The 72,089-nt window shown below is 37.3% G+C and overlaps 2 protein-coding genes across 5 annotated transcripts; both read left to right on the top strand.

Annotated features, from left to right (window-relative positions):
- The first annotated feature begins 590 nt into the window (after positions 1–590).
- On the top strand, positions 591–12,772 carry LOC113078228 (methionine-R-sulfoxide reductase B3, mitochondrial-like). 4 transcript variants are annotated; one of them, XM_026250547.1, is made up of 7 exons: positions 627–734; positions 3,615–3,771; positions 6,770–6,878; positions 7,867–7,944; positions 8,082–8,110; positions 11,703–11,800; positions 11,875–12,772. In XM_026250547.1, exons 2-7 carry the CDS (start codon positions 3,696–3,698, stop codon positions 12,046–12,048), a joined length of 564 nt encoding a protein of 187 aa, XP_026106332.1. In that variant the 5' UTR covers positions 627–734; positions 3,615–3,695; the 3' UTR covers positions 12,049–12,772. The 4 variants fall into 4 exon arrangements, with proteins under 4 accessions (XP_026106331.1, XP_026106332.1, XP_026106330.1 ...); XM_026250545.1 differs by lacking the exon at positions 3,615–3,771 and adding an exon at positions 2,646–2,841; XM_026250548.1 differs by lacking the exon at positions 627–734 and adding an exon at positions 2,719–2,841.
- Positions 12,773–32,614: 19,842 nt separating this feature from the next.
- Positions 32,615–63,362, top strand: LOC113078232 (high mobility group protein HMGI-C-like). The gene is made up of 5 exons (XM_026250554.1): positions 32,615–32,770; positions 34,818–34,904; positions 39,417–39,467; positions 59,357–59,389; positions 62,760–63,362. Exons 1-5 carry the CDS (start codon positions 32,654–32,656, stop codon positions 62,796–62,798), a joined length of 327 nt encoding a protein of 108 aa, XP_026106339.1. The 5' UTR covers positions 32,615–32,653; the 3' UTR covers positions 62,799–63,362.
- The last annotated feature ends 8,727 nt before the right edge of the window (positions 63,363–72,089 follow it).

Below are 72,089 nucleotides of genomic sequence, written 5' to 3'. Positions count from 1 at the left end.
TATTTATTTATTTTTGTTAGTTTTTTTTAATTGCATGTAGAAGTACTTAATATAACAATAAGAATCATATTAATAATAAAGTTTAAGTAAAAAATAAGCACCACTAAAATAACCATAGCCTACAAACGTAGAGTTGAACATTTAACATATTGCTAACCACACAATGGTAAATTACAGTAGATTAATTTTAAATCATTAATAGAAAGCATTTAAAATATATAATACAACCTATATTTTAGTTCAATTCATAAAAATGAACATTAGTATGGTTAATACACCTCCCAATCTATGATTAAATTGTTTTAATGGTTTAGTTTTATTTTTTGTTTTTTTTGGTAGTAAAATTGTAATAGTATTATCTCTTAATAAAGCTCCAGCTTTTCGCATTTCACTAGTTGTTTGATCACAGACCAGACCTTCCTAGGGTTCTCACACGTCTGTTCAGACCCGATAACAAAATGATAACCTATATTTTGGTACTGTCTAATGGCGTAATTAGCTTACCAAGGCGCACATATTGCCTCGCGCTGAGTTAACTATGTGCGCAAACAACGCATTGTGCATATTTAGAGAGCTCGTCTGCCAGGCGAGAGGAATTTCCCAGAATGCATTTGTCATTACCTAAGAAGTACACGACTGTGTCGCTGTTTGACAAATGCACTGCTCTCCCCGCGGTCTCCCTTCACTCTCTAGTCTGCTGTTCTACTGGGTTTTAACGCTATTTCTGCTCTCTGGTACGTGTAACTACTTGTTATATGTTTATTTTTATTTTTTTGTCACGCACTTTTTAAGTAATGTAGCTAACAGGGTCCCTATGACAACGCGTTGTATGTGTAACTCAACCCCGTTATACTTCACTGTCAGTTTAAAAATTGACGCAGTTGAAATGTATGACATATTTATGCGTTTGTTTCATCTGTTTATTTGTTTTTTTTATGCTTCTATTTTATTATGACAATATATTACGTAAATTGCCACAGGAAATAGTCTTCCATAAGAAGCATAGGCCTATCAGTTACACTTGTATACTATACTTGTATACTATGTATATACTATGTATCCTCCCACATGTGATGTCATAGCAGCGAAGCATTATTACGTAAGGTTTTGTTTATGCAAACCACGCCGTTACAGAAAAGAAAAGTAGCCTACTATTGGACTGCTATGATACAATGATGTAAACACCACAGTATCATGCCATTCCATTTTTCCAATTTTTTTTGTAAGCGCAGACCATTAAGAGACATTAATATTTTATGTCATGTTTATTTCTAAAGTACTGACACCTATCTAATAAACTTCTAAACGCCTGTCAGGATGTTCAGTCATCCGATGAACATTTAATGTAATGATATAGATGAAATTGTATTAGATTTACATGCTTTAGATATCCATGCTTTCATTTGCCTGCATTCACTTAATAGTTGTTCACATTGGCCCTGCAATCATTTACACAGATCTGATCTGCTTTTAAAACATTTTAGCCCTCGTCTGTCACTTTATGGCCTTATATAGTTATGACTCTACTCAAAGTATCAAGCATGCTTTATTTATAAACTGCATTGATATTCAGAGCACTTGATATATTTGGTGAGAGGCTTCAAATGCACTTATTTTGCCTGCTGTGGAGATCTACTCATTTTGTAGTTCAATAGATAAGGGTGGATTGTTGATATTGATAAGAAGGAGATTCTCTCTAAATAAGCTCCAGTTTTGCTTTACAGAAATCTGCAGAACTGTAATCTGAGCTCTATTTATAGTTCTCTCTGGAAGTGATTGCTGGGTATTTTTTAAATGTGACCTTCCTTGTGACTGTATTTGATCATGTGTTAAAACCGTACAGACCAGTCGATTGAAGAAGAGTCATTTGAGTGCCGGTGCTGTTGGATTCATTTACTGTACTAATTCTGAATTTAAATACAAAAATAATCATGGTTGCCTTATTTATTTTATTTTGGTCAGTGGTGTGAAATATACAAAAATGTAATATTTTAATATAATATATTTTTTATATCTAAATGTTTTCATTATGATACATGATACATCCATCTACAGAGCAGAAATTTAGTGAAAACGAGGCCAAAATATCAATCCAACTTGCATTTATTTTAATGTCACATATTTTTAAAATAATTTTAACTATGAATATGTTCATAGTTACACCTGTGGTTGCACTGTGAATTTGAGGAGAACTGACTTCATACATCTACTAAAAGTCCTTATGGGCAAGCTGATTAAAATTGAAAAAAAAAAAAAAAGTTGGCTCATAATGTGACATGGGAGCAGAGCTTGTTTGGTGGCAGATGCCAAATATAATGCAAACATTCAAATATTTTTTTTTTCTTCACCGTAAAAATAAGTGCTTAATGGCAAAATTTTCAAATTTGAAGCTCTTTCTGATGTACATTTCTAATTTGTACTGTTCTCCTCTCTCCTTGTTGAGGTAAATGAAAAGATTTCTCTCTTGTTCCTCACACACCTGCACGACCACTAGATGGACCTCATTCCTTACAAACCGCAGCTTCGCCCTCTCATTCAGCAGCGCTCTGTAGCTTTGCCTGTTATTGCTTCTGTAGTTCAGCTGTGATTTCCCACAATTCTGGGGCTCTAATATTTTTAAAGCTACATTTTTCATATCTTTATAGTTACAACAAGGCTTGGAGAAGGTCTTAAAAACCTTCCCTCATTCTTCAGTGTGCGCTCGAGTTTGCCCGTAGGCCAGGATGGCTGCCCGTCTTCTCCGATCCATGGCCCCGCATGCAACCATGGCCCTGCTCCAATGCAGTCGTTTCCATAAGTCCACAAGACCGTTCCTAGCACTGATTCCACCCACTACACTAGGTACTGTAACCAATGCGATATTTAAATGAGAAGCAGACTTGATTGTCGTGTCGTGCATTGGTTTAGGGGATTATGTACAAATGCAAGTGTTCTGTGATATTAGAAAAGTTGCTAATGTGTATTAGGATAAATTGAATTACAGGTTTAGGTTTCTGTTTATGGCCCACAGACACACAACTGACGTGCTACAGCCATAGAAACCGCAGAGAAGCTCTGTGTTGGCAGCTTTTTATCTGTTTTCTATGCAAAGTGCTTCTGCGCTTTTTTTTCCCTGTGTCTTCTCAAGGCTCTGAATTCTTAAACGAATAACCCAGCTCATTAAACTTGACATAAAATGGGCTTCCATATGTATTAGACTGTCAGCAATCAAAAATAAATAAACAAATAATGGCTGCATCTTTGGCTTAACATTTATTTTATTTATGAGCTCCTGTCAGGTATAATATTAAAAAGCCTTTATTAAAATTAAAAATCAATGTGGCACTTTTCTTTTATTAAGCTTTTTAATATTATACATTGAGATGTACATGAAATGGTTATTTATGTAAGTAAATGTCTTAAGTCTACAAGGTTTTCAGTTGAATTGTGGGTAATTTGTTTTTACATCTTTATCATTTACATGTCTTTTCCTTGCATGAGAAGTGTCAGCCGTCCCGTGATAGGCTGCTGTAAGTGTCCATCTCTGTGACTGACATCTGTGTTGACCTATGTTGTGTTTTTTTTTTTCTCCTTCCTCTCCCTCCTCGCCTATGTTTGTCTTTATTATTTTTTAGCCTGAGTGATAGGAGGGTGTTTTAGCAGGCGGCTCCTGTCTCGCCGCTGTTTCTGTTCTCTCAGCAGCATCGGCCGCAGCCATGTCCGGGTTCAATCTACTGCATCTGGTCAGCAAAGGCCAACCTGTAAAACTCAAGGCCTGCGGGCTCCCTTCAGGTCACCTGGATGCTGTGTGTGTGTGTGCAGTGTGCTTTGCTTCCTCAATGCCTTCATATGTGTGCACACGCATGTGTGAGCATTGTGCAAGGGGTGTGTGTTTGTTTGATTGACACTTGTGGAGAAACCAACTTTGGATTTAGGCAGCCTGAGCTTTATCAGTGGACAATGTATTCTTTACTTTGATTGATTGTCTTCACCTAAATGCATAAACTGCTCAATAGGTGAATAAGTTATACTTTTGGTAACATTTTGGTTGCACTTTATTTTACAGTACGTGTACTAACATGTACTTATAGTGTACTTACAGTGTATTTATCTAATAAAGTTCAGGTAATACAAGGTAACTACATGGGATAGGGTTAGGTTTAGGGGTAGGTTCAGGGTTAGTACCTAGTTATTACATAGTTATTGTAATTACTACAATAAGTACATAGTATGTAGATGAGGAACAGGACTGTAAAATAAAGTGCTACCAACATTTTAGATAATTTCCTAAATAGTGGGTTCCAGATATCAGGTTCCCCCTGATGCTTAAGTTGGTTTTTCTGCATCTGATGACCCCTTGCCCTGAAATGTCACTTTTCGCTTTGTTCTTTTTTCCCTCTGTTTAGCCCTTCAGTTGCTCGAGGAATAACGCCTAACTCACTGTTTTACCTTTTTTTCAGCCTGCATGATCAGTCAAGCTTTAACATTATCTTAAGTTCTACTAATGATTGCATTTGTATTTGCATTTTTAATTTTAGGACTTTAGATGGCAATCACATTTGAAACAGTGTATTCTGAGGGATTTTTATGACCAGTTGTATCTAATTTCATTTTTGTAAAGTAATCATTGGTGCATGTTAAAACTTTTAATACTTTTATTAATATGCATCAGTAGATTGTTATCAATAATTGGGTCTTTCTGTGTCAAAATGATAAAACACAACAGGATTTGCATTTCCTGAATGAAATAATAGTGCTTGAAAGTAACAAAAGAGTAATGTTAAAGTTTTATTTGCGTTTAAATAAAAATCTGCCTTCACTTAATGATAATTAACACCGTTATATGATTGAATAGTTGTGAGTAAGAAGAAATGTTGCAAGTCATACTGCAAATATGATGATATTATGATGACATCATTACAGTTAGGTGAATTTTAAGTGCTAAACATTCTACCAATGTCAGCTAAAAATTATTCTAAAGTAAAAAAAAAAAAAAAGTAGAATGCTTAATAAGGCTGACATTACTGAGATTAATATTTTTCAAGGTTGATATTATAATTACCAATTTCTTACGTAACCATTTTAGAATTTTCCATTATTGAAAAAAATAGTGTAGGAACCCCAAAATCTTTTTATTACCTGTATAGAGAGACATATGAGTGCTACTACGTGACAGGAACATTGGTAGTGTGAAAGTACAAGGGTTAACCAGAATGTTTGAATATTTTTACTACAGCACAGCGTTGCAAGCACTAGCACAAAGTTTGAAAGCGATGAGTTGAGAATTGGTGAGAAGAAGTGTGAAAAATGTCTGGGGGAAGATAGGATATTTTTGGTGTGAAGCAAAAGGCCCGTGTTAAAAACAAACCATGCTTCCAATTAGGAAATAACTTTCACTTTAGGTTATAGAGGAGGGATGTTGGAACAAGGTGCTGATTGGTTGCGTGACCTCTGGGTGCACCAAAACTAAATCATTTGCAGGGGGTGACAAAGACCAAATTCCTGAATTTCTTTAAATGCCTCCTTAGAGGCTTTTCTAGACGAACCAAGAAATAAAACACGTTTTCCCCTTTCCCCCTCCCTCTGTTTCACAGTATAAATAGTGTTCAGAGCCCTCCATACACAAAAAATAGGAATTCTCTCTCTGTCCCACAAATAGGATCCAGAAGACGAAAGGAATACGGGAGAGTCCTGCAGGGAGCCGACCCCCTCCTCCTTACACTCTCCTCCCCTCTTCCCCACGTTTGTCAGAAGTAACTTTGTACTCACTGGACAGAGCAGGGCCCATCAATGGAGCCCATTCACCAGAGGGACCTTTAAAGACCCCATTATTTCCTCCATTCACATGGTTTCAATCTTGTCGAGAGGAATTCTCCACATAGTCTTAAGTGAAGGGAGACCCGCTCTCACCAGAACACAAGCTGTAAAACTAGCCAAACAATACAGGAGCAGGACAGACCCCACAGGAACACAGGAGTGAAAAAAATCGTTATTAGCTGGAGAAAAAGGTGGAAAGGAGGGAGAAAACACTCTGTAATGGGAAATTGCAGTAGAATTGTATGCTATTTAAAACTCTTGCGTGTCCCGGGGACTAAATGGCGTACAGATGGACATCTGGCCCCTTTTAAGAACATGGCTGCAGTGCTTCTTCGGAGGACCTTACGGTTGCCAGAATTTCAGGCTCATTTTTGATATTGAATTTTTTCCCCAGGCTGATGTTTTGAAGTTTAATATCAGTGGAAGTTGTGTCATTATTTAATGAATTAAGTTTGAAAGTCTATCTGGTGACAGTTACTCACTCCTCAGGTTGACTTCTAGAGGTCAGCACTGTTTGTAAAGCTATGGGCCAAGTGTAGCAGTCAAGATCGCTGCCTTCTGTATGAACAGCCAACATGAGCGTTTATCTAGAATGTCATAACTCACCACGTATGTTATGAAGGGAAAATCGAATTTGCCTCAGTGTAATACTTTGGCTGTAGCACATTACTGATGGAGCATTTGGATTGTGTGTGTGTGTGTGTGTGTCACTGACACTGATTTTTTTTCCCAGGCAAGAGTCAAGTCAGGAATTCAAGTAGACATCCTTTATCATCAGCCAAACCAAATCATTTGCAACCAAAATAACCAGACAAAAGTGCTGCTGACTCCTGCTTGGAAGTAGTCACATAGAAACCTTGATTAGGGTGCCTGTTGTTTGGTTTCTAATAATTCTGGAAGTTTAGCACTACTTTTATTTTGTGATTTATAAACACTTAAATGCTTGCCTTACGTCACTTGTTTTTCCCTTTAGGAACGTGCCGAAGTAAGAAGACATGGCCCAAGACGTTCCCCGAGGAGGAGCTGAGGAAGCGACTGACCCCAATGCAGTACCATGTAACTCAGGAAAAGGGCACAGAGAGGTGGGTGACCCACCCTAACTAAAATACACTTTCAGTCAAAAGTTTGGACCTATTTGAATGAATTAGTTAATCATTAACTTAAAAAACATAAACTCCAGATTTATATATAATTATAAATTATTCATAAAATATATTATTCAGTTTTTACAAATTATACATAATGTGTATATATTATACAAAACAATTATAAAAACAATTAAATATGTTTATAAAATAAATAATCTACCATGCATTATAAATGTACTACTAAAATTAATAATTTAATTAAATTAATTTATAATTATTTATAATATAGTTTCTTGTATTAAGTAATTGTTTTTGTTTCAATAACTGGATTGTGAAGCAAAAGCAGGCAACAAGGTAACATATTATTCTAAATAATTCAATTATATTCCAACAACTTTATATTTTAAAAGGTCGAGAAGGGGTGTCCAAACAGTGGCAATGAGAAATATTGGATTTGGAAATAGTTCTAGTCAAATAATGCTGCGAAATGTCAATAGACTGAACATTCTCGGTACAGATTTCTTTATGCTTGGCTGATAGAAACACGTTCTCTTCTGAATGAACCATGGCAATGAGATAGATGTTGAGGATGTAACATAGAAGTGAAAACACTGACACTTTCACCCTCTTTCCCTCTCAGTAGTAAAACACAGTTGGTGAAAGTATTTATCGTCCCATTGGCAGTAGCAATGTGAAAAGTGCCTTAGCCTGTGAGAAGAGCGCAAGGAACCTGAAAAGTACATTCTGATGCCTGTTACTCTGTTCACCCACAAATCCTTCTCAACTTATCTAGATAATTTTTTTGTATAAACAAACACGGAGCATGGGAAACTGAAATGCACTTTGAAATAAGCAGTAATATAGATTAGCATTTATTGATGAACTTTTATTGTGCTGACCATTATCTTTTATTAAGCTAACAGTATCCATAGTTGATAATTTTAGTGTATAAAGTCACGGTTTGTGGTGTTTTCATCCTTAGTGCTTTCACAGGAAAATATACAGATAATAAAGAGGAAGGAATCTACCAGTGTGTCGTTTGCGGTGCCCCTCTTTTCACGTGAGTGTCCATAATGACCCATTTTTAACATGCCCACGGTATAATCTTTATTTTGATTTAGAAATCAAAAGGTTTTTTGTGATACTTTTTCATTTGATAGTCAATATTTTGTTATTGATGCCTTAATCTCCTTGCAGGTCTGACAAGAAGTTCGACTCTGGATCAGGTATGGTTCTGCACTCACATATAATAAAAATCCAAATAGATAATGAGACATGAGTTGTTGTTGTTTTTAAATGCTTTATTTCTATTTCAGAACAGCTACAGTACATCTTTTGATAATGGTGTACATAATGTTACAAGACTAAGCTTCATTTTTTTCCTCAAAGCGAGTAATATATATATATATATATATAGAGATAATGCTTTTCACTCCTCATTCTTCTCTTGTCCAGCTCAGTAAGGGAGAATTTGACCTTCTCAACCTCCTTTATGATTGATCGCAAGGACGAATGTAAATCCAGTCAGCTGCATAATAGGATGCAAGTGTGGGGCATGAAAGCTCACATGCTCCTTTATATTTGAGTGACAGCACCTACAGCAAACCATACCATGACTTAAAGATCTTACAAAATATATTATATTGGCATCCATAATCTTTCGGAACCCTCCAGTTCTTAATTTGTGCACATAAAACATTCTTCCTTCACAAATAGAGAACAGCTTTGTTGAATTAAGGTATGTCTCACAGAGAAACAGTATGCCGAGTTTTTATTATTATTATTATTATTATTATTTTTTTTTTTTATTAATGACTTACAAAAATGGCAATCACAAATAATCTCTTAAAACAATATTTGCTGAGAAAAGTCAAATGAAGACAGTTCATAGATGTTTTGTTATATTGGCCAACAATAACTGACTAGACAAGACAAAGTAGTTTTTGATTGCTCCTCACTGTTTTTTTGTGTCTTTTACAATGAATGTTGCATTTATACATAGTTCAACTTAGGAAAAAAAAAAAAAAAGGAAAAAGCTTCTTGCAATTCATCCACTATATCTGTTTTTGAATGCAAGAATGTGTTATTAATAAAGTATAGTCACTTTCATTTTAATGCAGGTGTGCAAATAAGCATTAAATGCTGATTATAGTTTTTATGAATTGGATGTTTCCTGGAAGTGCTTCCCATCTTGCTTCTAATATGGCTTTTGTAGTTGCAGTGGTATACTTTTCTGTTATGAGTTTAAGATGTACATTAAATGTTTTGTTTTTAAGCATAAAAAGACTCAGCTCCGACTAAGTGAATGTTGAGTTGCCGCTGAGTGCATACAATGTAATAATTATAATATATTGCAGCAAAACGGATTGTTGATCTCTTACAGATCTGAGTTCCAAATCACAAGCTTCTGCTGTGTTACTCGTGCTATTTTTATTTGCTCTCCAAACAAAGTAGAATGTGTATGCAAGAATTCTTTACAGAAATCAAGCTGAAATGAGAAACGCGTGTTTTCGTGTTGAAAAATCTGATTTTCGCTGGAGTTTCATCTTTTTTTGTCTTCAACATAGAGATGGGGGCCAAATGGGCTGCACTACATGCAGGCAATACTGAAGCCTGGACTCATATAGACTCAATTTCCTGTTTTGTTAGAAGGACACTACACTGTTCCATTCACTGGACCGCTCGCTTTGGCAATAAAGCTCCATTAGATCAGCTCCGTGGCGATCCGCCGGGATTCTCCCGGTCTGAGTCATAGGATTCCTATATTCCCCCTAGAGCTCCTTGTGTCTGAGTGGAATTTTGTGGCTTTGTAGTTGCGGCCAAGCATCTCCTCCCTAAGAGGGATGAGAGAGAAGGGGTCAGTATAGAGGGGTGTTCACAATGCTGATCCTAGACTTCTGGGGGCCCTAAGCAAAACTCTGTCAGGGGGCGCCTGTCTGTGCGTCCATAAAAATCCCTAAATGCTTCCCAACCCCTTAACCTGTTCTTTCAGAGCAGTTTCAATGTCAGCAAACAAGAGTGTGTTGAAAACAGTCTGTAATGCAAAAATAGGAAGAAAATGACAAACAATAGGACAAATACAATAGAAAAAAAAAAAATAAAAGAAAAAAAATATATATATATAATTTATTTATTTATTTTTTCTATTGTATTTGTCCTATTGTTTGTCATATATAAATATATAAATATATAAATGAAATAAATAATTCAGCCTATAATAGCCTAATATAATCAAATGTAAAAATAAAGCACTGCATAGACTTCACCATATAAATTAAATATAAACTAATTCTCATGCACATGGAAAAGCGCTTAGGGAATAGTGTCTCTTTCACCGCTAAGTGCATATTTTAACTCCTTTTTTTGGTGTTGTATAACACATAGCATGATTTGACTGATTTGGATGTTATGAAGAAAAGACAACGGTGCACTGCATTAGAGGAAAGGAACATTCATGTTTTCATAATTGCTAGTAGTCAAAATCAAAAACTAAATACAAATTTAATCATCTTTACGAGAAATGAAGCCCCATCAACATGCATACTTTGTGTATAGGGAGGATTGGCTCTGGGTGTTCGAGGGGTTGTGGAGAGAAAGTATCCACACTGACTTCTGTTTCTCACCACATCTAGTATCACACCAACTGACTCCTGCATACGCCGATGCCATTATGAAATGTAAAATCATATACATTATAAAGCCCATGAAGGAACCTTGGTTGCCAAATCTCCAACACTGGTCCTCAAACAACTCCTTCCGTTAATTTGCTATTATTATTTAGAACAGGATAATTGCGGGTCCTTAAAAAAATCTTACATTTACGGACAGTAAGTAAAATTACATAATTAGGTTTTTTATTATATTTGAACACTCTTAATCTACCACTCAGATAATTTATGTACAAGTAAAAAGTTATTATTATTTTTTTTTTACTTTTTTTTTTTTTTAAAGTCTCTTATACTCTCAGGAAATAATCAGGAAAAAAGCGGTGCTCTGAACTGCCAATAGTCTTGCCAATGCTCATTGAGTTTGCTTTGCAGTGTCTTCCCTCTACCAGCAACCAGGAGTTAGTACTTTAAAGTTGGTAGGGGTTTTTGTCAAAAACCTAAAACAAATATGTCAGCAGAGGCTGTGTAATAGTAAGCTCCCAAGGTTCCTGTCCTCCAGACGTTCCACCTACCCAGAGAGCTGTGTGCAGGACCACCCATGAGCCAGAGCAGCCATTCTTTCCACTTGCACCCGTGTTACTGGGTAGAAATTTTCCAGATAAAGGAAGCGGGATTGTGAGACAGCCTGTAACTCTGTCGATAACACTGACCATTTCAGTGAGGTTTGTTTTTTTACTTCATGATCTCACCTGCCTTTCCAGCCATGCAGTAGGCTATGGAGGATCCAATATATATGGTTTTGCCAGAAACCAAACACCCAAGAATCATGGTGGCGAATTTTTTTAGCATCAGTAAACACTAAACTTATTTTCTCACCATTTAGCAATACTTTCTTTCCAAACCAAAGGTCCAAGTTTTTCATACATTCTCTGTTGTTCTTTTCCAAATAATCCTTAATGTACTTTGCATTGTAAGCATACGCAATGTGTTGTATTAAGGTTAGATTGATTAGCCTGCATTGTGCTGGAGTGAAAGACAAGGATGGAGAAGCAAGAAAATGTGAGGATTTGATTTAGAATGGGCTTCAACATCAGGACAGGCCAGGAAGAGAACAAAACTCTTAAACTTGCACAGCACGAGATGGAGGGTTTGTAGGCTTGGGGATCATATGAAGATTTACTTAACCCTCAATGTTGGACTGCTTTTGCAGGATGGCCGTCCTTTTTTGATTTGATCAATAAGGACTCTGTTACACTAACTGATGACTTTTCGTATGGAATGCACAGAGTGGAGACAACCTGCAGTCAGGTACAAAGCCAGATTTACACCCATTTATACCCTTCTATGAAAACAACTTCTTGAATTTTTTTTTCTGTTTATAGTGTGGTGCTCACCTGGGCCACTTTTTTGATGATGGACCTCGACCAACAAAGAAACGCTACTGCATAAACTCTGCTTCTCTCAATTTCCGGGCAAAAGACAGTCCTTCTGAGGAGGTGGAAGCATCCAGAGGAGCAGGTCAATCACCACCTTCTAGTAAGAATGAAGAACTTTAATAGGACTTGAAAAAGACCAATCGGATGTCACGCTACTCCTAAGTTACTCCTGAACTATCAGTTCCAAATCAAGTGAGCCGTGCAATCAGACAAATATATGTTTAGCAATATCATCTATATCAGAGTTGCAATATCCAAAATCAATGTCCAGATAACAGATTAGAATGGCCTTATGTTTGCTCCTCAACTTCTTCACTTGAATTTTATGTCAGTTGAAGAGCTCACATTGCTTCAAAGAAGTTTACTCGGCTAAACTGTTTTTTGAACACTTGGTGGTAATTTTCAATCAGGTACAAAAGTTTGAGACCGCATTGGAAATCTGGGATTTTTCTTTCATTTATTTTTCTTTCATTTTCACAAACTTCCTGGTGTCATTAAAACAAAACAAGGACAAACCAAACATTAAACATTATTTCTCATATTCTTTTTTGTCAATTCAGATTTTAATTCAGATTTTTTTTTTTTGATGATATCATTTGTAATGGAAAAAAGAACTAGTGGTCTCTGACTTGTTGGACCCCATTGTCAATTGAAAGTCCAGTGATTGGAAATGAAATATATATGTATACTTTCTCAGAGTGCAGTGTTGTTTTTGAAGTGACATGTGATACAGGGAGGTCAAGAAGTTTGAGGAAAATGCTATGCAAGTGCTCCTGTGAGCAGTAAAATAAGCACAGAGTGGAGAACAAAGCATTCTTTGAAATAAAATGGAACAGATGACAAATGTTTAGTCTGAACACAAATGTAGCCTGACTTTTAAGGGTGCTTTTTTGGTTTCTCTGCTTGCAGTGCCTATTTTGGTCCCAAGATTATATATAGATATATATAGATATGGATTGACTTTGACAGAATTTTAATTCATATTGACCAGTGTGATTAAAGAGATATTAGGAATAATGTGTTGTTGTGAATTTTATTCACATATTTTACTTTTTTTTTCTTATATGAAGTAGTTTCTTTGTTTAATTTAAAGCATTAATTAAATGTTTATAAATGATCCATAGATTTATTTATGTGCTTCAAACTTGGAACGTTGTAGTCGGTCACAGGATGCACAAGAATGAAATGACAGCTATTTTTCTCAGTCAAAGCTATACCTTCAGAAGACATTAATATAGTGTGCTATTTGTGTGTATGGTGCCTTGCTTTGTCCTTCAAGCTTGACAGCCCCTGGTCAATGTTTTGATTAGGTATTACTTTATTTTGATAGTCACTATAGACATTGTGCTGATTATAAGTAACATTGCAACTACATATCAGCTACCACTCATTAGAGTATTAGTATACTGTCTGCTTAAGATATGCTAGCACTTTATTTTGATGGTCTACTAACAGTAGAACTATAATTAGTAGAATGTTCAAAGCAGAATGTCTAAATAAAGTGCTTTGTATGCAAAAGAGCTGCTTGGACATCTGGAAAATCTACAAAATTTCTCCTTTTGCCTCCCATGGGAGAAAGTTCTATGAGTTTAAAACAAAATGAGAGGAAGTAAATTTTAATGCAAATTTAATAGAGATTGTCAAGTTATTTTACAATTTGCATGTCTAGCTAATTTACTATTTCTTGAACTTTTTGCTTATCATGTAGACACCCTGTGTGTCCTCTTTGGGTTAACTGCAGAGGTGTGCTTGGTGAGCTGCTGAAAGTCCTTCAGGTCAGGAGAGGTTAAGTCAGCCTCGCCATCCTCTTTGGAGTGCTGTTGTTTAGAGAACAGAGGGCTTGGCCTTACTCTGAGAGTGTGGGAAAAATTTGTCCAACGGGCCTGTCGCTGAGAGCGTTTATGTTACCAATGCAATAAAGAATATTTACAAGTCAGGTGTGTTTAGACTGAGGGACGCGTGTGGGGGTTGGGGACTTTCGACAAAAGATGGAGGATTTGGGGGGGGACTGGCAGCTGGAGTATCTCAAACCAGCTTTCAACCCCATATATTATCTCCCACCCGGAAGTCAAACAATTTAGTCATTTATGGAGCTAAAATGAACATGCAGGACACTCTTAGTAGGTAGCGTGACTAGCCTTTCTTTTGTAGCTGGAATACAAAACATCCTGTTGAAATGAGTCACGTCTTGTCTCTGGCCCAGCTATTAATGCTTTAATGCACAGAATAGGTAAAGCTTGTCCGTTAGTCTGTTTTCATGTTCAGACGGTCTGCCTCACTTACTGCCACTGAAGTGTCACCCCAAGCAAGCCATACTATATCTTGTCCCACTGGCCCCATTAGTTTGCTTTATGAAAGCACTAAAGCAAACAAAAGATCCCTGTGCAACCCAAACACACTATCCATGATCCACATCCAACACATAAACACCTCCCTCGAACCCTGGGACAAACACTAGACTCTCCATGTAGACTGAACACACTCATTCACGGTTTCTTTGGGTACATGTGTTCAAGCCCCCTTCTTTCCTGCTTCATAGCCTGCCATTAACTGTAGCTCTGTGCTGACTTTGAGGGATTACAGGGGCTTTGCACAGACCTGCCTCTGTGTTCCCCCGAAAATGCTTGCTTGTTTAAGACCGCAGCTTTGTTGCAGGCGCAGGAAACCTTGAATTTCCCAGGGTTTATGAATTATTAGTGTTAGTTTTCTCCTTATTTCCTTCCTTCAATCTGTGGAGGTCTTAAAGGGTTAGTTCGCCCAAAAATGAAAATTATGTCATTAATAACTCACCATTATGCTGTTCCAAACATGTAAGACCTCCTTTTATCTTCGGAACACAGTTTAAGATATTTTAGATTTAGTCCGAGAGCTCTCAGTCCCTCCATTGAAGCTGTGTGTACGGTATACTGTCCATGTCCAGAAAGGTAAGAAAAACATCATCAAAGTAGTCCATGTGACATCAGAGGGTCCGTTGGAATTTTTTAAAGCATTGAAAATACATTTTGGTCCAAAAATAGCAAAAACGACGACTTTATTCAGCATTGTCTTCTCTTCTGTGTCTGTGTGAGAAAGAGTTCAAATCAAAGCAGTCTGGATATCCGGTTCGCGAACGAATCATTCAGTTCACCAAATCGAACTGAATCGTTTTAAACGGTTCGCATCTCTAATACGCATTAATCCACAAATGACTTAAGCTGTTAACTTTTTTAATGTGGCTGACACTCCCTCTGAGTTCAAACAAACCAATATCCCGGAGTAATTCATGTACTCAAACAGTACATTGACTGAACTGCTGTGAAGAGAGAACTGAAGATGAACACCGAGCCGAGCCAGATAACGAACAAAACATTGACTCGTTCACGAGTCAAGAACCGTTTCTGTCGGACGCATCTGATTCGTGAACCGAGGAGCCGATGATACTGCGCATGTGTGATTCAGCGTGAAGCAGACCGACACACAGAGCGTCTGAACTGATTCTTTTGGTGATTGATTCTGAACTGATTCTGTGCTAGTGTTATGGGCGCAGGTAAACCGAAGGCTTGAATCAAGGGCAATCATCGCCAATGACGCCATTACGTCGAGCGCAAAAGAACTGGTGAACCGTTTTCTTCAACCGGTTTATTGAATCGAACTGTCCGAAAGAACTACTGGTGATCCGAACACCGATGCAACCGGTTCTTCACTCGTGAACGAGTCAGTCTATTGTTCATTATCTGGCTCGGCTCTGTGTTCATCTTCACAGCAGTTCAGTCAATGTACTGTTTGAGTGCATGCATTACTCCGGGATATTGGTTTGTTTGAACTCAGAGGGAGTGTCAGCCACATTAAAAAAGTTAACAGCTTAAGTCATTTGAGGATTAATGCGTATTAGAGATGCGAACCGTTTAAAACTATTCAGTTCAATTTGGTGAACTGAATGATTCGTTCACGAACGGGATATCCAGACTGCTTTGATTTGAACTCTTTCTCACAACAGACACGGAAGAGAAGACAATGCTGAATAAAGTTGTCGTTTTTGCTATTTTTGGACCAAAATGTATTTTCGATGCTTCAAAAAATTCCAACGGACCCTCTGATGTCACATGGACTACTTTGATGATGTTTTTCTTACCTTTCTGGACATGGACAGTGTACCGTACACACAGCTTCAATGGAGGGACTGAGAGCTCTCGGACTAAATCTAAAATATCTTAAACTCTGTTCCGAAGATAAAAGGAGGTCTTACATGTTTGGAACAGCATAAGAGTTATTAATGACATAATTTTCATTTTTGGGCAAACTAACCCTTTAAAAAGTAATTTGATACTAAATTAAGCCCCTTTACCAATCATACATTCATTACAGAATTTTCATTTTTGGTTGAACTATCTCCAAAGTCCAGAATCAATTTGATACAAATGTTTGCCCTTTGAAATTCACCATTCCTTTACCTAAGTTGGACACACCTCAAGGACCAAGAGTGAATTAGGAGATGCCTTTGGAGGCTTTAACTTTATCATAGATTCTTGAAGGCACTTCCTGATTGTCCTGAAAGAATTGCTTCATCCCAAGCTCTCACAGACTTGTTCAAGTCAGAATCACCTTTCCCCTGCATTTGGGATGATTCGGATGTCAGAATCAGGTCAGTTGTAGAAGCCAAGAAGAAAGGGAAGACAAAGGACTAAAGTGAGAGTCAAAAAATAACTTGTGGAGTAGTGTAGCTCTGCCAGCTCTATCAGGGATTTGTCTGATGGATGTGTTGTGACTCCTTTCCTGGAGAAAAGTCAATGATCTCATTTCAGCTCTGTTAACTTCTGCCAAGTATTTCCTTTTTTCAATGAGCAGTGTGGGGGCAGAGGGACAGAGTCTGCCTGTGGCCTCATTCCAAATGATGCAATTTGACAGAAACCACATGAAGGGCCGAGGGTATGGGGTCTCGAGCTTGAAGGCAACACTCAGCATCTACCAGGCCCTGCTTGTTCGAAGTGCGCCTTTCGTCTGATTGGTTCCAAATGCACTCAGATATATTTTGCCCTAGGTTGTACCAATCACAAAAAAAATCATTTGAAAAAAAAAGACATTTGCACCAAGCCAAAAACAAATTGGCACTCATTTTGAAACTAAACTTAATGGTTTATCTTTTACGTTGTTTGGGAACATTGTGCAGGTTGTCTTTCCCTCTACTGTCGTCTTGCACTGCTTTTGCTGAACTGGAGTTGTGAGACATCAGAGCTTTGGAATGCCACCAGGCAATCACCACACCACCTCGCCAGCATGCTGAACATAAATAAACCCCAGGATCCAGCCGCCTTGATATTCCTAGCATTACTATCAGGAAGTGTCCGACGGTGATCTATGCTATTCAAATAGTTCATTTCCAGCCTCGGTAGGACATTCTTTTCACAGGACAGGGAATTAAAAAGCAGCTCTGTGTCAAAGGGATGAGGCTCACCCCGACCGCTGTGTCTGGTTTAGGAGTACGTGCTGTTATTGGGGATGTGTGTGTCCATCTGCAGCTGGTGCATTGGAATGAAGAGTCAAGTCCGGCATCTCTCGAGCCGGGAAAACCTCATTTCTATCCCTGTTTGTTTTGAATCTGCCAGGTTGTTTTGACTGCCTGAGTTTGCATCTCGAGCACACATCCTGATGAACCCTGTGTCCTGTGCATGACCCTGCAGCTGTCCGAGGGTTGAGCAGATGCTTTGGGAGAGCTTTAATAGGTGATGAATGCAGAAGCATAACTTTTACGGACAAGCTTGGGACTGGGCTCGCTGTTGTAAAGCAAATCTTAAGGATTTTAGACCTAGCCGATTATGTAGTGTAGGAGAGTGAGGTTTAATAATGAATCTGAATTCGGAACTGAGCCCTATCATATCGACACAGGGAAATGTGGTTAAAGGTCATTTATTCTTTAAGTAGAGGATGTATGCAACATGTTAGCCGTATGATTAATTAATAGGCAGAGGTGTGTGTTTATGAGAAAGGAAGTTCAGTATGGCATCCAAAGGTTCTGGGATCAATTATGTCGAGGAGAAAGTGGAGTGAAATTGTGGCCACTGGGCCTCTTGTTTCTTTGCCAAGTTCTGTGGTTCATGCCGTCAAGCGAAAATGAGCTTTTATAAGAGCATATTCAAGAGCTGACACCATAAAACTGACAGAGGGCATTTGTGCCTTTGTAGTTTTAGCCTGTGCAGGACTTGCATCTGGAGGAAAAGACAAGATTAAGGTTCTTAGCTGGCCCCCTTTCTCCCGTAGCCCATGGGAGGAAAGGCAGTATCTTTGATCCCGGAGTTAAATATAGAATGGTTACAAAGCACTCACGATTTGCATACCTGAGAATAAAATGGTTCTGTACTGGAACAACTTAGCCAAACTGCAGAGGAAGCCATGGGAATTTCCCTCCGTGCTGCTGCCCAGAAACGTGGAAAATCTTCTGGAGAATTAAGCTGCTCGGAACAACTGCTCTTTGATTTAAACTCTGAATTGAAAATGTAAATCCATGCCTTCAACCAAGCAATTTCTTCTTAAGATGCAAGGTGGGGTGACCATGATGGGTTTAAAATCGTATTCCAGTGCTTTGGATTACGTCCATGAAATTTCAAACAACTAAATTTTTACTTGTTTAAGCCATATAACATGCAATATGACGTGATTTGGGTGCAGGCTCTTCTGGTTTCCAACCAAATTTGACTGGTTATTTCATTTATTCTTTCTACAGCAACAAAAATAGATTTAAAAGAAGCCAAAGGATCAAGCTTTGTTTTGTTCTCTATGCTTGTTGCTTGGTATGTAACTTGCTGTGCATGTTTATGCATCTTTAAATTAACCAAATATTCATATAGGCTATTTTTAAACGTATATAAACATCATGACTAAAATGAATGCATATAACATGACATAATATAATCTAAATTTAAAATACATTGTTGTAAAAAGACAAAGCCTATGACTAAAACAGAAAACTGTTAAATCAAACACAGGTCCTGGCACACATACCACATTCAGTTGCTAAGGAGCACCATGTAAACACTTATCAGTTCACAAAATCCTAAAAAAAAAGCTCACAAAACATTTTTTTTTCTCATTCACGCTTTTTACTCACTCTTTTTTTTCCTCTTCCTCTCCAAAGTAAACTTGCCTCTGGCTCTCTAGGCAGCGGGGAGCACTGAGTGAACGCCAAATCTTTAGGATGTCACCGCTGCTCAGTTGCTTCTACTTAGCCTTCCATACTTTCCCCTGGCTTCTTTTCAAAACAAATCTTGGAGCAGCCCAGAGAAAGTGAATTCTTTCAGGGTCCTTGTGAGCAGTGCTCACGCGCTCAGACGCTGCCAGAGTTTGCCAAGACAGAAAACACTGAGACGGCATTTATTTACATAATTCACGTCAAGAAAAATATACGTACAAGATATACATATTGTGTGTACATTTTCTTAATTGTATCAATTGCCTAATAACATTTGTTTATGCACACAGTGAATCTCTGGAATCGTATTTTATGAAGTACTTCAGTTTTCTCCTGATCAGAATGAAAATCTTGCTAAATACCATTGTTAATTAATGCTGTTATAATATTTCTTCTTATAGAGGTACGACCTATGGGGAGTTTGAATTAGAAATGCAACTGCACAAGAATAAACCTTAGCTTGACTTGGCACCTTCTGAGTTAAACTAACTTTGCTTTAATCAGATGTTCTTCTGTTGGCTTTGGCAGGTGTTTCATGGCGATCCAGTGTTTTTTTACTACCTCTGTTTGCTTGACTAATGGTAAATGGGCATTTGGCAAATACTTCAGGTTGCCTATTTGAGTAGTGAGATTTGGCAGCTGTTAGCATTTGCTCCAATCAACAAAGCCCCAAAACTTTTCTCTCTACAGGTTCAATATGTAAACATAAACCAGAAGACTCCCCAGCCGTGTTAAAATTGTACTGCTAGTTCCATATAAATGCTTCTTTTTTTCTGCTGTATTGGTTTGGAATCAGTTTCTTCAATATAATGACATTTTATTGGCAGTGGTGCTATTGATATTAATGTTCAAGAACGACAGAACTGATAAGTGATGATGATAAGAATGATAAGTATTTTAGGGCTGTACAATTATGACAAAATTCATAACTGTCGGTTATTTCCTTGAAATTTTCAATTGTTAATTACAAGAATCACAATTTGATCACAGCATTGAATGAGGTCTTGAATAGATTTCTACCATTGTTTGCAACTCCATGCATTTTTATATGAAAATAGACTACATAACCTGTAGAAGAATAAAACACATCTTAAGCATGCAGGATAATGTAAGACTTGTGGAGTTTTTTTTTTTTTTTTTTAATGGTTATGAAACGTGTAACATAGAAATTGTATTAATTGTGCAGCGCTAGTAAGTATAGATGTCGGGATCATTGCGTCACGTCGCAATGCATTGTGGGAATCGTGGTACAGAAGTAGATGTACTGTATAGTAGGCATTAGGTAACGTTGGTCATTTGGTCATTGATTTTGATTATTTTTTGGAAAATGGTTCAGTATTGCTGTATTGTGAACTGCTGTAATCGGTTTCATGATCGACAGGGCAAACGCCTCGTGAATCATATTAGTTTTCAACATTTTCCTACTTGGAAAAAAAACACAAGGTGTCTGAAATCACCAAGAGGCGTCAGATGGCTTGGGTCGCCGCTGTACGGAGGGAAACCATCACCTTCGATAATATTATAATACATAGTTATGGTGAGACATGTTGTGTATGGTCTCTCTCTCTCTCTCTCACATACACACACACAAACTCAGACACAGACACATTACGCTTTCTCTAGTTTTTGGCCAGTAAGGGAGTCAGTTTAATGTCTGTATTTTTTGTTTAAACATTTTCTTTTGACCCAATCCTGAACTTAATTTGCTTTTTGATATTTTTGTGCTGACTGTATTTAAAAAATTTGAACAACTTGTTTAAAAAATAAAAATATAAAAACTGGAACGAACTCCAAAATAGGAAGTTAAGCGTCTTGTTTTGGTGAATGGTGGGTTGTGTCTGAGGTGAATGTTCGTCAATATTATACCGGATTACAGAACTACCGGATGAAAACAGTGGATTTTTGCAAGTATGATAGGTGAGTAATTACTACTGAAGTGTGACAAGCTTCACAGCTCGGAGAATCTGAGAAATGTGTGTGTGTGTGTGTGTGTCACCACTGATGCTTGGTTAATGTTAACATTTCCTTAGTGAGAACGATTGTTTTCTCCATGTTTAATTTGCAGATCCATTTGTGATCTGCAGGTGAGCCTCCAGTGACTTTAAATTTTTTAATTGATCGGAGGTGTAAGCGCTCTCTCCACAGACCCGGTAGGAGAAATTATTAGGGAAACTGAGGCTTGGTAAACTTTCATGTGTTCTTAGGGATCGATTCCGCCTACAACCTCTTTTTTTTTTTTAAGTAGCGTTGTTTGGCTTCATTATTAAGTTTGTCCGTATAGGTATAGGCAACTTTTTTTGTCACGTTCTATAACTTTTTCTGGAGACCGGCTATTATCTTATTACAAACCTGCTTTGCGATGCCTCTAAAATGGCCGCCGTTACCCACAATGCACCATTCCATAACGTCTACGCCCGAGCTCTTATAGAGCAGCAAAATCATTGATGGAAATTAAGCACAGTTTGAGAGATTGTTTTAGCTTTTGAGCAGAATATTAAGCAAAATTCTCCATTTGCTCTCATTTAATTCTTATTTATTTCTAGGAGAACCATCTGAGATATTGAAGAGATCTCTTATATGATTTTTCTTTTATTATTCCTCACAGGTATTTGCAGATTGCTAATGTTTAAGAATATATGTCATTTTAGAATTGTAATTTATTGATGTATATTATATGTATATATTTTAGTTAATGTCATTTTTCCATGTAATTTATGATTTTTTTATATTTTTATTTCATTTCCATTTATAAGCAATATAGCAAGGACTTTCTTGCTAATTTTGTATGTTTTGGAGATAGTGAGAACATTGACGTTTAGTGTCTCCTCCCTGACTTCTCATCTTACATTCCAAACATTCCTGATGCAACAGGACCCACCAATCAGCCCCTCCCCCAGCCCTAAAACTAAACAAAGGTCACCGGGACTGACCTTTGCTCCAGGCACCCAACCAAAGTACAGGTGATGGGGAAATGCTTGAGAAATGTTTGTAGCATTAGCTTAAGTGTGTGTCCTTATCTCGCATGACTGAATACTGATTTACTTCAAAAGAAACTGATCAATAACTCAAGTCAATGAGCCATGAAACCCTCATCGTCATGGAAAATGCAAATCAAGAGACGTAAAGGAAATAGACACTTAGGTCTGAATGGACTAATGAAGAATTTATGGTACATACAAATGTAGGTAAAGAGTTTAGCTAAAGTAAGAATGCATTACAGAATACATATATTTCATATGACTCAATACTATTTTCTGGGTTTATGATAATTATTAAATGCTTTAAAACACTTATTATAGTTCATTTATTTGAATATGCAGTTTCATTACAAGTTCAGCTCAATTGACATTATTTGTGGCAAAAAAAAAAAAAAGTTATATATGTCATGAAAGTTATTTATCTATCCCACAATGCAATAATCTTCAATATATTTATTTATTTAAAAAATATATTAAAGAGACAAAATGTGGGTTTCACTGAAGCATTTACGTTGGACGTGAATAGTGCCAATCCATCACTGTTTCAATAATATAGACACACAAATGACATGCTTTTACATGTAAACATGATTTTAGTATGATTAAATCATTTAGTAACCTTTTTAGTTATATCCAATATTACAACTTTGTTTCCATGACAGTATAAAGCAGCAGAGCCTAAAATTCCTAAAACGTATTAATTATACAGCTTTAAAGCTCACGTTATACACACATTTGACCAGATTAATTAACTTGGTTACTTTTATAAAATAACAAGCTTTTAAATTCTCAAAAAAACTATTGAGAAAAATCCTTCACTTCCACTGTAATTGCCTCAGAGTGGCACTGAAAATGAAGGACAAGTCTTTTTTTTTCCTTTCTTTTTTTAGTGGTAATCAACATTTAATGGCAGAAGTTCGGCTTAAGTAGTACTGAATCTGAATATTCAGTTAACTAATTGGTTTGTGCTGTGATAAATTAGTTCTGGGTCTCAGTTAACGCAGGTCACAAAACTGCATGTATAATGATTATACAAAAGCTTGGCCAGGCGTGTTCTGCTCAGTGGTATTGAGGTTCATAGTGTCAGCCGCACTTGAGCAGTTTTTTGGGGGAAATCAGGAATTTGCAGTGAGCCATTAGCTCTCTTTTGAAGACTTCCTGTTTCAGAGGCCAGCATTCCATTAATTTGTTAATGAAAACGAGTTAATATTGAAAAGCAGAGCTGAATTTACCAGGGCTACACTGAGACTGTGTCTAAATGTATGTTGTGTGTGTATGTTTTTTTGCATTTGTATACCAATAGGTGTGTGTGTGTGTGTGTGACGGGGACGTCGTGTCTCCGAAAATATTTCCTCTGCTGGAAAAACATTTAACTCTGAGGAAAAACTCACAAAGTTGTGGTTTGCTGCACCCTGTTCGACTGTGTTCAGCCAACAGAAGAACAGAGATTCTGTACTGACCAAAAGTTGGTCTATTCATAAACTTGACATGTGTCTCCGCTTGGCAAAACCCCCTGTAGAACATGGTTGGGATTGCTGTCGCCATATGACGGAAGAGCGTGTGGAGAAAAGGAATTTCTTCTACAACAACTGTGTGGAAGTAAAATAAACAGTTGAACAGAGAAATGCACTCACTGATTTACAACCATCGGTAACGGTCACTCTCAACCACTTCAGTTTCCAATAGTTCGCATTCAAGCCTCTAAACTTTTTATATGTAAAGTCCAACAGCAGCATCAATTTAGACTTCACAGTTAAAAAAAACTGTTATTTATTTATTATTTAATGGGGAAAAATGCTATAAATAAGTAATAAAGTAAAACTTTGGTCTCAGACATTTGAACCCCTAGGTCGTACATTTCCCATTTTCTTGAGAAAAGCTTCTAGATGTAATAAAGTGTGGTGTAAATCTGCACATGTCTCAGAGACGAAGCAGTTACTGCCGTGTGTCTCTCTTGACAGTGAGGTGCACTGATTGATTAAGCATCAGGATAGATTTTAGCAGAGCCGGAGGCTTTTAGTGGAATGTGTTCAACTGGCGTCCTCTTTAGTGAATGAATGAATGGAGAGTGTTAGTTGTCAACTTCTCTCGTCTGTGCCGGCAGATGGAGCCTTTGGCCTGCCAGCTGTCGTCTGCAGCACACACATTTAGAGATGGCACTGAGGGGAACAGACAGCTCAGGTTGTACCTTCTGATGGAAACCAGGTCTATGAAAACTGGAGAAGGCTCAAGTTAGCATGTCTGTTTCTTGACTGGAGCAGGACCCCTTTATTTCATTATATTTCATTATTTTATAGTAGGTGATGAACTATTGTTTTTATATTGATGAGCATAATAGCATGAAATGGATTGTTCCCTGTCTGCTGCTTTTGAGTTCATCTCATTAGTTGCTGGTGAAAATCTTGGGATTGTGCACATTCTAACTAGTCAGCTAATTAGTTAATCTAGTTGTGAGAGAGCAAGGAAGGTGGAGAAAAAACAGTGAGCAAAGATTTCACACTTCATCTCAGCCTGGGAGGTACATCCTTTGTGTTGGTTACACTTTGACCTTAACAAAATGTGGAGGTAAAAGTCTGGCCGGCAGCATGGAGGTCAAAGGTCAGTGGGTTTTCCTCCATCACAGGAAGTCAACATGCTGGGCTTTTCTGGCAATGGAAGTTCTTAATCACAAAGAAAGAGTTTACTTAGCCTCTTGAGACCCTGAGGCCTCATATGAGGACATTATATTTTTGTGAATTTCTCTGAGACTGTTCATGCCACAGTTTTAGGTATGGATGTCCTGTACAGAGCACATTCAGGGCTTTTCAGAGATACCAAATGATTGGATGTTTCACATGACCACTCCCTCTCCTTGTTCATCAAAATGTCTGAAATTAATTTAGTGTACTAAGTTTAAATACTCTTATGGAAATATGATAATATTTTGTAGTTATCATTTAAATCTGTCAATTTTTTTAATTATGTGTCAAAAATCAACATCTCAGGAAAATGTTATGGGGTTTTAAATCAAAACATGACTTTCTGTTACTAAACAGGACATTGATTTCATACATGTCCTCACATGAGGACACCGGGACTAAAAGCATGTTTATTACGCATTTTTGGAGACATAACAAATTAATAGAGAAATAAATTATATTTCAGTATTCTATGAAATATTATATATTATTATGAAAATCTTGTCAATTATTACTCCCATTATTACACTTCTTTTTTCATTACATGTTGCCCCAAAAACACATTAATATGCAAATTAGATTTAATTTATAGATACATTGTAAAAAATGAGAAACCCATTAATGGTAATTTTACACACATTTTGCAGAAAGAAAAATGTTATACTGAATTATTCTGTTATACCATAGTTGAGAATCATCTTTATACAAAGTTTGGTAAAAAAAAAAAAAAAATCTTGAACATTAAAAATTTATTGGTGATTTAAAAAAATATATTGTTTTTGCCTATGCATTTTCATTCATGTCTTTTCATTTTTTTTTTTTAGAAATTGAGTCCCGATGTCCTCTGCCGAGGACATAACATAACTTTATAAATGAAATGCATGAATGCAGAGCACAAGGCTGCACTGGGAAATCCTGTGTGCGATGCATGACATGCAATGTGCATCTGTGCTTGCAAAGTGAATGAAACTGCTTTGCAGCATTTCACATCATGATAGACCCACTGTCCTCACATGAGGACATCTTTTTCTGGGAAAACTACTTCCTGTACAAAAACAAATTTTAGGTATTATACTTATTAGGTCCTACATATCCCAAATAGCAAGAAAAATTATAAAATGCACAACAGGCAATCTCTCGGGTTTCAGGAGGTTAGTGTATACATAAACGACTTTGTCACAGTACTAAATTGAAAATTAAAATTAAAATAAGAAGGATTTATGAAAGGAAAAATACTGTTTAAAAAAAATAATTTTTTTTGTAATGTTAAAATAATGAAAGTAATGCTTTACTGCTATTTTAGAAAAAAAATATTGAGTGCAATGAAAAATGTTTTTTTTTTTAATATTAGGAAAACATTTTTAAATAAAAGAAAATATATTTAGTTTTTATTAATTATATTTTCATCCAACCATTCTCCACACTGTTTGATCTTTAATATACCATTTCATTTCCTTTTATAACTGATAGTTTAGACTTGCCATATCTTAATACCATATATATAGATATATATATATTCTTTTCTAGATTGTTCACTCATCATCATCCAAAACAACTTAGGATGTTTCTAGTGATACATCCCTATAGAACGTCCTCAAACACCCCACTTTTATTGTCTTATTGACAAAGCATGTCATGCACTTCACTTCCCTTACGGCTGCTTTACTGCAGAGTGTCTCACATACAGCATTCACATCTGACCTTTCCACCGGGTCAAGAGCCACAGTGTAACTTCTCTTGGCCATCAGACATCAGGCCGATTTTTATGGCACTCCATTAAATCATGCTACTACATTTGCAGAGATATGGCAAGACTAAAGCTTTTAGGGCAACACATGTTGGTCAGTTGATATAAAGATTTTTCCTTGACTTTCCTTAATAACAGGACAATCATCATTAGTTGAACCAGTAACCACATTAAGGTAAGATTTGTACTTGTTTAATTTAAGAGTTTCCAATATGTACCATCTTATTTGTTTTGAATGGGCTCACAAGGTCTATTTCTGGATTGCTAACGTGATTCAAATGTTTGCTAGGTTTATTTGTGCATGACTTTGGTTATGTTAACAGGCGTAGCAGATACTAGTTATCAGTAGATAAGATTAACTAATGGCCTGATGTCTAACTGATGACAGATCAGCTTTACCTGAGGTTCTTTCACCTGCTGGAGTGGCCCTTTGTGTGCAGGTCAGTCTATTGTATGCTATGTTTGTGCACAAACACAACTTCTCATGTAAATAGAGGTGGTCTGGGTCAGGCCCTCGGGTCCCGGCAACAGTGGGAGTGTGGTATGGCTGATTCCACCTGTTGCCTGAACTGGTAATATGTCAAGTCATTTGTTAAAGGAATAGTTCACCTTGAACTCCAGCTCAAACTGGCAAGAATTACGGGCTATATTTGACATGTTCTGGAGCCATACACTCCCCAAAAAATAAAAGTTATTCATTCACATTTATGGTTCCATCATCCATAACATGGTGTGCAACATTGCACAGTAGATATTTCATTATAGAAAAAGGTTTAATATTTTTCACACTAAGAAAAAAAAAAGAGATTTTTTTGAGAACGGTTAACTGAAAAGTTCATTTGGGAACCCAAAATGTTTTTTTTTGTTTTTTTTTCTGTAGCGTCAAACCGTTTGGAACCTTTCGTTTTAAGAGTGTACGGTGGTTCATATCACATTCATATAAATTCAATATCTGATTGAGGAACACATCATGTTGAAATATTTCAATGAAGAAACTTGATTCAGTTCACAAAACCAATCCAAATGACTCCTTTATGAAACCGACTCCTCTGATCCTCAAGTTCAGAGTACTATGATATACAGAGTACTAATAAACTGAATGTGTTTAAAATACACAATAACCAGTTTTATTTATCATCAATGAATCCAATTTCTTTTAATCTCATACACTGTATCGATAAATGTTATTGTTTTCACACTGTAAAAAATGATATGATCAGCAAGCCATGGTAACTTATGTTTTTTACATTCATCAAATAGGTTGAGCAAATTCAGCTTGATTTTTAGGACAGTTTGTACAACCAAGTTGGCTATACTTAAAACTTTAAGGAAGCAACTGAACTAAATAGGTGGATAAAAAAACTAAAATTACTTACAGTGACAACAGAATTTGTGCTGATTACAAGGAATTAGAATAAATTAATTTTGAAAACGTTAATATTTTTGTGAGTGAACAATCCCATTTAGGTAAACTTTGGTTTTACATGTTTCTTGTGAAAAGCATGCAGTTTAAGACAACTATTCAAACTGTTCTAACCAGGGCATCTATACTGAGCCGCCATCTCAAGTGCTACATGTGATTCCCACAGTAAACTAGATGTAGCCTGTTGACACAGTGGTGACTCACAAGTGTTCTCCTGGATCAGCACCTTCTGTTGACCTGTGACGCCACATTGTACCTGCTTCCCAAACTAGAGCGTGAGTTCACAGAGGTCCATTTCCATATAGACAGGCCACCCTTTCCTTTCCATCTGACTACATTAGGAATCTGAGAGCCTGGAGACTATGAATAGACCAGTGGACCCTGCTATTCACAGGGGACTCAGGTTCAGGGAGGTGGGAGTTTGTGTGAACCTGCACACACACATTGCCTCTCTGTCTCTCCCAGGTGGCCTGGGAGCTGGACAGATGTCTATGTCACTTCAGAAGGGAGGAGATGAGAGAGGCAGCTCAGGTTGATCATTTGTCTTTATGGCCCAACATCACCTTTAACCCCTCGACAGGGAGACTGACCCAAGATAGTCCAATCCTAATTGACCAGTTAGGCTGCCATGTTGGCCTTTTATACGATGTGTGTGTTTACTTCTGAATGTATTAAACAGAGAGAGAAAGAGAGAGAAATGTTATATATATATATATATATATATATATATATATGTGTGTGTGTGTGTGTGTGTGTGTGTGTGATGTTATACATTTACAGTAAACAGTTTATTCATAGTTCTTATATATATATATATATATATATATATATATATAGAGAGAGAGAGAGAGAGAGAGAGAGAGAGACACAATGTATAATATGTTTCTTATATTGTTATATTATGTTATTAATATATACTTTATCTCATACACAGTAAATATTAATAGTATATAATGTTATTAAATATTATCAAATATTTTGGCTAATTTGATTCTGCTTTCAGCCATTAGTAAAACTGTATTTAATGAATTTTGACATATTAAAGTACTTTTTTCAAAAGGAAAATGTGACTAGCCATGTACCATGTGAAGAAAACGTCTGAGGTCCGTTTATAACAAACAGTAAATCTCGCTCATCTCATTGCCAGAGACTTCTTCACAAGATCTGATAAGCTGCCCCATGAGCATTTGATCATTTTGGGTTTCATTTTCTTCTCTTACCGCTACTTATGCAGCTTTGAGACTGAAGTGAAGAGGAAAATGCTTTAACAGTTTGTGTCTGATGTGTGGCTGTAGGCCCCTGGCAGCCAGTTTTCATAAATGTATCACATATGTTGGGGCCACTTTGAGGCTGTCTTGGGGGTGAAACAGTTAAAATTGACATCGGGTGGCAAAGGGGCTGTGGTTGGTCTCAAATCTTTTTAGTGTGCCGCGGTGGACGAGTTCTCCCACAATTTGCCCAGAGCGCTCCCCTCCTCTGTCCAAGAGAGAGAGAAAAAAAAGGAAATCTGTGTCCAGCCCAAAGAATGTCTTTTGAAATGCACATGCTCCTGCTTTTTACACCCTGTGAGCACTTTGTTTCCTTCACGTTTCTGCAGATTTGGCCTGCATTCTTGTGATTTACCACCACAATTATTAGTTTTAATGGTGGAAATGTATTGCATCTTTAAAATAAATTACTAATTATAAACAATATAAAACCTTTTTTTTTTTTTAATATGTGTGTGTGTGTGTCTGTGTGTGTGTGTATTTGTATATAAACCATGTATTACAGTTTATATATATATATATATATATATATATATATATATATATATATATATATATATATATATATATATATATATAAAACACACACACATAATATATAATGTTCATGAATTCTTTAGCATTGGAATGCTTTTAACCATTCTTGAATTTTGTAAAAGGGGAGATTGCAAGTGCATTTTGCACAATATGTATACATTCAAGTCAGACGTCTCCATGTTCTGACAAAAGTTTCAAGTTGGACGTAATCGATCTTGGTAGTACTTTGGGCAATAATTTGTGGCTGGGGCTATTGATCGTATTCGTTTCATTCGCTGGCGGTCCTGACGCCGCTCTGTCTGTGGGGGAGTGGTCTGAAATTCCTCTTCTCCACCTTCTTTGGGGGTCTGAGAGCTGTTTTTTATGAATGAACTGAATACCAACTACAAATTAACCAGTCTCTTTCACAAGAAAAGCACTCCTTCTGAAGCTGGTTCTACAAACATGCATGGTGTCCGAATAAAGATGAAGAGCATGCATAAGGAATAAAATAAAAGTGCAGTAAAAATAACCTGATGTTGGCATATTACGCAGATTCAGATATATATATATATATATATATATATATATATATATATATATATATATAAAACCTATAAAAGTGCATTAATGTAAAACATGGCATCATTCATTAATTGTTCATAATTTTCTGTAATCTGTAGAGTTACACCTCCTCAACTTAAAAAAATTATCATGGAGTAACCTTAATAATAATCGTAAAAAATTGCATGAGTCAGTGACCCATAAAACATGCATTTTAAGTATTTGGTGATGCACTTTTTAATTTTCTTTCTGTCCTTCTTCCATCTTTGTTGTCCTTTGTGCAGTTCTTAGAGTTCAAGATCCTCCAGCTCTCTGTTATAAAGCCCATCTCTGACTCAATTGTGTTCATTTGGAGAGGGTTGGGAGGACTTTGCCATTCCTCCCCCGTTTGTCCAGTAGGCTTGGTCAGATCGTGGGAAAGGCCCTCCACGTAAAGCAGTGTATTCTTTGTCACTGTTGTTCTTGTGTAATTGATCTCACTCCACGTCGATGGGCGGAAGACTTCAAAGACACGCGGCTGTTGGAGGTCGATCTGCTTGTGCTCGCGGCCTTGAGGGACAAAAAACAACTGCTTCCCTTTCGCTTACAACACACACTTTTGATGAGTGCGTAAAATCGCATAGTACAAACTCATAGACATCCAAGCTAAGTTACTAAGTTATGCATGTGAGGCGTGACGTGAACTGTGTATTTTTAGTGTAAACGTCCAGTTATGTAGGCAAGTGGTTCTCTTTTGTGGATCAAAATCATGCAGCGGCAGCAGTGTAGTCCAGTTCCCAAAGAATGATTCACAAGAACAGTAGTCTATTTATCTATTTTTTTGAAAATTAACAAAACCATGCAGCACGAACAGTGTTGTCCGATGCCAAACCAATGACTTATTTTTGTTTAATGAATCCAAACGCATTTAGATAAGTAAATTAACCATGGTTTTAAAAACTTTATTATCATCAAATAGCATTTTCCTCCACATGCATCATTAGGATACAAACCGCAAAATTGTGTTTGGCATGCATGCCAGACTTTAAATTAATCAACAACTATGTTGTGTTCCGAGGCACGCAAAACTTCAAACCAGTGACGACTGGTTTTATATATATATATATATATATATATATATATATATATATATATACTCAGTGGTAGAGCATTAAGTTATCAGCGCAAACGGTTGTGGGTTCTATTCCCAGGAAACACGTCAGGTAAAATAAGGTTAGCCTGAATGCATTGTAAGTTGCTTTGGATAAAAGCATCTGCTAAATGCATAAATTATATATATATATATATATATATATATATATATATATATATAGATAGATAGATAGATAGATAGATAGATAGATATAGATATTGTGGGCTATTGCAATTATGCAACCTCTGAAAGTTGAAAACTGGAATGATCTCATCATGTGGCAATGCTGAGGCCAGTAAATGCAATACGAAACTTCTCTCTCAAATATTTATTCTTGAAAACGTATAGCCTACTGAAAGAATCCTTAGCGGAGAAACAAAGTCGTTAAGAAAAACAATCGCAGCACATCCAAGCGAAGTTTAGCCTATAGGCCTATATATCGACTACAAATCTTGAAATAAACAAACAGATAAACAGTCTATGAACTCTGCTGTGTCTTTAAACCTTTCTGGAGCGTAGCCAGTAATATGTGATATGAATGGTGCTGGACACGTGAGTTTGTCTCAATGTGGTCTCTCCTCTCAGTATTTCTCATGTTTTCTCTGGCTGTTGTCCAACTTCCATCTCTCTCTCTCTCTATCTCTCTCTCTCTCTCTCTCCTTTTGCGCCTCTCGTGCCCCCTCCCTCCCCGTGTTATCCACCCACGGGAAAAGTGACCCCCCCCCCACCTCTCTCTCTCTCTCTCTCTCTCTCTTTCTTTTTTAAATGTATATACCTCATCCTCATCCACAGTCTGTGGACTTAATTCCGTGTGGGCAACAGGGGTGCATTTAAAATGCCCCCAATTTTTAAATTGATCCAATCCGCGTAGAACCAAATCGTTCCCCGCAAATTCTTGAATCCGCAGTAGCGTGGATTTGACAGTAAAGTCTGCCACACTTCCCTCTGCGAATGTCTCGTTCAAATTGCAATCGATCACTGGGCTTATTTTATTGCTAAAGCCACCCCCACTTAATTCTACAGAGGAGATTTTTTTCCATCTGTGTGTGTGTGTGTGTGTGTCTGTGCCAAATTCTCAAACAAGTAGCCGCACGTGCTTCTCACAATACCGCGCTTTTAATTTAAATTTTGCATCCCCTTCATGTGCGCATTGTTTTTGATAAGCGTGAGACACTGACTGACCGGCGAAGAGCTCGTGCTGCAGGAGCGGAAGGTGCGCGAGACTCGGTTTGGATCACACACACACACACACACACGATGAGTGCGCGCGGTGAGGAAGCCGCCGGCGAAGCTTCAGGATCGCAGCCCGAGCCCGAGCCCGCCCCGCCTGAGCCAAAGAAGAGGGGACCGGGTAGACCCAGGAAGCCGCAACAGGTCAGTGTGTGACTCTTATTTCTTCCACCACCGCCTTTAATATTCTAAATCGGGAATGGACGTGTTTAGACCTACCAGGTTGCTCAATAAACATTCTTACTGTAACCATATTACTCTTAGCGCGCACTTTATGGCTCATGTTTACATGCACCCCTGCTGCAAAAACAGCTTAAACCAGACTGCTCTAGTTTGCTGGCCTCTCAGACAGGTCTGGTTGCAGTTTTTAGAGAGGAATTAGGTCATTTTTCAGTTTGACCAACTTGGCGTCCAGCTAAACCTGCTGAAAACCAGCTTAGCCAGGCTGGGAAATCAACTAGACCAGCAAACCAATTTCTGGTATTTCTATATTTGTGAACTAAGTAAGTGTGCACAGTAAAGGAGGGAAAGTATATGTTTATCCTGGTAGAACTATAACTTGGCCATAACTATTACACTGTGTGTGTGTGTGTGTGTATGAATGTATGTATATATATATATATATATATATATATATATATATATATATATATATATATATATATATATATATACATATATTCAACATTTTAATTTTAATGTTTTTGAATTAGAATTTTTTTTATTACTGTTAATAATAACACTTTTTTTTTACTGTTAATAATGTTTTATTATTTGTTCTTGATTTGAACATTCAGTATGATAAATTATTTTTTAAGTCTAAATATTCTTATTACTTTAAGATGTGTGTATAATAAATATAGATAATGAAAATATTACTTTAATTACTTTATTATTACGTTACGTTTTGATGAATTCAATTATGGCACACTGAAGGACACTGCTGTCACTGCAAAGTCTGTTCTGTTCAGTCAGTAAGGTGTGTTCTGTTCTACTATATTCAAGAATTTTCACTAGGCCTGTTTAGACAGAAGTTTTAAGATTGTGATTGCATTTGACGCTTGCATTTCTCTTGTGGGGAATTCCTGCAGACTGAATGTATAGCTTGTGTGTATGTTGGGTTTATTGTACGAGTAGCACTTGTTTGTATTTGTACAGGAAGCACTTCTTTCCTAGTAGATAGCATTCCAAATGATATGCTTGCCATCTGTTGATCACAACGGTCTCTAATATGTGATGCGAAAGCACTTTTGTGAATTGCTGGATAAGATTAGCTTAATGCCTTAAATGTTAATGTCTGTGCTACAGTGTGTGTGTGTGTGTGTGTGTAACATAATATAGTAGTTGTGTTGTGTATATAAGGGTAATGAGAAGAATATTGTATATTGTCTGTTTTAAATGTCCCCGTTGATGTGAGTAGTGGTTATAATAACAACAGGCGTGTAATTAAAATGTAATGTCAGTGAACATCCATCTGTTTAGTCATGACCACATCCTTCAAAATTCTTGTTTGAACTTTTGAGTGTTTGTGGTCAGAGGATGTGATTCACATATCGTAAGTAATTCAGTAGTGACTCACTGCAATACGTCGTCTAATTGCAAATAGCCATCAGGATGAGCTGGCAACCCAGTATACTGAATCGTTTGGCTGGTAAAGATGATGCATGGATGTGAAAAATGTTACATTTCAAAATTTTAAATACGTAATAAGTAAATGCGTGTACGGTTGAAGAGGACCCTGTCTTTAATTAGAAGGGGGAGAGTGCAGCAGTGGTCTCAAAAATGTATTTGGACACTTCTGGACACTCAAGCTACACCTCAAAAGGCAGATAATGGCACCTGCACTTGGCTAAGCTACTTTTACAATTACTTTAAAGCAGTTTGTCCATTTTTTTAGTGGATGTATGAGGTTAGTTCACCTCACGTTCACATAGCAGAGTAACCACAGGTGTAGTTCATCACATTTACTAGGATCGTGATCCACAAACGTTTGACAACCCGAAAGTGTCCAAATACGTTTGCTGTTATTTTGAGCAATGTATTTATTGTTTTATAATTTGAAGCCTTGAAACTAGTATGGAAAGAGTGCTTGTGCATTCTTCCAAATAAATGTCATTTGATTTGCTGATTGAAAGTGTCCCATGGCTTTGTTTCCTGTCCTCATGGCCCAAGTACCTCCTCTCCTCCTCAGGAACCCACAGGAGAGCCTGTCCCCAAACGACCGAGGGGACGCCCCAAAGGAAGCAAGAACAAGGGCCCCTCCAAAGCAGTGCAGAAGGTACAACTTTCTGTTCTATCGTTCTATCTATCGTTCTATTGTTCTACCACCCTATATATCATTCTATTATATCTATATGTCTACCCTTCTGTCAGTTGTTTTATCCTTCCACCTATTGTTCTATCATTCTATCTATCATGAGATCTATCATCTAACTTCATAAGAAAAGGAATATTAACCTTGGCAGTGCTAACTGGGGAAATGGGTTCTTTCCAGTTTTATGAATCATTCATCAAGAACGTGTCAGGAACATTTAGAAGCATGTGAAGTGTGTCAACATCTGGGGCGTACGTATGCGTGTGTGAATGTTGGGGGCTGCCGCCTTTATCTCTCAATCATACAGTCTGTGTGAACGGACAGCAATGACCTGAAGTCCTTTGCTCTGTGTTTCAGCACAGTAATTAACACTAAGCTTCAGTAACGTGGTGAGGGGAATCCTGCTGACCTACACACCTAAAAGTGGCAGTGAATTCTACACACATAAATACTCTCTCTCTGTCTCGCCTTGGGCAAATTACCATGCATACGTGAGAGAACCACAATCATGCATTCACACACACATGCATGAAGTGTATACTTTGCACAGAGAGGATAGAGCATGTACTGCTGCATATTGCCAAACAAACTCTGTTCCCATTCCTTTCTAATACCCATGTGAACAGACATCACATAAGATTTAGTTGCATGCATGCATCAGTTTAGCTGAATGTGACTGTCAGCATTTATAATGGCACAATTCTGTTTATGTATTGGGAATGCCTTTAAAGACGAGTTGTCCTGGCAAGAGGATTGTAATGAAGTCATTAACATTTCTGCCTCGCTTGTTGTGTGGTCTAGTCTGGAGGTTTGCAGGAACTTCCCTCCAACTGTCAGTGCGTTTGGTTTTTACAAGTATTATGTGATTCTCATCTTCGAGCCGACAAGGAGAGCTGAGTTAGTAACTCGCTGACATGTTCAAGAAGTGTAGTAGTCAATAAATAATGCAATTTCGCGCATTACTGATGCTGCTATTGTTAGCTTTTAATTGCACTAAAGAACCCACAGAACTAGTATCATATGAACAATCCAGGCTAAACAAACCATGATATACCTTGATGATGATTAACACGAATTTAGCTGTCAACTCCAGACAGTTTCCGACACGCTACAATCATTTTAGTCAATGCGTTGTCCCTAATGACTACTGCGAATATTTTCCGTTGACTAGACATTGTTGGAACTTGAAACGGGGCACAAGGGGGCTAATTTTATACCCTCCATTTGTAAAAGTAGGTTTGGGAGATGCGAGACTGCCCCTCCCTTTCCATTAATGAGAGATGGCCTTGTCCCCGGTCTCACACGCATGGCAGGATGTCCTGGTGTCGAAGAGGACAGTGAGCACCCAGGCTCGTGTCTGCCAGAGACACAGGACTTGGCTTGACGAGACACGAGACACGCAAACACAGACATGATTAATTGATCAGGGTGTCGGCTTGCAGACCATTAAATCTCCTTATTAAAAATACAAGCTCCCCAACAGAGGTTTGAGGGTATGGAGACACTGATTAGACAGAGAAAGACAGAGATATTGAGAAAGATGCAGATGAGGAGAGACGAGCTTAAAGGGATTGTGTCTTTGAGAATGTGCAAGAATTATAAACAGCGTAATCTAATCTTTACATCAAATTTTTACCCATTTTCAATTCAAAAAATTGGTAGCCGGACTCAGGCTGACAGGCAATATGTACGTAGCTGCCTCTGTGTCCTTTCCAAGTGACCGGCTGTGGCGTGAACTATGACGCTCAGGTTTATGTTTCTTCGTCATGCCTACGCAGAATGGTAAAGCGTCCTTGGGGTATTCAAAACAAACTGTGTTTGTTGGAGAAGTTGTAATGTGAGCCTTGACAATGCCTGAATACTTAGTAAGGGCAAACAGACCAACCCAAACACGGCTGAACACATTACACACAGCACAAGAGACGAGGATGCACTGTAGAAGCTGTTGTGGAAGTCTTCCAATAATAAGAATAGGGGTTTAAAGGGATAGTTCACCCAAAAAAGAAAATTCTTTCATCATTTACCTTCATTTCTTTCCAAGCCCGTTTGACTTTTTCTTCACTGTCATAGAAAAATGTGCTAAAAGTGTACCTTTAGGAGTACAGTTAGTTTAGGAGTTTCTTTAAAGGGACAACCTTCTCTTAAGTCTTGTCTTGTTTGGTTTGATTGAAACAAACTCTGGTTTGTTTCCCTCTTTGGTGCGGATCTTTTTGGCAGGTGTGAATACAGCAATCGCACTCTGGTGCACACCCAACAACCGAACCGAGACCCAGCTGAAGAGGTGTTTATGGGCGATTGCGCCGTTAGCTGACACTTGTGAAAGCCTGCAATTGCTTTTCTATGCGTGCTGTTTTTTGTCCAATGAATGGATGACCTTAGCACACGTGTGGTTTTGTTTACGATTTCTGGTTCACTTGCAAAAAGGGCAGTGTGAAATCGAACTGCACCAAAAAAAAAAAATAAAATCAACTTTGTATTTGGTCCGGACCAAAGCAAGTGAACTAGTGGACTTTCCTGGTGTGAATACACCGTTACTCTGAATGGTGTGTATTAGTACCTTAAAGTGATATGTACCCTTAAGGTACTGCTATGAATATTTTAGAAGTAAATAAGGTACTAAGTTGTCTGACCTATGACAAGCTGTTGCACCCCTAAAGGTACAATTTCTATAAAAGGTGATTCTATTGAAGCATGTAATGAAAGTAAATGTTGGTCTGTTAATCTTCAAAATTACAATGAGAGTGGCCCATTTGACTGTATAACAAGTCTTCCAAAGCCATTGGCTAAATTTGAGTGAGGAATGACCAAAATGTAAGACAATTTACTGAAAATTGTAATGTCTTCACTAGCTGATTCGCACATTCTTGAGAGAAGTAGTGTTGTCGGATTCATGAACAAAATAATTTTGTTGAATCGGATCTTTTCAGTGATTCGCTGTTCTAGTTCACAAAACCAGTGCTGTTTTAGTATTATTTATGTACTGTTACACCATTTTTAATTCGATTTTATTTTTTATTTTTTTCATGTTTTTAATTTAAACTTTTAGTTTAAAGTATTAGTTTAAAGTATTAGTAATTGTATGTGCTTTTGTCTTTTTTATTTATTTATTTTATTATCATTATTATTATTATTATTAATATATCTGCATGACGTTTTTATATATTTATTTATTTTTATTAATATTAGTATTCCAAGTAATATTAGTTTCCAAGGCAACATTTCTAACTTTCATTTTAGTTTATTAAGTTAAATTTTTTTCATTTCACATTTTGATTTTATTTGACATTAGTTTAGTTTAGTTTTGTGGTAATTACCGAAAAAAACACAAAACAAAACCAAATAAATGACTCTTTCAAAAACAAACTAATTATGAACTTTTAGTTAATTTTATTAAATACTAAATAAATTATATTTCATGTCAGCGACACATTTATTGTTCCACACGTCTTGACTTCGTCATACACCTAAACCTTAAATGTTCCCATGATTCAGGATTTATTTTGACACCACATTGAACTCTATCAGATTAGTGTGTAATGCTTTAGCATGCTGATGATGTTAATAGGTTCAAGACACACTCTACCAACAATAATTTGTATCTTATTTGGTTGGATGTATACTCTGCTGACAAACATGATTCCCCTGACACCTACCCTTCCTGGGCCATTCACTGAATTCATAGATGTTTGATGATTTGAGTAAGGTTTCCTGCAGGGCTCTGCATAACAAAAGCCCACAGCCAGAAGAAAACTTTATATCCTATAAATAATGAAGACGCCTCTTGTCTTGTTAATTGTTTAAGATGATGCACGAAGGCACCACTGTTAAACCCACAGCGCAAAATTCTCCTGCTTCCACCTGTCAAATAATTTCAGTTACGTTTTGAAAATTATTGAATGACACGCAATGTCCTTAGGATATACTTCCCTGCAGTTCTGGCTCAGACGGTGAAGTTAGATAACCGTTAGATCAGAAATCTTGCCCCCTAACAATCACTGATGCAAGAATTGTCTTTCAAACATCTTCAGCAACAAAATTATATGTTTTAAAAAACATGTTAAAGACTTCGTTTTCTGCAAGGTGTTTTATTTTTAGAGTACCTAATTGAACCTAAGTTGGAGCCACTATGATAGAAACCCCATAACTGTCTTTCATGGCCCTTATCTGGGTGGTTTTGCTGATAATGGTGCTCTTATTTACACCTGAATGGCATAAAATTCCTCTAGTGAAATATTATGTTGCACAGACCAGGAACCTGAGCGATAAAGACAGTTCATTGTTGGAAGCCCAGATATACCTTACAAACTCTTTCTGCATCAAAAGCATTAGAGGAAATGAAGCCCTAGCATTTAACCTTGTCATTTTGTGACTGTATATGAAAACAACTCTGCTTGTGACAAATTGTGTGCCTAAAACCTTTGTTTAAAGCACTTGATCAAATACCGGCCACTAATTCATGGTTGTTGGCATTTGCAGAAAGCTGAGACCACAGGGGAGAAGAGACCTCGAGGAAGACCCAGGAAATGGGTGAGTTTGTTTACACTAGTCATATATAACTGGACACATCCATTTGCAGAACGATTGCATTTACCTGTGCTTTTCAGGGTTTCTTCATGCTGTGAATACTTTGGAAAAACATGATGTGTTGAATAATGTTTGATTTTTCATTCATTTATTGTTCCTTTCTGTACCCTAATATCATTTATTAAACATTTATATTATACAAAATCCAGGTATTATTTTCATAAAAAGTTTAGTATAATGTTCTTAATTATCAGTTTTTATTTTCATATTGATCTGGCCTATATATATGCAGTATCCGATTTAACACTATTGTAACACACACACACACACACACACACACACTGATATATACACCTTTACAATATTCTTGGATTTATACCTAGTGACAAATATAATATTACACAAAAACATAAAAAAAAATATTTACAACGCCATTGGAGAAAAGCATGATTTAATTTAGTCCTTCCTTTAGGGGTAAAATAAAAACCTTTGCCTTTTTTTATTTGCACAATTGGGAAAAATATTAATTGAATATATATATATATATATATATATATATATATATATATATATATATATATATATATATATTCAATTAAATTTTAAATATATTCTTGTAATTTTTTGAAGTCAGCATTCATACAGTTATGTACTTGTTTGTCTCTTATTCAGTTGATTTCCAATGTGAAAAAGATGGTGGAAATAGATCAATTGTCTGCGTTCAGTTTTCATTCAGTAATTCCTCCGATAACCTGTAGTTTTCAGTGTTTATCAGGTTGACACATTTGATTGATAGCTGGAAGAGTTAAGCTGCAGGCAGTTAAAAGTGCCACCAGAATGACTGCGGGGAGATTCGGAGAGAATGAACCCTTTGTGGCATGCCGGCTCTGTGTCCTTATGGATTTTTCTCAGAGAGACAGGAAAAGCAAACCATTCCAGGGCCCCTGGACACACACACACACACACACACACATACATACACAGTCTGACTTGAAAAGTGTGTCACATCTGAATTCACTATACGTTTTTAGGAAAGTGACAGCACAGATTTGATATACTGTGTGCAAATCTTTAAAGTTGGCTATTTTATTATCAGATCCTTGGATCCTCAGTGTGATTTCATTACACAGTTCGATATAGTTGCATGGATTTGCTATAAGCACGGGGGGCTGAAATGATTTGTTCAATACAGAAACGAGTACATTTGTATTGGAGGAAAACATGACCCATCTTGACTCTATCACACAGGAATGCGATTTGAGTCACATGTGTGAGCCGAACTGTTCCAAAACACCCTTTACATCCAGGTCTCGGCTGAGCCCCTATGGCGTACATTCTAAAGTTCAGCTTTTACTTGCCACGTCAAACTGTTTTAGGACAGAAACTTTAATAGACATGCAAAGGGTTAGATGGGTCAGAGAATGAGTGCAGTCTTACAGGAGCATCTCTAGAACGCAAAGACAAAATAGCGTGTCTTTTTAACTAATAATTTTTTTTGTGTGTTTTGGACTTTATGCCACTTTCATTTGAATTAGTGATTAGTAGATAACGAGAGAATGTTGCAAACTGGATTCAAACTCGTGGTGCCTATATAAGCACCATGGCTTACTGTTCAATGCATTTTTGGTAAATTAATCTTCTTTAAAGCACCAAAGCGTGATCATCAGAGAACAATTATAGAAAGGTAACTTACAAAAGTCCATTTTAAAAATATGCTTTGCACATCCAAGATAAGTGTGAGTGTTTGTGTGTGTGCGTGTGTGTGTGTGTGTGGACAGGCATGTTTTTGTGACATATCAGGACAAAACTCTGTATAATGACATGAGTATGACCCCGGTATTACGAGGAGATGGTGACTTATGAGGATATAACCCATGTCCCCATTTTCCAAACTTTTATAAACCATACAGAATGAGTTTTTTTGATAAAGTAAAAATGCACAAAGTTTCCTGTGAGGGTTAGGTGTAGGGTTGGTGTAGGGCCATAGAATATACAGTTTGTACAGTATAAAAACCATTATGCCTATGGGATGTCCCCACTTTTCACAAAAATAAACATGTGTGTGTGTATGTATATATATATATATATATATATATATATATATATATATATATATATATATATATATATATATATATATATATATATATATATATATATATATATGTATGGTTTTTTTTTAACCCTAATCTCTCCACTTAAGCTCTGAAACACTGATGTTTGTTATATAGTTTTACTTGCATTAGATTGCATTGTAAGCGTCATACCTAAGTTTTACAACATAGCAGGGCAAAACTTGATCCAGACGTTCTTGTTTAAATGAATGTGTGAGATTGAGAGTATGAACGGCTGAACTCTTTGGACTGTGCTGATGAAGTTTACATTTATTGCTCTATTTCCTTTGTACTGATGCCCAAAGGTGCGTTCGGCTGTGCTTTCATGATGGCTGCGTGATGCATTTACACACTCCCACGCGCACACACACGCACACACACACACACACACACACACACACACGCTCGATCCACCCACACATTGATATCAGTTAGACTTCAACAAAAACATAGTGGAGTGATATGCTTTATAGGTGCTGTGTAGACTTTCTATACATTTTCCTCACACAACAACAGGAATAGCAAAGAAAACGGTTTATTTTTCCTAATTTAAAAGATTCACATAATGAATTTATTAATAGTTTTTCAGAGTTTTCTGAGATTTTTAAAACTGTTTGTCTTTCTGATTGAAGCTAACAACCTAAAACTTTATGGGACAAAGGTTAACTACACTTAAGCTAGTCAACAAATACATTTTACCAAATACATCAGCTCTTTCAACCATTTTCTTTTGAGAAAGGCATCAACATTAATGGTTTTTATTTTTATTTTTGCTACAAATTAAAATCCTGATTTTCATTAAATTCTAAGATTTATTTATAATTTCCTTTTATATTTCCTTCATATTTTTATATGTATTTTTTGTAAAAAGAAAAATGCTAAAGAAATCTTAATATGAATGCAATTTTTTCTGTTGCACAAAGACACATGTTGCCGTTACAAGCTGGTGTGAATCCTGAGTTATATTCATCGGTCTGTGGTCATACTACAAACATCCTGAATGAGGAGTGGGCATAGTGGTATGACATCCTGTGAATAAGTCCAAGATGAACTTGCGGCCAAGTGTATGAATGATAATGAGTCAGAGATGGAAAGTAGAGAAAGATAGCAAGCGATCGGAAAGTTAGGGTGTCTGAAAGAAGAATGAGCCTGCATCTCCAGCTGTGTGCTAAGGCTTTTTTGAGTTCAGCCAATGCAATTTGAGGCAGAAAACCAACATTTTTTGTCTTCCTGTTTCCTTTTTTATGAATGGGCAATATAAAACATGCTCGTCTGCAGCCCTCCGTCCTCTGGCATGGGTCATTGTGTGTGGGTTATGATGTGTTTAGCATGTCACCGATGAATTGACATGGCTGAGAGGCTGGACGGCTGTCTCCACATCTTGAGAATGGACTTGACAAGAATTTTGCTATTCCTCTTCTGGATAAACAAGTCAGTTTTCCTCATTCAGCTACTGCTCGCCCTCCTGGAACTAATTATAGCATATCCTTTTTGGCTACAAGGGGCGGCTGGAATGTTTTCCTTTGGCCCCCTCACCCAGCTAAGTATCTCACCCCCCTAAATGGTTAATAATGGAAGGTGGCTCTGGCAATAAGAAGAGAAAATGATTTATTCCACTGAAGACATTTAGGACAGCCATCGAAGGCTCATCTGTCTAGGGCATTCGTCAGATTTAGTATGAGATGGATGCATTGAGCATCATGCTTTCAGAAAGGAATTCAAACAGTCAGAGGATGTAGAAAGGGTTGGGATTCTAAAATAACATTTCGCAGGTGGCACAGCTGCAAAAAAACTGTGCTCCTCCAGAGTGATAAGTGTTAAAGTTGTTCTGATAAAGACCTCGAGTTGTTTAATTTGCTAACAGGAACATCTATCCAAAAGGAATTTGTTGTTTTCAGCAATCAGTCTTCAGCTGTTAGATTGTGTCCACAAGGAGTATTTCAATTTTATATGTCTTTTTGTTTGGAGGTTATGGTCAGACCTGGGCAGTATAGTTGAAAAATAATGATTTTTCAGCATTTTGATTATGTATTTGCCTTTTTTTTAATTGGATGAATGTCAGTGTTTGAGTTAAAGTGTCAAAGTGTAATTAAAACAAGTTTAATGTAAGAACAATAACAAAAACCTTTTAGTTAAAAACAATAAATAAATATTTTTTTTCCAATAAAAGCACAATTATATGATATAATATTGGTGACAAAATAACTAAAAATTACAGAAGCACCCAACACAAATTAAAATGACACAGATTGATATATGTTAGAAATGAAACAAAATCATTGTATACATATTGCTGAAAAAGTATACAATAAACAATATATATATATATATATATATATATATATATATATATATATATATACAGAGGTGGGTAGAGTACCCAAAAACTTTACTCAAGTAAAAGTAAAAGTAATTCTAGAAATATTTACTCAAGTAAAAGTAAAAGTACTAGTCTTGAATAGTTACTTGAGTAAGAGTAAAAGAGTATCGGATAAAAAATCTACTCAAGTACTTAGTTACTATAGTTACTTTGGGTCATATATACGGAGCCTATTTTTATTTAGATATATAGATAAAATGTATGTAATGTATGTGTGTGTGTATAAATGTATATATTTCATCAGCCTTTACTCCAATTTATTATAAAACCCTGTCTGTTTACTTAAGTAACAGATATAGGTGTCATGCCATAACATATTTTTAATACGACTGACTTTATATTAAATGTGAATTTAACATTGAAAGTTAATGTGATATAAATATTGCTACTAATCTTTCATTGTTCAGAAATAGAGCAAATAACATTTACATTATTAAAGATCATTTTCACTGACAGTCTAGATTTCAATCACTCTCAGAAACTCCCATTAAAATCACTGAAACTGTTAACACTGTGAAATCAATATCTTAATTATAGATTCATACACACATCTGTACTTTGTTGTTTCTGACGAGAGAATTCGCCAGAAAGAGGTATTCAGTCAGTAAGCGAGTGAAGGAAGCACCGGCATTTCAGCGATGACTCATCGGAACGCCTCTGATTGGCCATTGCATTCAAAAGCTCAACAGAACCGTGTGTGATTGGTTAATGCGCAGCGCTGTAAAAACGCGTCTGTCTCTGGCTCAGCGCCAGCAAGCGATCACAGATCTGAATTTAGCAGCTGATGATATGGCTTGCTGAACGTACCCGCACCGGTGTGATTGTATTAAAATTAATAAAATCTTAATTGGCTATTTTTTGTCTTTTGGAAGCTTCATTCAACTTGACTCCCCTCTGTTATAAGCCACACACGTACAACAAACTAATGTCACAGTGGTATCGTGTACTGTAATCGAATGTAGCCCAAGTTATTACCTGTTATAGCCCCGTTTTCAACGCTGCTGATATTCTTAAACTCGGAAGTGAACCGCTTCAGACGCTCAGCGCGTGCGGCAGGGCACTGAACGACTCATTTAAACTGATTCATGAACCAATTCACTCGTTTGCCAATTGGTTTGATCAAGCCTTTGAACAGAATTGACTCAAAAGAATGAATCATTCGCGAATGGGCATCGCTCATTGGCCAGAGAAAAGTAGACGGCGCGATTGGAATAAACTGAAGCATTTATAACATTTATTGCATTAAGATAAAGTAACGAGAGCAGCGTCGCCCACAGTAACGAAGTAAAAGTACAGATTTCCCCCCCAAAATTTACTCAAGTAAGAGTATAAAGTACCCATCTTTAAGTATACTCCGAAAAGTATTAGTTACCCCGAAAAATTACTCAAGTAAATGTAACGAAGTAAATGTAACTCGTTACTACCCACCTCTGTATATATATATATATATATATATATATATACTGTATGAAGCAATAATGATGCAGTATTTACAAAACTAAATGACGAAATGATATTAATATTTACAACCTTGCATAGTTTCTTAATAAATCCAGAATTTTCCATATATATCACTCAACCTACTTATGCGTTAAAATTATGACCATATGTCAGGTGTTTTTTTGGGCGCAGAATTGCATTCAAACATTTCATTACTCATTTCCGCTCAAGTCCTTTTGTTATTTATAAATCCGGCCAACAGGAAGTCCTTCTATAGGGAGAATTCTGCGGTTCTCCTGCGCCAGTTGTAATGTTATCTGCTAGATTTGCTTCAGCAGCAAAAAGACTGATTTATTGCCCCCCTCTTCCTTTTCCGGGTGCTCCTCCTGCACAGGTGCGGAGATGGAGCGGGTCCCCTGTGCCAAGAGGACAAGCCGCACTGTGTTGTGGAGGTGGGGGTGTGTTGGAACGGACTATCTCTGTCCTCAGATGGCTAACATTATTCAGTTGTGCACTGCAGTCCCCTTTCATACTGCCAACTGGCCGGTGTCCAGCGTGTTTACGCGTTTTGTTCCTCTGCCACAGAGAACATGAAGAGAAGGGAGAAGTTCTTGTGCTCTCTCTAGATCTGCACTGCGAAAGTGTTAGTGCTCACTTTAGACAACAGCCCTGCTTGTGTGTTATCAAGGCAAGAAGTGGGAATGTCAGCTTAGACAATAGATTTACTTCCTGTGGCGTCTTTACACCACGAGGGATGTCACATGCACTCAAAAGATCTGGCCAAGATGTTGACACTATGATGTCCACCTCATCTTACGCCAAGAATTCCTTTGATATGAGGTTGATGACAGGGTCGTGATTTGTATTCGCTCTTCCCTTCCCAGGTGGTTCTCTCCACCAATGTTTGTTGGACCACAACGGCCTCACAAACATCTGAGCAGGTCACTTTCCAGCTTCTAGCTACTGCCAAATTGGAGGGGGGGGGGGGGGGGGGGAATCAACTGGAATGCCGTAAACTTTAACGCTCAGCCTTTTACTCCCACCTCTAGGAAGAGACGAGGAAAGTGAATGAATAAGTGAAGAGGCACAAATGAGCGGAGGACAGGAGATGGTGGGGAGGAAGTCCTCTCTCACACAAGGATCTGATGCTTTTGGCTGGAGGACAGACAGTGTTGTCAGGCTGTGAGGAGTGGAATCAGAGCCGAGGGAGAGTCTGGCAAGGAAGAGGGGAGGCACGCAGTGTTTCAAGGGGAACAAGGGCTGCGATTGGGAGTCATCCAACAGTCTCGATTTGGTGGGGAGGCTTGGAAAACCCTTAGCCATTGCCAAAGTGCGAAAAGTGTATTTTTTTTCTCTCTCTCTTTTTTCCCCTTTCTTCCCTTTCTTAATGTGTCCATGCGTGAGGCAGGAGGAGGGTATTGTGATGGGAATTTGGTGTCAAACATCAAAACCTTTTTATAGCCTTTGCAAGCCTCCTGGGACAAATAGTGATCTCGGCAGTCAGCTGAGGTCCTTTCCTTCTCTGAGTCAGTGGCTTGGCCTACGCTTGGTTTTTTCAGCCTGTTTTTATTCCCTATTCCACACTAAATGAGACTGAAAGTGTAAGATGCTGTCAGCTTTATTTAAACTGGTAAACAAATCCAAATGTTTCAAGAACGCCACAGAGAGACTTTGCTTTTAGACATACGGTGTCTACATGGCCGTCTACATGGGCTACTACCTTTAAATTAAAACTGACCCTATTTACTTTATTAATACAGTACAGGTTCTTGGTTTTATTGTGCATGGTTCATCAAGGCATATTATTCAAATTATTTTATGCAAATTTAAGAACTTTTTATTCCGTAGGATTCATCTAGACCAGGAGTGGGGAACGTTGATCCTGGAGGGCCTGTGTCCCTGCAGAGTTTAGCTCCAACCCTAATCAAACACACCTGAACAAGCTAATCAAGGTCTTCAGAATACAGGTAGTTTTTTTTTTTTCATGGTTGGAGCTAAACTCAGCAGGGACACAGGCCCTCCAGGATCAACGTTCCCCACTCCTGATCTAGACTAATGTCAATGTAATATTATGTTAAATCTTTTAAGACTTAATGTATTTAATGACAGTTCATTTAATATTTTCTATGATAGTTAAAATAATACTAATAGATGTGAAAAAGACTCTGATTCTTCATTCATTAAAAAAGCGGGAGATGTGTAACGCCCACAATTTTCAATCAAGTTTTGCCAAATATTTTTTTAACAAACAAAAAGTCGTACTGATAAAAAGTCAGTACGACTTTTTATGAGAAACAAAGTTGCAATAACAAAAAACGTTTGTCAACTTTTCCTCTTATAAACGTGTTTTTTTTTTTTTTATGTGACTGAATTGCCATAATGATGAATTTTTATGTCATAATTTTGACTTCTATGTATGATAGATGAAATCAAATTTTGTCATAAATTTATAACTTTACATTTTTAACTTGAGTTGGATGTTTTTGTTTCACTTGGAAATCCGTGACATTACAGAAGTTCAGAGGGTTGTAAATGTCAAGTCATGCTGGCTTGAGCTGACAATTTTCGAGTTTGCCAGCATAAATAATAAGAAGGTCTTGAGAGGTCTTAAAACAAACTTCTTGTTTGTACAGCATGTTCGGAAAAGTTACTTTTCATAGTTTTGATTTCATTTGGCAGAACTCTGCCAATTAGACATAGTTGGATGGTGACTAGATTTTTGTAATGAACTGCAAACATTTTATTAACAATTATTGGAACCCTGGGCAGGAGTTGGGGTCTTGAAGTATGCACTTGCAAAAGCTTCATTTACACTGTGGCTTGGAACCGTTCCTGTCCCTCACTTGGACAACTTTGTGAGCTAGATACAGCATGAGAGAGAGAGTGGACATCTCTACCTCATTCCCTACATTCCCTGAGCGCTCTCCCCTCCTCTCATCTCTTTTTTTCTGTCTCTCTCTCCCTCTGTATCTGGGGCCCGAGAAGCTGAATTCCTGCCAATATGGGGGTGTGTTCAGTCTAGGGCTCTACTCACACAGCAGGAGTTTGCTGGGACCACCTCAACGGATTTCCACTGGTGACCCCTTTGACCTCTCCCCCTCATCTCTTGCTGCCCTCCCTCCCTTTCCTGTTTCTAGCTTCTGGAAGCGCTTTAATCATTTTTCTCTGAGCCAGCGACCATAACAGCTGCCTCGATAGGTGCTCCGGAGATGAGAATGTGAGAGGTGAGAGATTGAAATGGGGGAGATAGAGAAGGGCACAAGTGAAAGCAGTGGGAAAAAAGATAATTACAACAACTTAATACGGTTTCCCCATATTAGAGAGATTTAATACTGTAGGGCTTTCTGCTGTTTTATTGATAGATTAATCAAAGTTGCTATTGCATTATTTTAACTTGTATAAATTAGAAGGTAATTATAACATAAAATTATAAATAAGAGTGCAAGATAAAAAAGTATCATTTGTGAAATATAAATGCATTACAATATTGCATTACTCCCTAAAAAAGTAACTAAATGCATTTCTTTTTATGGAAAGTAATGCACTGTTACTTTTGCGTTAATTTTTTTTATCTGGTCTGGACTTAGTTGTGTTTTTTTTTTATATAAAAAAGTACTTTTTTTTGGCAAATGTAAAAGCCCTATCTTACCAACAGTGATATGAAAGGAAATACATGTCTCTACAGTGGAAGGCACAGCTCAAACAATCCTTTCAGTTGTGCTGCCATTCTGTATTGCATGAAGAACAGGATGCATGAGAAGAAAGTTAAAAAACGCAAAAATGTTGTATGGTTGAATTGGATAATTGAAGGTCAGCATCAAATGTACTGGTTATTATAATGGGATTAAATACATAAATGCTATTTGTGTTATATGACATATTTAATTTGAGGAATACTGAATATATTTTTGTGCAAGAGAGATTAGTAAATGCATGTTATTTGAATAAGTAAAGATATTTTCTTGTAAATGTAAAATTAATGCATTACTTTACTAGTTAACCTAAAGTAATCTGATTATGTAACTCACATTAATTGTAATGCATTACTGCTCATAATTATGACATATTAATAATTATGAAATTAACTGTCAAAAAAAAATAATAATAAAAAAAATCAACTTTTTATAGACTTTTTATCTTTTTATTGTAACATCATAAGGTCAACTTTTGGTCTCATAAATTACCGTTATTCCACAAATAAAAGCCGGGGCCTTTATTTACCTGAACGGCAGAAGGTAACAGGCTTTTATTTGAAGCAGGCTTTTATTAGAGGCAGGCCTTTATTTCTAATTCCATCTGTTTGATAAGTAATTGTTTTAAATAACCCATTTTAAATTAAAAGCGATAGCGTTCCAGTGGACAGAGATCATAACATTAGCACAGATTCAGTTCAGAATCAATCACCAGAAGAACCAGTTCAGTTCAGACGCGCTCTGTGTCGATCTGCTTCACGCTGAATCACACATGCGCAGTTATCATCAGCTCCTCGGTTCTCGAATCAGACGCGTCTGACAGAAACGCTTCTCGGTTCAGTGTACTGGTGATCCGAAAACTGATGCAACTGGTTCTTGAATCGAGAACGAGAAACGCTCCGGCAGTAGGCATGTACGTTCGTTAACTGGCTCTGCTCCACAAATTTTCCCCCGGCCTTTATTTATTTGTCCGTGTTGACCACGCCCCCCCCCGGCCACTATAAGGTGGCCAGCGTTTATTTGACTACTGCTGGAGGACAGATTTTTATTTGAGGGATTACGGTAATATTTTAATGCTATAATTTTGATGTTTTGTCATAATTATGTTTTATATCATAATTTTATATTTGTCGTAATTGTGACCTATATGTCATGGTGTGTTGACCTTTCATCTCATAAATTTGAATTAGTATGTATTTTGACTTTTTGTCATAAACATGACTTTTTACCAAAAAAATGTTCTCCTGGCAATGGGCTTTCATAATTTTAGTTCCTAATTATAATATATATATAATATAATATAATAATATATTTTTGAGAACAGCTATGATGAGAACAGCACAAAGCAATAATTTGCTATCAGCAGTTAAATGAATTTGTCCATAATGGCAGCATCAGTGCTGACATGGTGCTGGCGTGTGAATGAATAAATGAAAGTGAGGAAGAGGGGGAGGAGGACAGGAACTCTTTGTGTTTGTATGAACAGGGAAAGGTATGTGGCATACATTATTGATGGTGACACCTCTGCGACACGAGTCCTTTATCATGGTATGGCCAGGCGAGGAAGCGGTTCACACAGAGGACCGCATACATACATTCTTTCGCCAAAAAAGCATGTGTGTATATATGTGTGTGTATACACACACATATATACACACACACGTTTTTTGGCATCATTTTACATTGATTAAACATTTTTATTCATATTTTTAAACATTTTATTTAATATTGTTTTGTTTTTATTTATTAATTTGGCAGCTCTACTACAAACGCGTATTCCTTGTGTTTAATACATGTAAATAACAAGATTATTGACACAAACCTTTTTAATTAAAAACATTATTTCTTTTTTATTGAGTTGGAATGTTTAGTAAAATCAAAACAGACTTTGGCAAACAGATTGAGAGATACAAATCTATATTTCAGTCTATATAAAGAATCCCATTGGACCGACTGATGTATTGACCCAGTTCCCAATAAAGACCCCACAGAGCCCAAAGAAAAGGGGAAAAAAAACTCAAAACTGGAAGGTTTTGTGGAACTGAAGTAAAAAACCTGAATTACTGTGCCTACCCCCACCACCCCTATCCTCTCCCTTCTCTTCCTCTCTCCTTTGAGAAACTCTGGGAACTGATTTCATTTCAAACAGCAGAGGCTCCTAAACAGACCAGATCCAATTTGTCTGTGCTTTTTCCCCTCCAGAACACCCCCCTCCAAAAAAAAAAAAAAAAACTCCTAACAAAAGGCTGCTTGTCTTGCCAGGAATTTTCCACATTCCTTGCTCTGGCAGACATTTTTCTTTTCTACAAAGGGCCCTTCGGCAAATTCCCCCTAAATGCAGGGTTTAGCCCAGCTCTGATAGGTGGCATTCATAGCACTGTTTGGTTGGGGAGGGTGCTTGATTTGGAGTCCGAGAAGGGACCTGTGAGCGGTGGGGTGGGCAGGGGGGCTCTTGGACCTAGAATCCTTTCAGATTCGGCCGAACCGATGGAGGGAAGCACAAAGCCAGTGCTGTGGCCCTGTACCCCGGAGATATCTAGGTAGTTTAACAGAACATGTGGCCTTTATTCATGGGAGCGGAGGGGGTGCAGTTACTGGGTGGCTCGTCTGTGGGGTCCGCCTCTAGTGAGGGAGTCCTTGGATAAGTTTGCCTCATCAAATCAAGCAGAGTTTTTTTTTTATGTTTCCTGTCTTTGTGGAATTCTAACATATGTTAGCCGTTTATGTTTAAAGTGAATGTGAGCTGCGTTCCATATTTCTAAACTTTCCCTCTGTATTTTACCAGGCAGGTAAAATGTATACGGCTTATGGGCAGTAAAGAGTCTCCTTGGCTGTACCATGTTAAAGTGTCCCTGTAACAGTATGGATTTGGGCATTAATTGGCTCAGACAGAATCTGCAGACTTTTTGTGCTTATTTTGAGGGAAAATCTGCCAAATTCTGTGCATTTAAACAGTAAAATGTGTTTGCTAAAGCCGAGACCACTACACTAGGGATTCACTACCATTTAGCCTCCAAAAATACAATACAAAACCCAGTACGTTTTTTTGGCCAAAATCTGCAATTTTGACAGATCTGATAACATAAAATTTGAGATTTAGAAAAATATAAATGAATAAAATGATTATATTTTGCTGGAAAAGACATTTACAGTCTAAACAAAGTAAAATGCATTAATTTAGTATCATTCATGTTCTGTTATCCTTTTATTCCACAAGTTGCTTTATTAAAGGGTTAGTTTACCCAAAAATGAAAATTAGCCCATAAATTACTCACCCTCAAGTCATCCTAGGTGTATATGATTTCAGATGAATCCAGCTGGAGTTATATTACAAATTGTCTTTGATCTTTCAAGCTGTTTAATGCCACTCAGCGCATGTTTTAGTGCATCAGTCCAAAATAAGAGAAATAAAAAGCACACATCCTTAATAAAAAATGTCTCACATGACTCTGGGGGGTTAACAAAGGCCTCCTGTAGTGAATCGATGTGTTTTGTAGGAAAAATAGCCATATTTTAACATAATAAACATAAATTTTCCAACTCCTCTAGAGTTAAACAGTTGAGTTTTACCGTTTTCAAATCCATTCAGCTGATCTCTGGGTCCGGGAAAATAGTGGAGTGTTCCTGTAACTCTTTAACGCATACGATCACAATGGTGTGATCAGTCTTGGGTGGTCCCTGAAGTGTACAATCACACCGGTGTGATTAGAACTTTCAGTGCGTCACGTCATCAACTGCTAAATTCGATTTTGCGCTTTGGCTTGTGCAGAGCCAGATCGGACGCGCTGAGCGCTTGTCATTATCACAGATATTCAGTGTTTTCAACCATATAGTGCTTATTTTAGATTTCAGATATTTAAATACAGATAAAGTACTAGCAAAACCATAAATTTACAGCGCTGATGTCTGTGGAAACTGCAATAATGATCCTTACAAATATAATCTGACTACATGTTTTTATTGATATCATATATAGATTGTGTAGGTAACTATAAAGTTTACTCTGCCCTTCCCCAAGTTTACTGGAGACCTACTTCAACGTGCTTTGGAAGGAGAGGATGAATTTGCGTGTTGTAAATCCCACAGCTCGGATTCAGCACAAACTATCACCTGGTATAGATCAACTAACATGTTCGATATATAATTGTTTAAAATACCAAATATATTTACTTGCACATATTTCAGAATCGGAATATCAGATATTTTTATAATATAGTGGGCATGTTTGTAAATATTTTGAATAAAACAGGAAAAACTAAACAAAAGTGATCCATGTGTCATACAGATCTATTGTAGCTGTGTTGTGTCACATGACAAGCATGACGCGTCGCCATGGAAACAATAGGGCGGTACACTCTAAAATAACGGTTGCCTAAAAAAACTCATTTTAAAAAAATATTTTAAATAAAGGGTTAAATGTAGCTTGCACCAACAACCAGTTGTTGTTTACAAGAATCAAAGGTCCTTACTTTAGCAAAGGAATACCAGTCTTGGCTTATATCGAAATCCTCTGACATTCTTCTTTACAAATCCTGGATTTGTACTTTTAATTATTGACTATTGTTTTGTTTTTTCACTTCTGAGCGGTGCATGAATAAAGCAGACCTTATACGACATTCCCCCGGAACTGTTTCCATGTACAACAGTGAGTTGCAAGCTATATTCAATTGATTATTACATTTTAAATACAAAACGTTCTTACAAAAACGCATCAGTTTGCTACAGGAAGACTTTGTTAATCCTCAGAGCTGTGTGAGACACTTTTTTGGATGGACGCTTTTTATTTCACTTCTTTTGGACCGATGCACTGCAACAACGGCTGAGTGTTGTTAAACAGCTTGAATTATCAATTTTTTATATAACTCCATTTGGATTTGTTCAGAAAGATGAAATTCATGTACTCCTAGGATGACTTGAGGATCAGTAATTTACAGGCTAATTTTTGGGTAAGCTAACCCTTTAAACAAGCTATAAACTCAAAATTGGAATACAAATGGAAGGTCTCCCAATGTGATATTTTCCCTCATGCTAAGACATCAAATCAAAAGGGATTTCAAATATAGATGTCCTTGGTTTTTTGTTGTTCGGACAAACATTCAAAGACCCCAGAGGCAATGAATGAGAAAAAGAGAGACATAAATATCTCCAGTGCAGTTTCTTATAAGAGGAGGGAAGGCTTCCCCACAGTGTAAAGCTTTTAGTAAATGACTCTTGGCGCAAAGAATGGTTTTGGTAAGACTTGCCAGGTCCTAAGAGCAGGAGTCTTCCACTAGCTTGGCTTAACTCTGCCCCGGCACGTTCTGTTCTGGAGCTGCTGAGACATGCAGCTGCGTGCTCTCAGCTTTTGCCCCAAGGTACCTGTGCCAGAGGCTGACTTACAACCATTACATAATCTCTTTGTGTAACTGGTCCAAAGACCTCTTTGCATTCTTGAAGATTGAAGCATCTCCAAAACCATGTCTACCACACATACTGTCCAATATTCAATATTTTTTTAAGATCCTCCTTGCATTTAAAGCAGCATGAGAGTCCATGGCAGCAAGAAAACATTTCTACAACAATATTAATCACCTTTTGATACAGAATACTCCGACTTTATTTTAAAGCCAGGATTTGCTGGAGTATTTAATAAGAAAAGAGTTTGCATGTCATTTTCTCACTAGGCCTCAAGATTTAGACACTATATTAAGGAATCGTGAGATTTCTGCTCCATAATGGTACGCCCACATAAAACTTCTGGAAAAAGCTCAGGCACGTCTCTTCATTTTTGGAGAACACATTGACTAATTGTGGCGTTAAGGTTAGAACAACTTTAAAAGAGGCCACCAGTCCAGACAGGTTTTAATTGGATGTTGAAGATGTTGCTTATCTTATTACTTTAACTCCTTAAGAAAAAGAAATGTTTCGTACTGAAAAGGGAGGAAATGTACTACAAACAGTCATTAGCAAGATGTAGTACTATCTATTTAAAGACAAATCTAAAGGTATATTTCAGCCAAAAATGAAAACTATTTCTCATCTTCATGTGGTTTCAAACATGTACAGTCTTGTTCAAAATAATAGCAGCACAATGTGACTAACCAGAATAATCAAGGTTTTTAGTATATTTTTTATTGCTACGTGGCAAACAAGTTACCAGTAGGTTCAGTAGATTCTCAGAAAACAAACAAGACCCAGCATTCATGATATGCACGCTCTTAAGGCTGTGCAATTGGGCAATTAGTTGAATTAGTTGAAAGGGGTGTGTTCAAAAAAATAGCAGTGTGGCATTCAATCACTGAGGTCATAAATTTTGTGAAGAAACAGGTGTGAATCAGGTGGCCCCTATTTAAGGATGAAGCCAACACTTGTTGAACATGCATTTGAAAGCTGAGGAAAATGGGTCGTTCAAGACATTGTTCAGAAGAACAGCGTACTTTGATTAAAAAGTTGATTAGAGAGGGGAAAACCTATAAAGAGGTGCAAAAAATGATAGGCTGTTCAGCTAAAATGATCTCCAATGCCTTAAAATGGAGAGCAAAACCAGAGAGACGTGGAAGAAAACGGAAGACAACCATCAAAATGGATAGAAGAATAACCAGAATGGCAAAGGCTCAGCCAATGATCACCTCCAGGATGATCAAAGACAGTCTGGAGTTACCTGTAAGTACTGTGACAGTTAGAAGACGTCTGTGTGAAGCTAATCTATTTTCAAGAATCCCCCGCAAAGTCCCTCTGTTAAAAAAAAGGCATGTGCAGAAGTGGTTACAATTTGCCAAAGAACACATCAACTGGCCTAAAGAGAAATGGAGGAACATTTTGTGGACTGATGAGAGTAAAATTGTTCTTTTTGGGTCCAAGGGCCACAGGCAGTTTGTGAGACGACCCCCAAACTCTGAATTCAAGCCACAGTACACAGTGAAGACAGTGAAGCATGGAGGTGCAAGCATCATGATATGGGCATGTTTCTCCTACTATGGTGTTGGGCCTATTTATCGCATACCAGGGATCATGGATCAGTTTGCATATGTTAAAATACTTGAAGAGGTCATGTTGCCCTATGCTGAAGAGGACATGCCCTTGAAATGGTTGTTTCAACAAGACAATGACCCAAAACACACTAGTAAACGGGCAAAGTCTTGGTTCCAAACCAACAAAATTAATGTTATGGAGTGGCCAGCCCAATCTCCAGACCTTAATCCAATTGAGAACTTGTGGGGTGATATCAAAAATGCTGTTTCTGAAGCAAAACCAAGAAATGTGAATGAATTGTGGAATGTTGTTAAAGAATCATGGAGTGGAATAACAGCTGAGAGGTGCCACAAGTTGGTTGACTCCATGCCACACAGATGTCAAGCAGTTTTAAAAAACTGTGGTCATACAACTAAATATTAGTTTAGTGATTCACAGGATTGCTAAATCCCAGAGAAAAAAAATGTTTGTACAAAATAGTTTTGAGTTTGTACAGTCAAAGGTAGACACTGCTATTTTTTTGAACACACCCCTTTCAACTAATTGCCCAATTGCACAGCCTTAAGAGCGTGCATATCATGAATGCTGGGTCTTGTTTGTTTTCTGACAATCTACTGAACCTACTGGTAACTTGTTTGCCACGTAGCAATAAAAAATATACTAAAAACCTTGATTATTCTGGTTAGTCACATTGTACTGCTATTATTTTGAACAAGACTGTACGCCTGTTTTGAAATATGTAACACAGAATGTGAAAATAGATTTTGTGTGAACAACTCACTTCCTTACAAAAATAGAAGAATGTCACATTCTTTTCTACTTCTTTGCCATTGTTTTTTATTTTGGAGATACTGTTCATCAATGTTATCATTCCTGAACACAGTGGGTGTCTCTGTTTTCCTTGGCATGTGTAACACTGTAGGCTGGAAAATAATTCACAGTAGTACTTGTTTCCAATGTGGTGGGTTGTGGCAAGCAATGAACTCTGAGGCCAGTTGGCAGTGTAGTGTTAAGAGCTTGGAAACTCACTCTTAACTGATCAATTACTCTTTTTTTCTGTCACTTCAATGAGAAAAGGCTTGAGATTCTTTCAAGATACCCTTTTAAGTTGTTTTTAACTTCTTGTAAAGGAGCGTTTTTTTTTTATCAGTAGCAATGTGGAGTACACAAATCAAGCTGTATATTTATGTAAATGGTCTTAATTAAAGCTATAACCACCAAAGACATTGAGGGGACATGTCGTCCCACAATATCTAGAATTGTGTGGTCAACTGGAATGGGTTTTTGCAGTAGTTGATTCTTAATCAATTATATTTGGTATGTAGTTATGTCTATGGCTTTAATTGCTATAGGACAATTCTGGTCATTGTCAATCACGCCAACTGCAGCATAGCCTCACATTTTTGTGCTACATGCTGAATGTGACTCACGACTTGAAATAACATTTGAGCAGTTGCTCTGTTCTCCTGTTGGCATACAAATTTAATGGCCTTTACAACCTCTCAGAGTGCAGTTTCTGTTCACTTATAAACACAAGCCTTTACACTGGAAGTTCCCCTACTGAAAAGCAAAAGCTGTTAAAATGTACAGTAATGTTGCAGTCCTTCATTTTAACAGCTTTCGTATTTGCTCACAGGGTCTGAGAAACATATATATAAAAACATATGGTTAATTTTATTTTCTTTGTGTGGATTTACACAGACAAGTCTTTGACAGATATTTACCTATGAATAATGTAGGTTAAGGATTCAGCTAGGTGATATAAAAATAAATATTAAATATATTATCAAGAATATTTAAGACGTTGTTTTATAGCCCAGATATCCTTGAACCCACTGAGCAATTCATGGTTTAAAAAAGATCCATTGGTCACTAGTCACATTTCACACCACGTTTCACAACATTTCACTCATTAGCTTCTCACACTAATTTCCCTTTGGTCACTGAACATGACTTCCTACATTAAAACCAGATCTCATTAACAATGAAAATAACAGAGCTGTGAGATGGAAGAAAAAATTGTCACCTTGTGCATGAACATTGATGAACTAGTTGATTCATGAGAGTTTTTGCTATTACTTCATTGCCTCTTTCGTGCATTTCTGTTTATTTCAGCAGACCACAAGTTATCTATAATTTGGATATCTAGAACCTGATGGCTAAATATACTCACCTTATCTTTTTAGGAACATACTGTACATCTTGCTCTTTTAGTACATGCCATGTACAGCTCAAAGGGGTCAAAGGATCCCAGGGGTCATTCAGTTTGCAGTAGTGATTTGGTGTGTCAGCTACTAATGACTTCAAAGAGCAAGCGTTGTTTTGTGAAAGAAAAGGCTGTGGTTTTTCTATACGTTCTGAGGGGCAGAAGGGCAAGAGGGATCAGGGTTTCTGATCTGCAGGGTGACAAGTTCAGAACCAACAGGAAAATAGTTTTTCTATTTTTCTCTGGTTCTCAGATACTGTTTGAATGTGTTTTTAGTACTTTTGTGCATGTATTGTATCATTAGTTATGTAACGTACAGTGCAGTTTTGACATTGAGAGTCATCTGTTAGTTGTAAAGTGTACATGGCTTCTTAAATTTAATGTGTTTGTAAATAGGTGCAGTCGGGAAGGTGTTGGAATTATCCTCCTCTTCGTGTCTATTGTCGTCTCCATTGTATATTTTGTTCTGTCCATCCCATTTGGAATGTGTGTGTATCATTTTCCCAATTTCTCATTATCGCCAGCTGCATTCTTCGCCTGCTTCCATCCGGTGTTGACACTTACTGTGTTACAGCAGCCTGATAACTTTCCAGGGAGAGCTGGCACAAAACACACCAGCTGCTCCCAACCATCCCAAATAGTGTGTGTACTTTATCACCAGTGGCTGGCTTTGGTTCCAAACATTGGACACTCTCAGGGTTTTATTTTTGCCTGGTTTTCACTCAGAGCAGCGGAGTACTCTGTAGCTTTCAAGCTCCGGTCTTAGAAGCACTTCCTGCGGGGTGACAGCGCTTAGGGTTTATGATGTAATGCGAGTAGGGCACAATCTGGGCAATGTATACCGCACAATTGCCAATGTAGAGGCGCTAAATTTTTTTTAGGGATCAGAGTTTAGGGATTTCGCCTGGATCCGAGTGTCTGAACTTAAATTAGATTTAAAACTACAGTTGAATTTTATTTTGTAAAAATGTTTTTAGATGCAGATTCTTTTTAAATCACATACCTTTATTATATATATATATATATATTTGATACATTTCATTATATTATTTAATGAGTTTACCTATTGCATTCAGAAAATGATAATTGTTTCTCTTTTTGTCTTTCAGCCACAGCAAGTGGTCCAGGAAAAGCCCGCTCTGGTATGTCAAATGAAATCTTTGCACCATATATAATTAATACAGCAGGTGAACATGCACACATATATGATACTTAAAGTCCAGTTGGCTAGAAGGGGGTGGCAGCTTGCGAAAACTGGATGAGGAAGAGGATTTGCTCTTTGGGTTTACGAAGTCCTCATAAAAAGTGAATGAAAGGGGGGCATAATTTTGGTTTGATGAGAGACCTGCTTGGTTAAGGCTAATGTAAATCCTAAAGTGCTATGTGTGGAATCCCAGTCTACTTTGGTTTCATCCCCTCACAGATGAATATGCAATCTGGCAGACAGGATTAGTTTGGAAGAGTTGCCCCTTTTTTCCTCTCTTGCCAAAATTCCTTCAGCATATTAACAATGGAGTCAACTTTATAGTCTTGTGCACAGCGCTTTTTTAATGTGCTCATGAAGAAAGACAGCAGCCTGCTGCTTATATACTATAACAGGCTTTTACAGTGATTTAATTAATCAGATTTTCATGAAATTAATGCAGTTAATTTTTTTATTGATTAATATATCTACATAAAATATTTATAAATACACATTTTCAAAACTATTCACTATTAACAAATTATTTGCTTTAACATTTTTATATTCAGACTTGGTTTGAAAATGCTATATATATATAATTGTTTTTTTTTTTTTTTTCATTATTCCAAATATCTCAGCAGAAGAAAGATGCCCATACAGGTTTGGAACAATTCAAGGGTGAAACTGAATTTTCAGTTTTGGGTCCCTTTAATGGTGATGTTTGATGTGTGTTGTCTTGATAAAGTGGAAAGACCCTAATAAGAAAAAAAACACACAAGCTTGAGATACAATTCCTCACTCTCCCACACAATCTTCACACATTTACTAGGAATCTGCTCCCCTCTTCTTGTTAGCTGGTGTCGACAAGTTTACGGTGTGAATGCATAACTGAGCCTGATTTGTTGCTATGTGGGAACGCACAGACCCTAATGGCTTTGCACCACCTGGAAGGCCTTGCATATACACTCACACACATACATACATACACAGGTATATATATACATAGTCTGAGATTGTATATCTTAACCAGAAGGTAAAACTATCAGCACCATCTTGATTAATTATATGTAAGGAAATTCTCTCAGAGAGCAAATGTCATTAGCCACCCTGTTCCAAAAGCCACCTAAGAAATAATTGGGGTCAGGTATACCTGAGACTAATCTAATTTCTTAAGCCTGATGTATGAAATAATAACCCCAGAAATCTAAATGTTATCCTGCTTTCACAGACAAGGCTTAAGCCTAGGCCCAGACTAAAATGCATGTCTGAGTTTCTTTAACTCAAAGACACTTTCACTGACATATCTTAAAATATGTCAGCGCATTGTTTTGTTTCAAGATGCACACCAGTAATGTTTTTTTTTTTTTTTCTCTAAGGCATGCTTATTAAAACTACTTAAATGTACTAATTGAATTATGGCCTAATCCCGGCCCTTTCTTAAACCAGGCCTACATGTTTATTGAAACTTTAGACAAAAAAAAAAAAAAAAAATCGAAAGAAAAAAGTTTGTGTTTTTTGTTTAGTTTCATATGTGATATATCAGGCTTTTATAGGAGAACAAGGAGCTCATACTCTAGGAGGAAAAATGCCTAAATTTTATTTAGAGGCCCAAGCTAGAATTTGGTGAAGTTGCTAGTATTTTTAGGGCAAATAAAATTCATTCTGATTGCTTGTAAATCAATAAAATTTAGCAATCAGTATGGCAGACTACTTACATAAGATGCATGTAAATATCAGTTGGCATGCTATCTCTCCCAATAAAATGTCTTAGTAATAAATGCTTAGTTTTATGATCAAAGCTCTATAGGATTAATTCGATTTTACAGCAAATCCATGACCTGAAGATAGAGAATGTAGGAATTTTCATAAAAGGCCATTTACTTGCAGGTGACAGAAGGTATAGAAGACTGTGTACAACAGGTTTTTCAGCAAAGTTATTATAGTGTTGATATTTGAAAGGCCTTAGAAATCTGCATATCAAATATGATACCGTAGTCTTTATAGAGTTGATCACCCAGTTGTTCAGGCAAACTACTACATGTTAGTATGCAGTTTTGTAAACCCCCTTCACTGGGGGTAAAATGTACTGGCATTTTTCTGTCAGGTTATTATTCAGTAATTTTGCAGATATTTCTGTTAACCCTGAAATACAATGCAATGAAGTGCAAAATTCTAAATACAGGTAAAACACCTCTACAAATAAAAATAACATTGTACCCTTTATTTTTTACTACATACAGTAGTGTTTTTGTTAATATGGTTATATTAGCACACTGTTCAATTAGTTTTTCTTAATAGAATGATATTATAATTAGTTGAAGTGCAACTTTTAGTTATGATGCTAATTTCCCTCAACTTCACGGAACAAAAGATCCGCCATAAACCCACAACACAGGCTTTTATTTACTATTGCTGAACCATCTTCTTTCCTCATTGGTGATGGTTAAACAAAACGCATGGTGATTTTGGCCAATTAATTCGTTTTTAAATTTTCAGGAGGAGAATTCCATTGAAGTTTTAGTGGTTTTCAGGGTGCTGTAGCTATTGCTTTAATTGCCCTCGGCATGAAAGAGCAAGCGATGATGCATGTGAGTCTTTTAAACAATTTGTTTCCAAAAAAATAGAATGTTTAGAAGAAATCTATGCAAAAAAAAACAATCTGAATTCTGAAAAATGTAGCAGTTGCAGCGCTGAATTAAAACAAACTGCCAGAAGAAATCTGAAATGCCATTAAAGCACATAAGATTTTTTAACTAAGCTGGAATTTTCTGGTCTGTTAGGTGGGATTGGTGGGCAGTGGTGTCCGAATATGAATAAAGTTAAATAAAGAATAAAGAAATTTTTTTTATGTCCCCTCTCTCCATCTCAATTCTTTCACTCGCCCATGTCACACATGATAGCGCTTAGCTGGTTCTTCACAGCTGAAGTGTCTGCCGCACTAATGAATGGAGTTTGGCTCATATAATGCAGACAGGCTTTTGCCATGGCCTTTCCTCTGAATGGGAGCAACACAGCGAAGAGGGTTATAAATTGTGTCAGTTAGCCTCCCCAAATAAAATGAAGCCATGTGGAAAATGAAATCCATTTCATTCTGAAGAGTACCCAAAGCCAAGCATCTCCCCAGCCCCCATTCACAGCCTTCCTCCCTTTTCAATGGTGCTCATCTCAGCAGCAGCTGCGGGATGTTCTCATGAAAAAAATATATATATGATATATATAAATGCTAATAGCTTTGCTCTTTCAGTCCATCTCACTGCTTTCTAACGTGTTTACACATAACTTTATTTTTTTTTTGGTGACTGATGAGCGGCCACTGTTGTGTTTTGTAGGAAGAAGAAGAGGAGGAGGCGGAGCAAGAAGAGGACTAAGCAACCACAGGATTTTACCTCTACCTCATCCAGCTGTCAACTCTCTCCGAGGGATAAGACTGCCTTGACCACTTATTATTGACTTCCCACTTTCGTTTGATCATTTTCGTTTGTTTATTTTCATTTTTTCTCATTGGTTTATTTGGGTTTGGTTTCGTTTTGTGATCAACACACACAACACCTCAGAGCGTAACCTGAAAAAAAAAAGACGCAAATGCAAACAAACATCTTGCAGATGACATTTGGAGCCGCCTGGCTGTTTCCACTTCCCACAAAACAGCTGTAAGCACATAGGCGCAGGGGTTAAACATACAGGCTGTGCTACAGTGGTTCTTTTCACCACACACAAACACACACACACACAAACACACACACATACACACTCTTGTTGACTGATTTTTCAGGTAACATTGGCAAAGTAGAAGGTGAAACTGTCTGGGTTTGTCATTCAACATGTGGTGCTTCTTATATCTGGGTGGAGCTTGCACAAGACACCCCCCCCCCCCCACACAGTATCGTACCACCAAAGACCATTTTCCCTTCCCTGTCCACTTCATTTTGATGTTTTGTGAGCTTTAAAAGTATTTGCCTTAAAACTGCAGACAGAGCCTTAAACCTATTAGTTTCTATCATTTAAAAATGTGCAAGTGGATACCTCAAAATGAAAATTGTTATCATTGACTCATTTTCATGTTTTTCAAAAACCCATTCGACTTTGTTTCTTCTGTTGAACACAAAGGGAGATGTTTTGAAGAATGTCTGAGCCTTCTTGAGTCTTTTCTATACAATGAATTGAATGGTGAGTGCAGTTGTTGAGGAAGTATTTCAGTGTATAAAAGCATACATTTAAATATATTTAGCACCCAAAGCTGTCATATGGTTTGAAATATTGAGCAGGTTTAAAAAAAAAATTTTTTTAGCTTGATCTCCATTCCGTTTCATTATGTGGAAAAGTGCCACATGAATCTTCTTCAAAACATCTGTTTTTGAGTTTTACAGAAAAAAGTAAGTCATACAGGTTTGGAACAAGTAAATAATGACAGAATGTTTATTTTCTGGTAAATTATCCCTCATTAACTGTCATACCCATGTCCCTCTTGTCCTTGGTGGTGATTTATTATTTTTTTCAAACTGATAACCGTGAACACTAAATGTCTCATTGGGACACCGTTTTCAGCATTACTGCAGAACAGTAGTTCTACTGTACATATCTTCACGACTTCGGCTTTGCTTAATTAACATACGTGTACATAATTGTGTTTTTATTTTCTTGTATGACATAGCTTTAAGAAAATAATTTTTTGACAAATTCAGTGAAAGGGAAATATATCAACTCAGTCAAGACCTAAACCTCAAGAAACACAGGAACAAAACCACACTATACCTCATTAAACACAGAAATACCTGAATTGCGGCGATGGCGTCAAACGGCATTCGGCGAATCCTAACGTACGCCGACGTTGTCATCAATGCAATATCTCCTCACCGTTTCAAAAGCTACCTCTGATTTCTTCAACCAGCAAACCAGCTCAAAGAGACACGCGCTGCTAGCGTTCTCATTACAAAGCAGGGGATGGCAGTGAGTGCCAATGTTGAAAACAAACCTTGTTGTAAGGGCAGGTGAACAAGTCGGGGAGGTAATAACTGAATTCTGAGGTCTGTTTGTAGTCATATGTAGAACTAATCATGCAGCTAAGGGGAAAAAAGTACTGTCTTGTTCTAGTTATTTTGTTTTTTTTTCACATTAGCATATATCTGACATTTGTAACTAGACACTCTTGTCTCTGCAGCTGGGATGTCTGTTTTACATTTTTAACTTGAATATATATTTTGTACTGATTATTCAATGGTTTCTAAGGATCAAGTGCTTGTATGACACTAAATGATATTGTTGCGAATGGATTTTTCTTTTCTTTCCCTATTTTTTCTCTCCACTATTGCTCTGAATTTATAGTTTAGTTCCTATGTACTATTCAGATATGTACCTCAAAAAAAAAAAAAAAGGATAAAATGGACTAATAATCAGCTGACAAATACCTACCTCCAGTCTTGAAAATGGAAAACATTTTTTGCCTGGTTTCTTTCAGTATGAATGTACTGAAAAATACTTCAGGACTGCACAAGATCCTGTTATACAAACATATTAAATTGAAATGAATTCTGCTTCATTTTAATTCAGCTGGTGGAGTAGATGGCTAAGGAAACAACTACACACACAAATACACATCACAAAAAAGAAAAAGAAACTTGAAACATTATTTCAGGTTTGAAAAAATATGTTCGGGTTTTGTATACTGCATATATGAATATGTTTTTGAAAATTAGTAGATATTGAGATATACTTGATTAGTGATTTTTGTGAAACATACACAAATGTGATTTTCTTTTTTTCTTCTTCAGATGTATATGTAATGCATATGTAGTTAAAGAATACACCTTTTCAACCTGTCACCATGAAAACCTTAAGAAAAAGTAAGCATGGTAATCTCAAATGGGCCTGAGGTAGAGCCTCAGAGGAAGCTAATGGAACCGTTGGCATGCCCCTTGAACTCACAATGGCATGTAATGACCGTCTTTATACGCGGCAGCTTGGCTTTTGCCACAAACCAACATTGAACGTTGCTCAAACACTGTAATGCTACTACCTAAATGGTTACAGTTCTTGTAAAAGTGTCAGTTTTCGAATCGAACCGCTTCTTTACTCCTACGAGTTCAACAGATGTAACAGTTGCTTGCTTAAGTGGATGGATGGTGTTTCTCAGCAAGACCTCAGTGGTGGTTGCGTTTTAACACTGTTTTGAGGGCGTTTTCGGGAGATCTGTACATAATGGCAACTGAGGCGCACTGCTTTCAGCCCTCCTTAAACTTGGCATTGTGTTCAGATACTTTCCTATGTTGGTTTGAATATGTATCCAAAGGAGCCACTGTTCATGTGCTTCCAAACTCTGGGTGTCTTAATGAAGATGAAGTTGTATTTTCATGACAACATGTTCCAGTACAATCGAATACACTTTTCTACCTCCAAGAGGGCCTCCTGTTACCTCATTTTTTTTTTTTTTCAAACTTACTATCTGCTTAAATTCAGGTGCCTATGTCCAGAGAGAATGGCGTAAAGTTTTTAAATTTCTATATATAAATCTATATATTCATAGTTTATTTTTGTGTGTTTGGGGGAGGGGGGTTGTTTTATAAGACTGTATCTCTCTGCCTCTCAGTCACAAGTCAGGTATGACTGGACAATTTGACTTGTTTTTAAAATGTTGTCTTACATTTATGCATTTTTTTTGTAGTTTCTGCGGCTGTGGAGATGGAAAAGTATCACTAGGTGGTTACTCTCAGCTTTCTTCACTCGATATATAACACGTTTTCTAACTATTATGGCTGTTTCACTTAGTATTGCTGTTTGTGATTTCACTTAAAATTGCTTGCTTGTTTAAAAAAAAGGACAAAAAAAGAAAACGTATTAGAAAAAATGTTCTCTTTATACGTATCCACCTCTTTATTCAGCACAATAAAAAAGGTGTCTGTGACCATTGTTGTGTCAATATTACTACTGCTTGTATTATCTACAAATCTTCTGTGAACCACTTTTGCATTTATTTATATCCACAGTGACTTACATTACATTTAAGGTACTTTTCACTTCACAAAGCCCTCTTTACACTTACAGCGATTAAAATGCAAATAAATATTAAGAATTAATTTGATCTTTAGTTGCTTCTATCTGTGATCCCCACAGATTTTGCATTCATTTGTTCTGTCGTTTTAGTAAATCATAGACATGGTGTACCAATTAGTTCTCGTTTTGAACATGCACAAAATTTTCATAGGGAACCTTTTTGCCCCATCATGAAACTCACATGCATTCATATTGCAAAAATATATTTATTGTGGCCACAAATTAAGAATTCGTTCTCACTTTATCACTGAAAATCATGTCAGTGTGAACGTGCATGAATTCCATCTTGTTATTAAAAGTCCAGTATGGGGCCACTCACACAGAATGCTACATGGATGTGTTTGATCATTGCACTCGCATCACGCATCTTCTGCAGTGTCTCACGTGTGACAAGGTGTTCTAAAAATGCATTACTCAAGTTAAAATTAGTTAAACTTTAAAAAAACACATCTCGAAGCCTTGCGTTTCCTCATTTCACTGCCTGCATTTTTCAAAGCAAAAATGCATTTTGTGTGAATGGTGAAGTAATTTTTTATTTTTATCTTCGTTTCTGTTGCTGTATATATACATATATTTGTTAAAAGAGCCATTCATTTCTTTATGGGTGACACTTTGGAGAAAGTTACTTAGTGCACCCTTTGGGGCCCTCATACCTTTCTTAATGCACATGTATATGTATACAAGCCAGCACTGAAGTCTCAAGGGTCATTCCACATTGAGGCTGCACGTTTAGAAACACAGAGGCCATGTATGGATCTTCTAAGTACACAATGTTATGGAATTTAGAGGACTGCTTTTTTTCTTCTCCCTCCCCCTGTTCCTCTTTCACACACTCTCCCCCTCTTTCCAATTCCGAAACATCTCTTTAACTCCCATTCTTTGGTGTACTCACATGGGAGACATAGCCCACACTGGAGCCCCTGACCTCTGCTCCACAGCAGACTCTGTGAATGGGACGGCGGCCCCCACTTCAAAGCTGTGCCGTTCTGACAGGGCTCCTCACTCATCCCCCCCATACTCCCCTCCTTTTTGCAACCCCCCACCTCACCTCGGCTATTTGCCCCTATCCACTACAGTGCTGAGGGTTTGGTTGTTAGTGCCAGCTCACATCGTCAAGCTGCTCAGTAATTCCGCCAGACTTACCCACATAGAAGGAGGGAGGAATGGGTGGAGAGGGAGTTCACTGCTACCACAACCACGTTCAGAGGTGGTCTTACCAACACCACCTCTACCTCTTTTCTGTGTAAAGAGGGTCTGACTTTCTGTGAGAGAGTTTCCCTCCTTTTTCCTCTTCACTTGTTCACGGACAAGGCCTCAGACAAAAATCTGGTTCACTTCCATTTTTTTTTTAGGTATCATCTAGATGCGGATAGCACACTTTAGAACGATCTCACAACTCACTAAAAAACATAGGCCTACCAGTCGATGTCAATGTAGCCATTAGTTTGTCAGTTGTTGTTTCAAAAACACTTAAGTAGGCGCGTTAACCAGTTTTTTTAATGTAATTTATGTAATTTTTATTGTATATATATATATATATATATATATATATATATATTAAAAATAGTGATTAAAGGCGAAAATATGCTTCTCCTTCGGTTTGGCGCCATTTCTGGTGTGGTGATGTTTGTATAATGCACGTCATAGACTCAATCTCCCGCTGTTTTTAAAGCCATTTTTCTATGTAAACATGCGTTAGGTTATAAGAATTTATTGTGAAAGTCTAGCCTCGTTTTTAGGGTCTGCTGCTTGAGGGCCGCGTTTTAAGACACTTTATTAAGAAGTTCAAGTCTTAAAGCTGCGGTAGGGAACTTTTGACGCTCTAGCGGTTAATAAACAGAACTGTTTGCGTCTTGCGGAAGAACATTGTAGCCGGAACTACTTCTCTCTGTTTATGTCTATGAAGAATCACAAAGGTACTGGGTTACTCCGCCGCGGTACCCCCGAAGCAATCTAAAATAGTCCGAATGCACCCTAGTGATTAAGGACAAGCTAAAAACACGGTTTGGAAAATGGATTCATGGTGTACTCACTTATTATATACATTTTTCTACATTTTTAACACAAACAAAGTTACGGACCGCAGCTCTGATTGGTTGATTTCTTACCTGGAGTGGTCGGTAAGGCAACCAATGGGAGGAGCCAGAGGAGCTTGGTTTTTTTCACAGATTATCTGTCTCATATTCTACTGTCAGGACATAATGACAGACTTAACAAATATGTAAAAATATATTATATATATTTACAAAAGTTACCTACTGCAGCTTTAAATAATGCGTCTCTGAGAATTGCATACTTTTCCATTCCGCTCCACGCAACGTCGCGATTTTAAACGCAACAGAGAGCGGCAGAGTGCCCTCGGTTTGAACGGCCCATCCTCTCGTTTTTCGTTCTTTCTCTCTCTATATACAGTCTTGTTCAAAATAATAGCAGTACAATGTGAGGCCAGTTGATGTGTTCTTTGGCAAATTGTAACCTCTTCTGCACATGCCTTTTTTTTAACAGAGGGACTTTGCGGGGGATTCTTGAAAATAGATTAGCTTCACACAGACGTCTTCTAACTGTCACAGTACTTACAGGTAACTCCAGACTGTCTTTGATCATCCTGGAGGTGATCATTGGCTGAGCCTTTGCCATTCTGGTTATTCTTCTATCCATTTTGATGGTTGTCTTCCGTTTTCTTCCACGCCTCTCTGGTTTTGCTCTCCATTTTAAGGCATTGGAGATCATTTTAGCTGAACAGCCTATCATTTTTTGCACCTCTTTATAGGTTTTCCCCTCTCTAATCAACTTTTTAATCAAAGTACGCTGTTCTTCTGAACAATGTCTTGAACGACCCATTTTCCTCAGCTTTCAAATGCATGTTCAACAAGTGTTGGCTTCATCCTTAAATAGGGGCCACCTGATTCACACCTGTTTCTTCACAAAATTGATGACCTCAGTGATTGAATGCCACACTGCTATTTTTTTGAACACACCCCTTTCAACTAATTCAACTAATTGCCCAATTGCACAGCCTTAAGAGCGTGCATATCATGAATGCTGGGTCTTGTTTGTTTTCTGAGAATCTACTGAACCTACTGGTAACTTGTTTGCCACGTAGCAATAAAAAAAATACGAAAAACCTTGATTATTCTGGTTAGTCACATTGTACTGCTATTATTTTGAACAAGACTGTATATATCTGAGGTGAGTTCACATAATTGTTTGTTTCTTGTATCTTCCTCACTAAAGGATGTCCGTCCACACCAAGGGGCAAGGAACTCGACCGGAAGTTGAAGTCGGGTGGGGGCTGCCATCTTTTAGCAGAACTTCACTTGCGTTAGCATTCCCATTGACTCCCATTCATTTTGGCGTCACTTTGACAGCGAATAACTTTACATCTGAGGCGTTTAAAGACTCTGTTTGTCCATTATTTATTTCTAAAGATACACGACAATGTATAAAGGGCTCCATTACCTTCTATGTTACATTATGGCCCCGTATAAACAGTTTTTGTAAAAAATAGGCTAACGATTGCGTCATAACCACTCGGCTCTCTGTCGCATTACCGTACAGACAGGAGGAGAAGCTCGCAGGCAATTAACTTAATATGGCGTACTGGCGTTACATTTTAAAATACTATACAAAATAATTAATCAGAATACTTACTCCTGCTCACTCACGCCAAAGAACTCCCCGCTCAAGCTCGCCGTCTCTGCAAGATTAACGATGGCAGTTTGCACACACAGCTACTAGAAGATTTACATCTGGCAGACAGGTTGCTGACGTCGTCAAGCTTCGTTTGAGTCTGCGCGTCAGAAACGGAAGTGCTAAAAAACGCTAAAACTGGGCTTCATTTGTCTCAATTGAGTTCCAATGGGGTCGCTGTGTCCATTTCTTTTACTGTCTATGGTCCACACTGCTGAGCATATAAAACACACTTCCTGTCGTCTCGTGTGTTTCTGGGTGCAGCTGTTGTATCCATGGCGTGGACTCAGCTATCCGCTTCAGATCCTTTTAAATCCTATTTAATGCTTTTCCATATAATCCTTACACCCAGATATCACACTATAATCTTATGTATAAGCCTTTTCAAATACTAGCATATTTCCCATGTTGTATACTAGTGTAACCGAGTTGACATGACATTTTAAACCATGTCCTGCAGTGTGATGTGATACTTTATTTTAAACATGGTCCTGCAGTGAGACAAATTCATGTTTAAAATGTTATTATTAGGGGTGTAACGATACGCGTATTCGTATTGAACCGTTCGGTACGAGGCTTTCGGTTCGGTACGCGGTACGCATTATGTACCGAACGGTTCGTTGGACTAATTAATTATAGTTGCAAAATAAATAAAAAATTGTGAAATATAATTATATGCGTTCAACAGGGTAGCTCAATAACCCAAACGACGTAACAGGCAACGCCCCTGACACCCCCGAAGAAAAAAAAAAACACCAACTTTATATGTTATATAGGCTACTCAGTCAGGCGCTCGCTCACTCAGTACGCGCTGAAGGCTCGTTGCAAAATGGCCAATGCGTTTAACAGACCAGAAATATAAGATCCTCCAATAACCAACAGGTCTGGTGTTTGGGTGCACTTTACCAATCGATCGGGGCATCCGAGCAAGCACGGAAATCAAAATGGAATAGTACTGTACTGTATCGGAATTTCCTGAGCAGTACGATACAATTAACAGGCCTGCACGTTATTAGATAGAACAACTGTTATAAATAGAACGTATGCACGGGCAGTTTTGAAAACTCCACCTACTTTGCTCTTGGCATAGTGCAGCCCAAATCGCGTTGTATCTGAAGGGCAACGCTGAGCCCAGGGTCCAGCGGCGCGTACTGAGTGAGCGAGCGCGCTCTGTAGTGGAAAACGCAGGTTTTAAGAATATGCTTAATGTAATTGCTAATTGAGCCCCGTTACAATATTCCTTCACGAGCTCATTTCAGCCAGACCGTAATTCCTGCTTTGTGCCAAAAAACAAAAGCCCTATAGAGAACCAATTGAGTAAAAACACACTCAATATAAAGAGTTATAGAGTTCCATATAAAAAGTTACATCTTTGTATTTGTTCATAACTACTACAACAATAATATAAAATTTTCATTTTTTTTTTATAAGGAGCTGTTTTTGTTTTATACAGTATGCTACTAAGAAAACACCATAGAAGATGGGTAAAGAATAGCTCCATCATTGTTCAATGTAAAAAAACATACTTTGTTAGTTTTAATAAATATTTTTTTTTTAAATCAAGGAAATGTATCTGCCAATTTTTTCTTTTTGCTGTATCTAAAACGTACCGAACCGTACCGAACCGAACCGAGACACCAGTGAATCGTATCGAACCGAACCGTGAATTTTGTGAACCGTTACACCCCTAGTTATTATATACTAATATTCCATGGTGGCACAATTAGTGAGGTTCTAAATTGCACGTGGATACACATGCTGTTTAATAAAGTATCACATCACACTGCAGGACATGGTTTAAAATGTCATATCAACTCGGTTACACTAGTAGCCTACACAACATATATATTGAATAAGTCACAAAACAGAATGCAGATAATACAAAGAGGGGAAAATAATGATTTATGAATGTATTAAATTAT

This window comes from Carassius auratus, unplaced genomic scaffold, assembly GCF_003368295.1.
Source record: "Carassius auratus strain Wakin unplaced genomic scaffold, ASM336829v1 scaf_tig00024766, whole genome shotgun sequence".
NCBI lineage: Eukaryota > Metazoa > Chordata > Actinopteri > Cypriniformes > Cyprinidae > Carassius > Carassius auratus.
Note: the sequence above shows the minus strand (reverse complement) of the source record. Positions and strands in the feature narration are given on the sequence as shown.

Excerpts from the sequence above, each read along its gene's own strand:
- LOC113078232 (XM_026250554.1), top strand. The coding sequence starts at position 32,654 with ATGAGTGCGCGCGGTGAGGAAGCCGCCGGCGAAGCTTCAGGATCGCAG. Across the intron at positions 32,771-34,817 it reads GACCCAGGAAGCCGCAACAG|GAACCCACAGGAGAGCCTGT; the intron begins GTCAGTGTGTGA and ends TCTCCTCCTCAG. Across the intron at positions 34,905-39,416 it reads CCTCCAAAGCAGTGCAGAAG|AAAGCTGAGACCACAGGGGA; the intron begins GTACAACTTTCT and ends TGGCATTTGCAG.
- LOC113078228 (XM_026250545.1), top strand. The coding sequence starts at position 2,724 with ATGGCTGCCCGTCTTCTCCGATCCATGGCCCCGCATGCAACCATGGCC. Across the intron at positions 2,842-6,769 it reads GATTCCACCCACTACACTAG|GAACGTGCCGAAGTAAGAAG; the intron begins GTACTGTAACCA and ends TTTTCCCTTTAG. Across the intron at positions 8,111-11,702 it reads GAAGTTCGACTCTGGATCAG|GATGGCCGTCCTTTTTTGAT; the intron begins GTATGGTTCTGC and ends CTGCTTTTGCAG.